Source organism: Callospermophilus lateralis, chromosome 6 (genome assembly GCF_048772815.1).
Source record: "Callospermophilus lateralis isolate mCalLat2 chromosome 6, mCalLat2.hap1, whole genome shotgun sequence".
NCBI classification, from domain to species: Eukaryota; Metazoa; Chordata; class Mammalia; order Rodentia; family Sciuridae; genus Callospermophilus; species Callospermophilus lateralis.
This window is the reverse complement of record NC_135310.1, coordinates 123,406,620-123,478,708: the sequence shown is the minus strand read 5'-3', so window position 1 is coordinate 123,478,708 and position 72,089 is coordinate 123,406,620. Positions and strand designations below refer to the sequence as shown.

Genomic DNA, 72,089 nt, shown 5'->3' with positions numbered 1-72,089 from the left:
GTTGGTAGTCTTTTGATGGCTTCTTCTATTTCCTCAATTGATATTGGTCTGTTTAGATTGTGTGTATCCTCCTGACTCAATCTGGGCAGATCATATGACTTAAGAAATTTATGGATGCCTTCACTATCTTCTATTTTATTGGAGTATAAGGATTCAAAATAATTTCTAATTATCTTCTGTATTTCTGTCGTGTCTGTTGTGATATTGCCTTTTTCATCCCATATGCTAGTAATTTGAGTTCTCTCTCTTCTCTTCGTTAGCATGGCTAAGGGTCTGTGGATCTTATTTATTTTTTCAAAGAACCAATTTTTTAGTTTTGTCAATTTTTTCAATTGTTTCTTTTGTTTCAATTTCATTGATTTTAGCTCTGATTTTAATTATTTCTTGCCTTCTACTACTTTTTCTGTTGTTTTGCTCTTCTTTTTCTAGGGTTTTGAGATGAAGTGTGAGATCATTTATTTGTTGGTTTTTTTCTTTTTTTAAGGAATGAACTCCAAGCAATGAATTTTCCTCTTAGAACTGCTTTCATTGTGTCCCATAGATTCTGATATGTTGTGCCTGTGTTTTCATTTATCTCTAAGAATTTTTTAATTTCCTCCTTGATGCCTTCTGTAACCCATTGATCATTCAGTAACATATTGTTCATTCTCCAAGTGATGCAGAATTTTTCCTTCCTTTTTTTATCATTGATTTCCAGTTTCATTCCATTATGATCAGATAGGATGCATGGTATTATCTCTACTCCTTTATAATGTCTAAGAGTTGCCCTGTGGCATAATATATGGTCTATTTTTGAGAAGGATCCATGTGCTGCTGAGAAAAAAGTGTAACTGCTTGATGTTGGGTGGTATATTCCATATATGTCAATTAAGTCTAGGTTATTAATTGTATTATAGAGTTCTATAGTTTCTTTATTCAACTTTTGTTTGGAAGATCTGTCCAGTGGTGAGAGAGGTGTGTTGAAGTCTCCCATAATTATTGTATTGTGGTCTATTTGACTCTTGAACTTGAGAAGAGTTTGTTTGATAAACATAGCTGCACCATTGTTTGGGGCATATATATTTATGATTGTTATGTCTTGTTGGTGTATGTTTCCCTTGAGCAGTATGTAGTGTCCTTCTTTATCCTTTTGATTCTCTTTGGCTTGAAGTCTATTTTATTTGATATGAGTATGGACACTCCTGCTTGTTTCCGAGGTCCATATGAGTGATATGATTTTTCCCAACCTTTCACCTTCAGTCTATGTATGTCTTTTCCTATCAAATGTATCTCCTGGAGGCAGCATATTGTTGGATCTTTTTTTTTTTTTTTTTTTTTGATCCATTCTACTAGCCTGTGTCTCTTAATTGGTGAGTTTAAGCCATTAACATTTAGGGTTATTATTGAGATATGGATTGTTCTTCCAGCCATATTTGTTTATTTATGTTACTTAACATGGTTTGTTTTTCCTCTTTGATTATTTTTTCCCTTTACTGTACTACCTCCCACTGTTGGTTTTCATTGTTGTTTTCCATTTCCTCTTCCTGTAATGTTTTTCCAAGGATGTTTTGAAGAGCTGGTTTTCTAGCTGCAAATTCTTTTAACTTTTGTTTATCATGGAAGGTTTTAATTTCATCTTCTATCCTGAAGCTTAATTTCGCTGAATACACGATTCTTGGTTGGAACCGATTTTCTTTCAGCGTTTGAAATATGTTGTTCCATGATCTTCTAGCTTTCAGAGTCTGTGTTGAAAGATCAGCTGTTATCCTGATTGGTTTACCCCTAAATGTAATCTGCTTCCTTTCTCTTACAGCTTTTAAAATTCTCTCCTTATTCTGTATGTTGGGCATCTTCATTATAATGTGTCTTAGTGTGGATCTCTTATGATTTTGCACATTCAGCGTCCTATAGGCTTCTAGTTTTTGGAATTCTGTTTCATTCTTCAAGTCTGGGAAGTTTTCTCGTATTATTTCATTGAATGGATTGCTCATTCCTTTGATTTGGACCTCTATACCTTCCTGTATCCCAATAACTCTTAAGTTTGGTCTCTTTATGTTATCCCATATTTCTTGGATGTTCTGCTCATGGTTTCTTAACAGTCTCGCTGAGCTGTCTATGTTCTTTTCAGGTTGAAATACTTTGTCTTCATTGTCTGATGTTCTATCTTCTAAGTGTTCTACTCTGCTGGTAGTACTCTCATTTGAGTTTTAAATTTGGTTTATTGCTTCCTGCATTTCTAGGATTTCTGTTTGTTTGTTTTTTATAACCTCTCTCTCCCTGTATAGTTGATCTTTTGCTTCTTGGATTTGTTTATGTAATTCATTGTCAAAGTGATCTTTCATTGTCTGATTTTGCTGTCTAATGTCTTCTTTGAGACTCCAGATCATCTGAAGCATGTATATCCTGAATCCTTTATCTGACATTCCATCTGCTGCAGATATTACCTCTTCTAAAGTTGAGTTGACCTGCATTGCTTGTGGTCCTTTCTTTCCTTGTCTTTTCATACTGCTCACATTTCTTTCTGCTTTGTGAAACTGTTGTGTTGTTGATTTTCCCCCTATATATTTATATTGCTCTTGTATAGTTGCAAAGTCTCACTTTTGTGGAGAAAGACAATGTTAACAGTTCCCAATATCAATAGTACATCATCTAAGTACACGTTTTCCTTATTACTACATTTATAGCTAGACTCTATGTCTACAAATGTTGGTTTCGATTATCATTTACAAATATAGTCATTAGTTTCATGAAAGGCATACCATTTCTGGTAGCTTGAAGAAAACTGAATTTCAGGTGTAGGATGTTATGTTTAGGGGAAAAAGAGTGAGGGTATGGGGTTAATCTAACTTAGTAACTTTGGAAAGCTCTAACCAATAAATGGGTAATTTATAGAAGAATGTATAGATTCAAATTCCTATCTGTATTTATAAGATTACCCTACTTATAAATAGTAAAACTTAGGGGTTTGCAAGTAGGATAGAGGGAGAAAGAAGGAGAAAAACAAATAACAAGGAAAGAAAGAGAAAAAAGAGAGCGGGAAAAATAAAAGAAAAGAAATAAAAAGGGGTGGAGGGAGGTGGGGCATATGCAATTTCTCTATATTATATTATTCTGGTGATTCAGTTGTTAAAGACCTTTTTCATGCACAATTCTTGGTTTCACATATGTTGAGGTTGAGGACCAGAGGGAGAAGGGTAGCGGATGAATGGATGAAAAGAGAGAGAGAAGAGAAAAAAAGAAAGAAAAATAATGTCTCTCAGAACTCTGTTTTATTTTCTTCCAGTAGGTGGTGTTGTCTATTCCTAGCTTGAGTCTCTGGGTTCAGGGTGGTGGTGGTAGTCAGTTTGAGAGGACTTGAGCTTCCACCTGTGGCCTCTCTACTCTTATTCTCTGAGATGTAAACCAGGTGCCTGATCCACTGCAGAACCAAGCTGGTAGCCCCACCCACCGGTTGGTGGGTTTTAAGGGTTGGTGGGATTTTCCAAGATGAGTTCCCTCGGTTTTTCTCATAAGGTGTTTGATGAGGTGGGGAGTGTTGGGGAAACCTTATGTTTGTCCAAAGCTCGGTCAGGTGAGTGCACGGGCGGGTGGCTGGGCCCCTCCTCCAGTTGGGGTGGTCTGTTTACCACACAGGCGGGCCACTGGGCCCCTTCTCTGGGTCGCATGGTCTCTTGTGCTAGATTTTAAAATTCCAGATGACATAATGATTTTTAGAGTGGCCTAGACAATTATAAGCAGTTTTCATAAAGAATTTGGTGATAGAAAACTACTTAGTTAAAAAAAGAAGAAAGAAAACTACTTACTTTACAAATTTCCTAGTTACAGCAAGATTTGGGATTGGAAAAGTCAGTCAGTTCACATATAAATGAAAATTAGTTACTACACCTACAGAGAACAGTGATAGATACCTTTCTTGTGATTCAAATATTTTATTAGCTTCTGAATTTAAGAAAATCTCATCCCTGAAGAAAGCTTCAATCACCTGTGTTGACATTCTTCCCAAAAGTTTCAAGGACAAAGCTGTCATTGATAGCCATTGGGGTAATAAAAAACCCAGGGACAATGGACCTTTCACTCATTTTGTTTCTCTAATGCTGCCCTGTTCACATGTGACTGTCTAAAATTAATTTAACTAAAATTAAAGAAAATGTAAGATCCAATTCTCACTTGTACTAGCCACATTTCAAACCTCAGTCACAGGTGGCTCCTGACTGTGCTGATGAGCAGCACAGACAGAACATCATCATGGCAGGAGGGACCACAGGACACTGGTGCTCTAGTGAATTCTGATTCTATAGATGGGCTCCTGAGTATAATTAAGAGATGATGATAATTCCTCGTTTCAATTATTCTTCATGATCTCTTCTCTGGTTAGTCAGGTCCATCTGCTTTTTGACCAAAAGATTAATTTTTCCAGTTATAAATAAATATTTAATATTACTTTTTAAACTGATTTTACCCCATAAACAAAAAGAGAATGAATTATATTTATATGTTAAAAATTAGAAATACATAAACACACCAGTTTTTTTATTTTTATAAAAATACAATCCATTGCTCCCCTGAGATTTACCCACCATTTTGTTCCAGAATCATCCTCTTCAGCCTGGTCCATGAAGTTTTAATCCTATTGGTGCATCTCTAAACAACACATATTACTTAAAACTCTATACACATTTTTAATTTTTTATACAAATGTGATCATGTTATCTTTGACCTCATTTTAACTCAATATGTGTTTGCTAAGTTTTTATAGGTATGTATTTATCTTTGCTGCATTGTAGTTTTCCATTAAATAAGCAATTCACATGTTAAATTGCCCCTTCTGTTCTTGGTGGTCATGTAGTTTGTTTTCAGGATTGGGTAATGATAAACAAAGCTGCTCTAAGCCTCCTGGTACATGTTCATTGCTGCACATGAGCATGTGGCTCTCAGAATTATATGTCCCAGAGTAGAACTACTGCGTATGTAACATTCAACCTAATAGGCAATGCCACTCTGCTGTCCAGGTGTCTGTACCCCTGTGTGCTATGGCACAGTGTAAGGAAGCTGTTGATGGCCCAACTTCTCATCCACATGGAAGCATCAGTGATTGTAATTTAGAAATTACTTTTAATTTTTCATGAGATTTAGTCCTTACAACTTGACTGAGTTACGATTCACATACCATTCACACGTTTAAAGTCTACACTTCAGTACATTGACAGAGTTGTGTACCAGTCACCACATTCAAGTTTAGAATATTTCCATCACCCCAAAAAGAAATCCCATTCCCATCATAGTCACCCCTTTCCCCATCCAGGACTTCACCCTGGCACTAGGCACATGCTTTTCTGCTCTCCGTCTCTATAGGTTTCATTATCTGAACATTTCATGTAAATGGGGTCCTACAGCATGTGGTGTTTTGTGAATGGCTTCTTTTATTTGGCCTGTTTTCAAAGTTCATCCAGGTTGTCATTGAGGTTTGGTGGGCATTTCCCTATTGGCTAATGGGAAACTGATGAGGTAATGAGGTGAATTATGTTTCCATAGGTTTGTTGGAAAATAGATTTTTTTTCCTTTTAGAATTTTCCATTCATATTCTCCTGACCACACCATACTCTGTGAGCTGGGGGCTCTTCTTCTCAGTTTCATAAGGTGGTTGTAATTCCAAATGTCCCCTCACCTTCTGCCTCCCAATGGGTTTGGAAAATTGGGATCCCAAGTTCATCTCACTCTGAAGCAGACTGCCTTAGACTCATTAGTTGACCACTTTTTACATATTCTATTTACCAGTCCTTGGCACATTAGATGCTTGGCAAATATTTTCTCCTACTCTACCTTCTTTTTTCACTTTATTTTTATTTATTTGGTGCCGAGGATTGAACCCAGCAGTGCTCAACCACTGAGCCACATCTTTAGCCCTATTTTGTATTTTATATAGAGAGGGGGTCTCACGAGTTGCTTGGCACCTCGATGTTGCTGAGCCTGACTTTGCCCTCCCAATCCTCCTGCCTCAGCCTCCTGAGCCACTGAGATTATAGGCGTGCTCCACCAAGCCTGGCTCACTGGTGACTTTTAAAGTTGAAAATACTCTTTTCCAATGTTCCACAAAAAATATTTCTGTTTTTGATTGGAATTACACTTAATAAATAGTTTTGAAGACTGTTGACAATTTATTTTGACATTGACGTGGAATATTCCCCTATTAAAATATTTCAATAAAATATTACTGTTCACATTGTCTATCTTCTGGTGGCTTCATTCCAAACATCTTGAAAGCTTTATTCTAGTGATATCTCTCTCTCTCTCTCTCTCTCTCTCTCTCTCTCTCTCTCTCTTACATTTTCAAAGTATTAATTGTGTCCTGTAGAAATACAAGCGATTTTTGTCTCTAGTTCTTGTCCAATAACTGTTGTAAAATTTTGTCAGTTCATACATAGTTTATATTTTCTCTTGCTTGATTACACTTGCTAGGAAAGTGTCCATTGAGGAATGGAAAATCTCCAAAACATCCAGAAAGCTCACATTTAATGTCTCCCTAAGGGCAAATGTTTTACTGAGATAACAGATATGCAGGATAAGTCTTCTCTGCCCTGCAGATACAGTCTCCATGTAGGTCCTTTTTGGTGTCCTGGGAACTTCCCTGTATGGACAACTGCTTGATCTGCAAAGTCAGTCTTGCTGCCTGTCCTGCAGTTATCTTGGGCTACCCAGGAGCACTGTGATGGAAATGAGGGTGAAGGAGCATTGGTTTGTGCTCTTCCCCTGGATTCCTCTTACAGTATTGGAAAAATAGAAATGACACATAATTGGTCTGAATTCTTTTCTATGTGTCCTCTCAGTCAGCATTTCAGATTAAATGTGTTGTTCTGAGTGCCAAGCCTTTTTTTTCATCAATCAGTTTAGCTAAATTCATCCGTGCACTAGACCAATGTTTCTCAAAGTTGTCTTCAAGTTAAGTCATCTGGAGAAATTTTAAATAGGTGTAGGCAAGGATCAAACATCAAACTCTTAAATCTGATTCACCAGAAGAGTAATTCAGGTACCAATCCTGTCTTGAAACTCCCCAGAGGATTCTAATGAGCAGCCAAGGGAAGCAGCTGAGGCTCAGAGCAGAGGACCTCAATAAAGGGTGTGAATCAACACCAGCTGGAAATTGCAGCAAACTCAGAGCCTGTACATTATCCCAGCCAGCTGCAGTGAACTTAGTGAAAACCACCAGCCCATATCAATGAAGATGTATCACAGATATATATGTAAGATAAATTGTACAGAAAGGTGTCCTCAGCAGCACAGAGAGATGGGAATGTTGGATGCAGATTACGTACAACCTGCTCAACTCTCTCCTCACCAAATCTCCTCAGAGGGCTGGGAGATCCTCCCCAAGAAGTAGATGTGCCATTTGACACATGTAGATGTAAGAATGCTAGTGTTCTGCATAGTACTAACGTCAAGTCCCATGTCTTCTGAATTCTTACCCAGTTCCAACCAAAATCAATTTATATGTCAGATGCCATCCACTGAGTGGAAGGCTGGTACCTTTAAGAAAGATTCCTATAATTCATTCTGAGGTATATTCTCCTTACAGGGATCTTTCAGAGGGACATTTAGCTGTTACCACTGTCCACTGAGGAAGGGAAAATCTCCAAAAGATCTGGAAGCTCACATTTAATGTTTCTCTTAGGGCAAATGTTTTACTGTAACTTGAATAAAAGATTTTTCCTATACTTAGGTCATAAAGGTGGTCTTTAAGAGATGCGTATAATTCCATTTTATCCATATGGATCAATTATCTTTAAACTATTTGTTCAAAATTTGTCCTTTACACATCTGTCTCTAACGTTACCAGTGTTGTACATAGTATCAGTTTGTATGTATACATGTGTTATATGTCTCTATCTGTCTCTGTCATACACACAGTCCCAAATGCCTAATGTCTACATGTTTGGTTTGTGGCTTCCTACTCTGTTCTAAAATCTACTTCTCTAACCCTGAATCAACACCCTACTCTCTATTTACAATGACTCTAATGTAAGTTTTGATATCTACTAAGACAATAACTGTGCCCTTGTTCTTTTTGTTTAAATGTGTCTTGCCTTTTATTCATAAATATTTCCAAACAAGGCATAGAATCAGTTAGCCAGGTATAACAAAATGCCTAGTGGATATTTAATTGATATTTAATAGAAAACTTGTAACATTTTAGGAACTTAATGCCATTATAAGTGAGAATCTTGGTAATTCTCTTCTGTTAATTGTTTTCTCTAATTGCTGAATAAGGTTTTTAAACTACCCCAATTGCTATATTGAGGAAAATTTATAGGTTTCATTCTAGAAGTTTGTAAAAGAGCATTTTTACTATGCCAATGACTTCTCTGTAAGTTTTCACACTCTGCTTGCTTTTGGAGTGTAAAACACCTAAGAGGGGAAACTATGTTATTAATTCCAAGAATTTGTAATGATCTGGGATTTTATAAATTCAACATATTATCATTTGCAATTCATGAGACTTCTGTATCTCAGTTCAAATCCTCCTATATTTATTTATTTATTTCTCCCTTGACTGCATTGAGGAGGTCCTCAATTATAATGCTTAATAAGAGTGGTAGGAAATAAGACCTTACCATACATTTGCTCTTCAGATTTCCTGAATTACCCCTGTTAAAGTAGAGCTGTAACCCACAGGAGAACTGGCTGACAGATGCTTAAGGGACAGCTTTTTGGTCCCATCCCAACACAAGGGATCCCTGGGGCCCCCTAAGTGCCCTTTGCAGCCTTTAACTCTAACTTTACCCTCCTTCCCTGAGAGGCTCCCAGGCACTGGCCCAGCCAGCAGATACCTTAGGACAAAAGTGCAATGTGCTCCATTTCTAATTCTTGATTTCTGGTTCCAGGCTTAGTAAACCTTTAGGGCTTTCCTAGACCGTCCACACCTTCAACCATTTTCTTCAAGTATGTGCTTTTCCCTGCAGTTTTCCAGTTGTATTCCATGGGAAGTGTCCTTTAGAATAATTGGCAGTGCTGGAAACCCAAAGTAAAGAGTACAATTTTATGTGTTAGTGTCATATATCAAGGAGGAAAACTGTAGGTACCAATAAATGGCCACTTAAGCAAGTGTAACTTGGAATAAAAACAAAAGGTTCCATATCATCTCCATATGCCATAATTAAAATATGTCAATAAATAATGAGTTGAATATTGCATATTTAACATAGATGTTGATCCTGATAGATAAACATGGGAGTAAAGAAACATTTGAGCACAAAATTGAAAAACACATGCACAGTAAGTGTGGGAAGTTGGGGCAGTGAGTGGCAGTGTGAGGTGGGCTTGTGCCAAGGGTGCAGGTGCAGCAGGGGTGGCCTGTGTTACACAAGGGCATGAAGACTGTGTGGCAGTGGGGTGTCTGTGGCCGTATGAAGAGGCCCTTGCATGTTGTAGCTAGAATACCAGGTTGACAATTTTGCTAAAAACAGAATTAATCTGATCACAGCAGAGCTCACCAGCCCATCACTGCACAGTGTAAACCACATAGGGAACTCTGGATGTACATGTTGTTTACATGAGACTCAGAAAGAAGAAAAGGTCTTCCTTCAAGGCTGTAGTTGAATTTTTGTGTCTTTGCCATCTTCAAATTCTTGCCGTACAATCTCTGAAAAAAGGAAGCTGTCTGTTCAGGATGCCCCACAGGACTTCCTCCTGGCTCACCTCATCTCTGCCAGGATACAGAGCAGCTGGGCTTAAAGGCCTTGCCTCAGCTGTTATAAAGAACACTGCCAAGTTCCTCAGAATTTGAAGCCAGTACATTCATTCAACATCGTCTGCAAAATGCCACAGACTCTAGGTCTCATCATCATATATGCTAGATGAATATAGTAAATTAAAGAGTGGAACTTTTTGTTTCTTGAGGCAAAGCTGGGAATCAAAAAAGGGCCTCACATGTACTAGGAAAGTTCTCTACTACTGAGGTTGTGGCATTTTTAATTCAGGTATTTCAAGGAAATGGAGAGGTTCCCAAGAGTTTATGACATCATTATACCAAATACAGAGACATGGTGACAAGCTTTGGTTGAAGCACTTAGTACTTAGACAGTGAAATCATAACTGCACTTGAACATATACAGATAAATTCACAGGAATCAGAGGGCTTTTTATTTCTATCGTGAGAATGGTGAAGACTTTGCAATATATTATGGTAAGGATAATTTATTAATCATAAAAAAATGACAATCCTTGTTTTCATGCTGGTCACATGGTTATGGTTCATTTGCTCTGCTCCCTGCTCTGTGCTCTCTTTGCCTTGAGCAAACATCTCAGCTGGTCATACTTCTTCACCTGGTGGGTGAAGAACCTCGCCCAAGTCCTATAACCCAGTACAACCTGGTTGGCACTGTAATGACTTAGTCAAAAGGCCCTTCCACCATCCTTCCAAATCAACTGCATCAGGATGGTAGGGAGCATGTTTAAGATGTGTGACTTCCAGGAACATTGGAACGTTGTCTCAATTTTCGGGCTGTGAATTGAGTTCCTTGATATGTAGCAATGCTGTGTAGAGCACCATGGTGGTGGAGAGGGCATTCTGTAATATGTCAGTATATAATGACTTGAATATTGATGGTCATTTTGCCAAACATATTGCATATAGGAAGGGCAAATCCATGCACGAACCAACTGTCTATGTTCTCATAAGAAGAAACACTGATCCTTCTAACACAGTAGATGTCCAGCATAATCCAATTGCCACCAGAGAAATAGTGATAACTGGTGTCATTTTGGGATCTCAGGATTGTCACTGCTGCTGGCAGATTGGACATAGCCACATGGTCCTTGGTGAGTGGAAGTCCACATTACTAAGCTCATGCATAACTTTCACCCATGGCACAATGGCCACATTTTGCACAAACCCACTGGGCAATGGCAAGAACGACTGGGGAAAGAGGCTGGCTGGTATCTGCAAAATAATTCACCCTATCCTCCTGTTGATTATAGTTTTCCATGTGAATTCAGCCACTGCCCCCAGATTCCCTTGTCCAGGAATTACTACAATGTTCCTTCCAAGCCTTTACCTATCCAACTAATCTGTTGGCTACATCTCATGGACTGATATGTATTACATATATGCTCATCAATCACTCCCTCCAAAAACCAAACAACCAGTTTCATTGCTTCAAGTTCTGCCCACTGGAGATTTCCCTTCAGCAGTATCATTCCAGGATGTCCCAAGAAGGGACTGTAGGATGGCAGCCATCCACTTTTGCTTGGTTTCCTGCATATCATGCAGAAACTTCTGTAAACCAGACAGATTTCACTTATGATTTCAACTGGTCATCAGGAAATGAGTCTCAAATTGAAGGCTGGGACAAACAATAATGAAGACTGTGTATCTGGGGCCACTTCTACATGTAACTGACCTTGAAGACCTGCTTGGTCTGAGCACACGCACACCGGTAGCATTTGATGATGGAGTGCTCGTGTGCACGCATAACTTTAAGACTTGGTGGTTGAGAGAGCACACAATTCATGCTGGGAAGCTCTGATGGAGAGTACTTATCTGTGGGGGATGGAGGGCTTTGCTCCAAAGTCATCAGGAGCCTATGCTTCAATTCACCTATGGGAGCTTCCAGAGGCTCCAAATAGCAGCTGTCCATGATACTTCCACAGCAGCCTGCACTGTCAGAGTCTTCCCTTGTTCTGGGCCCCACTCAGAAACAGGAGCTTTTCAGGTCACTCAATAAATGGCCCAGAGTAGCACTGCCAAATGAGGAATATGATGCCTCCAAAATCTAAAGAGGCCCACTGGGCATTGTGCCTACTTATTGGTCATAGGAGGGGCCAGATGCAACACCTTCTTCAGGAGGGACTCTGAACACGTCTCTCAGCATTGGGCTCTCCCAATGTCACTGAGGTAGAAGGCCCCAGATTTTTATCATTTGTATTTTCACAACTAACATGCAAATCTCTGCTGAAGCCTTCAAAGTAGTTGTACTTCACATTCACTGGGTCCAATCCTTAGAAATAACATCATCACTGTAATGGACAAATGTGGTGTCTTCAAGGAGAGAAAGGCAATCAAGACCATTAGGATTTAAATTTTGAAACTGGCCGAGGCAGGCTGGGGTTGTGGCTCAGTGGTAGCACACTCACCTAGCACATGCAAGACCCTGGGTTCTATCCTCAATACCACATTAAAAAAAATAGAAAATAAAATAAAGGTATTGTTAAAAAAAAAAAAGAAAAAAGAAAAGAAAAGAAACTGGCTGAGGATTTGGTATACCCTGGAGCAAGACATGGTGTGTGTCCTTTTCACCAAGGCGGTGCTGAAAAGAAAGAAGGAAACTCCTCCCCTATCATAGCCTAAGCCAAGGCACGGACCACCAAGAAGGCTGTGTGGAAAGACGTGTGTGCACATGATCCAGAAGTTGTGTAATTCCATGCCACCATCACCATGAATGAGGACTCAGGTTCATTCCTCAGTACAAAAAAAAAAAAAAAAAAGTAGAGGAAGAATAAGATTAACCAGTCACACCTACCTTATGGGGGGGGGGGGGCAAAGAACACTGCCTGACACTCAGGATGCAGCCCCCAAGTCCTGAGAAGATTGCCCCAGAGAACTTAGTTGGACCATGATGCCATCATCAAACTCCCTCTGACCACTGAGTCTGCCATGAGGAAAACCAAAAAGAACGATAACACACTTGTGCTCATTGTGGATGTCAAGGTCAAAAAGTGTCATACATGTGGGCACACACTAGTAATCCCAGCCACTTGTAAGGCTGAGGAAGCAAGATCACAAATTTGAGAGCAGCCAGGGCTACTTAGACTCTGTCTCAAAATAAAATAAAAAGGGCTGGGACATAGCTCAGCACTAGAGCACTTCCCAAGCATATAGATGGTCCTTCAGTTCAGTTCCAACTCCTCCAAAAATATATGTATATTTTTAAGTCCCTCCAGGTGGCATTAATCTCTGCCATCCATCCAAAACCAAGAACCACCAACCAACCAACAGCAACAACAACAAATGGGGTGGGGGGCAGAAGGACCAGATTATACAGCTCTGAAGAAGCTCTATGACATTGACCTAGACAAGGTCAATATCCAGACCAGTCCTGAGGGGGAAAAAGTCATATGTTCAACTGGTTCATGAATATGATGCTTTAGATACTACGAATAAAATTAGGATCATCTAAACTGTAGCAACCTGACAATTCTAAATATATGTATATTTTCCACTGTAAAGAAAATTAAAACACTGATCACTTATTTCTGGTCTTCAGAGCTGGTGGACCTCTTGAACAGTAATGTAATAAAAGACGTTGCGCACCACATCAGGTACCAGGGTGCATGTTACTTTGCTCGAACAATAAAACTTTGTCTAATACAGCAGTTACAATTGGAGTCACCACCCAGATAAGTTTACAGCAATCACCATGGTCCCCCACTTTCTGCACAGGCCAAACAGGTGGGCTGAATGGGGTAATTTTTAAGTCATTAATCTCTGCCATCCATCCAGGAGTGCAGTATTATTTGCCTAGGAGGAGGTAGTTCTGGTGGCTTCTGCTTGGTCTTCCTACCACAAAGCACCCACAGAAACCACCCTGGAGACCATGCCTGTTGTTGAGGTGGCTTTTTCTAATTGGAAACTTGGGAGTACCACAGGGTAGGTTTAGGAACTCTGTGTCAAACATGGAGACAAACATGTCATTTTCACAGACCCTTTCATGCTGTCCCTTCCCAGAAGATAAAGTAAAACACTGACCAGATATATGTCATATTTAATAGCATTTAAAAATGTGGAGTGTAAACCTATCCAGATAGGAGGTAAGACAGAGGGTCACAGAGGGCTTGAAGGGCCCTCAACAGTCAAGGAAAGCCAGTATTTCAGGTTTCTTGGGAGGAGACAGAACAAGGACAACTACAAATAAATCTCACTTGTTAAAATATCATAATTTATATAAATTATATGTGAAAACATAATAAAATATTGAGGCTACCTAGTACAGTAGAGCTGTACTGGGCTGTAGTAAGCCCCTCACATATGTTCCCCAGCGCCAACAGTTAGTAAACATGTGGTTCCACATGGTAGAGATGAGGTAACCGAGGCACCAAGAGGGAAAGTGCTGGTCAGTGCAGGGCTGCCCCCTCTGTACTTCCTAGGAAGCCTCAGGAGCTCTCAGCAGAGGCTGACACCCCAGCTGTGTGGATCCAGTGTGGTCACTTGGTGCCCTCTGCTGCTGATCCAGGACTTTTAAGCTCACGAGTTCTGGGGAAGGAGGGAAACGAGTCAGTGTTCACTTGGTCGTAGAATATTGCTCTATGCCATTGGGATCTCTGTCTCCTCAGTTCAAATCAGATTTGGCCCTTCTCTGAGGGAAGTAAATGCCCTGACTTTTTCTCCCTCCCATCCCATTTTCCTGCCCTCATCAGGCTCCTCTGCGTCTCCAGCAGCAGCAGCATCTGTCTATTTCCACCACGGAAGGGAGTGAAAGGGCTGCAGGATTCCAGGTCAAGACAAGGAAATGAAGCCCAGTGCCCCCTCCTCCAGGGATAGTAGTGGCCTCCCAGAGAGAGCGGCTCCTGCTCTTACTACACTGGGCACCAGGCTCACACAAAACCTTTCTCCCCCTTAGTTCCCAGGCCTCCTCCCCTGCAGAAGCAGGTGCTGACCCAGCAGGGCCTGCCCCATCTGCAGCTCAGCATCCCTCTCTCCCTGAGCCAGGAGCTCCTAACTAGAAAGTCCACCAGGAAGCCCAGGGGCACCAGCAGACAGACCCAGCCTGGACAAACACATGTGCCACATGATCTGCTGCTCCCCTGCCTACAACAGCCCATGCAGAGGACACTCAGGATCACTGACCCTCTGCACCTGCCCAGGCTCTCAATCTGCACTTTTGCTTCCTCCTACTGGTGTGGTCTTCCTTTTTCCTGAGGCTTCCCTGGACTCAATACCTCCACTCCATCAAGGACTCACATAGGTCACAACCCTAACAGGCCACATGGGTCTTCTTCCCAAAGCAGATTAGGAGGTTTCCTGAGATCCAGCAGTGTGGATTGTTGGCCCGCCCTCTGCACCCTGGGATTGCCATGGCCATACTCCAGGTCTCCCACCCGGGGCTCTCCTATAGAGTGATCTCCACTTGGGCACTGGTAATTACTGCACATTACCACACGGGCACTGGAGAACTGCTATTCACATCATAGAGCTGAAACTGGGAACATCCTGAGGGTCAACATTTAAAGTAGAAATTTGCGCAAATAAACAACAGGCCTTTCCCACTCTTTTCTTGGGCACAGCCCTAGTGATATTCCAAGCTAACATTTCTGACCAGAGGAAAGTAGAACTAACATTCCCCTTGCTCCCCCTGCTGGAGAGGCCACAGGTGAGAGCAGCAGAGTGCACAGTTGCCTGGCCTACTAGTGGAGTCACCTGGAGGGACCCTGCTGTGGGGCAGTCTGCCCTAGCCTGTGGGGACCAACACCCCTAGGGGCTACCTGGGAAAATTCCTGACATCAGAGAAAATGACCACTTCTGTCCCCAAATGGACTGGTCTCTTTCTCCAGATGGTCAGGTCATCAGCTATTCTCCTGTCCATGTCAACTGCAAGGCCACTAGGAGGAAGAGCTGTGTGGTGGGGACTGGGAAGCCTGAGTGCCCCAGAGGACATATTGAGGAGGCAGCTCCTGAGGGGGGGCGGAGGTGCTGCACACAGAACAAAGGAGGCGCCTGTGCTGCAGAGCCACAGGCCTGCTGTATACGGGCCTCCCAGGGCCTGCACTGGTGGGACTCTGGCAATGTCAGTCTTTTTCTTGTTTGCTCGTGACACCTGGAGAGGCTGGCAGAGAGCAAGGCAGACAGGATGGGACCAGAGATATCACCTCTCATGAGATTCTTCTTCTATTTCTAAGCACCCAAAGATCATGACTCATTTATTCTGTGTCCCCCGGAGGCCATGATAATCTAGCCCACACCAATCAGCCCACCATTCCCAACACAGCCCCATGGACAAGCCAGCAGGGCCTGAGAGAGAGACAAGGACAGAGCAGGAGCCATGGCACCCATGCTGCTCACTCCTCACCCTGCAGCCAGAAGAGGCTACCACTGGACAGTGAAGGAGTTGACAGCCCTGGCTTTGGGCACCACTAAGGGGTGTAGCTGGAGGCATGGCTTCCATCCCCTCACAGATTCACAGACCTCCATCCCCTCTTACAAAGGCTGCTCAACCCCACTGCTCTCTGAGCAGCAGGAGGCATGAGGGGCCCTACATCCCAGACAGGCCCTGCCATCTTCAGCCACTGAATGATTTTCTCACCTGAACACTCTTCAGCTGATGTCCTCCTCTTCTTGCACGAAGGAATACAAGAAAATAATCCCAGAAATAACAGTAGCCACCACCACAAAGGTGGCCATTGGCTCTCCAGCAGCAGTGCAGTCCCTGAAAGCAGGCTTGTTACACTCTGGGTACCCCAGTCTCAAGGCTTCTCCCCTCTCACCACCCATGGTCACTGACTCACCTGGTTGGAAACTCCGGCAGGAATGCCCAGGCTCACCACAGGACACATAGCCAGTGCCGTTGTTCCCTCTGTATCCCACATAGCAGCAGATCCTCTGCTCTTGACCTCTGGGAATCCTAATGGACACCCAAGTCTGGTAGGTCCCATTCCCATAGGGAAAAACACCCCAAGACTGCTGGGTGCCCAGGCTCAGTGGTTTCCCATCCTGAAGGCAGGTCACAGAGATATTCTGCGGATAAAAGCTGAAAGCCCCACATGTCATGTTGATGGTGTCCTCTGGGGCTTCACCATAGGTCACATTCACTGCTGGGGACACTAGAGAAGAAAGAGCAAAGTCAGTCAGGCATGTGACCAAAAGTTGCTCCCCTATAAGGGATGGAACAGGGCTGGTCTTCTCCACTCTTCTGATTCTGGTCAAAAACCTCACTGAACCCAGGCTGTGAAAGTCTGTTCTCATCCTGGGGCCTGTGTCCTCTAACTAGTAGGAGGATGGGCCTCTGGCTTGTGGCCTTCCATTCTCACTCCCACACATTGAAGTTGAGGAGAGGCTGTTTCAGGGACTCCTGGTTTTTGAGATCATTCTAGGCATTCTGGGGAGGTCCAGGGTTGTGGAGCCAGGTTGGACGTCTCTATGATAGCAGGCAGGCAGGCAGATGTGCAGGTGGGTCTCACTAGTGCCTGAGCACATGCACCCTCCTGTCTCTATCTAGTGGTGTGACAGGACAGGAAATACCACAACACACACTAAAAAAAAACTCACATAAGGTCCCCTGGGTAGAGGCTCCAGAGGAGAAGGAGGAGCCCTTCCAGGAGACTACATAGCTCCTGAGTCTTCCACAAAGCTCTCCATGCACGTGGGCCTGGTAATCCTTGCTTTGAAAGCCATCTGCATCCCAGGAATTCTTGACTCCCATAGCCAAGGTTTGAGCTGAGGATGGCTCCACTGTCCAGCTGCGTGTCTCTGGGTGGTAGGAGAGGAAGGGCTCCCCATCATAGTGGAAATTCCAGAAGCCCCTGATGTGGTTGTTCTCTAGAATCTTGCAGCCCCAAGTCTCCTGGAGGAAATGAGACCCTGCCCCCACCCACCAGTCACTTCTCCATCCCCTGGCCCCTCCGCCTCCCTTCCCACCAAGTTGAAATTCCAGCCCACAGAAGACCCCAAACTAACTCTCCTCAGTGTCCCATGTGCTGAGCTTCAGGGAGCCCATTGCTTGCCCTCCCCAGTCAACTGCAGTGAGAAGACACAGGTCCCGGCTCTTTGCCACCAGTCTCCCAGGAGAAAGCTCATGTCACCCTTGCTCCCACTCCCACTCACCTCCTTTCTGCTCCTGCTGGGCATTGATTTGTGCCAGGGTTGCTTTTAGATTCTCGTTGCGTTCTACCACGTCCTGGATCTCTGTGTTCCAGCTCTCAGTTCCCAAGGGGTTTTTTGCCCATGGCCCCTGGGGCTTTGTATTTTCTTTATTGTCACTATCATAGTGAAGGACGAGCTGATGGTCCCAATAACCATCAGCAAAGGACCTTGATTGCACTAATCCACCTTGGGACCTCACTGTGAGGTTATAGTGAAGACTGTGGGTCCCTGTGGAAGAGGAAGCAACAGATGACCCTTCTACCTGTGAACAAGTGCTCATCAATGCTCACCACAAAGGCTCTGCTGTCCTGAGCACCTGAGGAGGCAGCAAATACACACAGACAAAGGGACAGAAGAAAGGTTCCCAATACAATGCAGAAGGAAAGTAAAGAGGAAGGAGAGGGGAAGTGAGGGATGGAGAAAGGGGAAATGGAGAGGGGCAGGCATGTAGGTCAGGGCCCAAGATAAGGCCACAGACTTTTTAAGATAGGGAATATTTGAAAGGAAAGACTGGAGCTGGGCACTGTGGCACACGACTGTAATGCCAGTGGCTTGGGAGGCTGAGGCAGGAGAATTGCAAGTTCAAAGCCAGCCTTAGAAAAGTGAGGCAGTAAGCAACACAGTGAGATCCTGTCTCTAATTAAAACACACAAAAAAGTCTGAGGACATGGCTCAGTGGTGGAATGCCCCTGAGTTCAATCCCTGGTATCAAAAAAAAAAAAAAAAATGGAGAGGTTGGCCTGCAAGGCAAAGAGGAGTAGCAGGTCAAGAGGTATGTGGAAAGGCAGGTGCCCAGAGGGGTGTGCTGCCTCTGCACAGACTTCTCATAGATAAGGTGGGGCAGGCAGGGAAGGCAGTGGGAGTGAGGATTGTGACCCCAAAAGTGTTGAGTGCTGTTGTACCCTAAAGGAATGTGAAACAATGGGCTGGGTCCAAATAAAAGATCAGCATCTTGAAGCCAAAGATTGGGGAGATCCAGCTAGCATCTGCTGGAACTACACAGGTGGCAGGGTTTCCAAAGAACTGATACATCTTTTCAATAGATGGTGCTGGAAAAAATGGATTTCCAAATGTAAACAACAAATTTGGACCCTTTACTTACTCACATACAGATATTTACTCAGAACTGGGGATGTAGCTCAATGATAGAGTGCTTGCCTAGCATGTGCAAGTGCCTGGGTTCAATACTTAAGAGTGTATGAGTGTGTACACACACATACACACACACACACACAAACTCAAAATGAAAAGTAAACTATAAAACCAAATAGTCTTAGAAGAAAACACATTGGCAACTGGACGTGGTGATGCATGCCTATAATTCTAGCCACTCAGGAAACTAAGGCAGATGAATGCTAGTTCCAGGCCAAACTGGCACCTTAGTGAGACCTTGTCTCAAAATAAGATATTGAAAAGGCCTGGGGGTAGCTCAGAGGTAGATGGCTTACTGGCATGTGAGAGATCCTGGGTTCAACTCTCACTTTCAAATATATATATATATATATATATATATATATATATATATATATATACACACACATACATACATACACATACATACATACACACACACATACATTTCATATATATATATATATATATATATATATATATATATATATATATATACACATACATATACACACACACAAACACACACATAATGGAAAATGTGTTTGCAATAATCTTCACAACAAAGGATTTGATCACATTTTCAATGATATGACACAAAAATCACAGACACTATAGAAAAATAATTAATAAATTGGACTCATCCAAATTAAAAACATAAAAACTTCAATATATCAAAGGATATGCACAGAAATGATGACCTGCAGGATGGGAAAAGATATTTGCAAGTCACATATCTAATAAGAGGTGAACATTTAGAACATATGAAGAACTCCCGGTCTTAGATTAGCTCAGTTGTGGGGCACTTGACTAGCCATGTGCAATGTCTGAGATTGATCCCAGCTCCACATACAAGCAAACAAAAAAGAATCTCAACAACTCAACCATATAAAATCTTTCAACCTATTCAGAACTGGAAAAGGCCAGTTCCCTAAGGGGTTATACAAATAGCCAATGAGCACTTGAAGAGATGCTCAACATTAGCAGTCATTAGGGAAATGAAAATAAAAGCACAATAAGATTCCACTTTGGACCCATGAGGATGGCTACTGCTTAGAAAAAAAGAATGCAGAACAAACAAGTTCCTAAGTACATAGAAAACCGCAGCACGGGTGCACTGCTTCCTATATATACAATGGAGCAGCTGTTATAAAAATTGGATGGTGGTTCCTCCAAATGCTCAAAGGATACTTTCCAAATGATCCAGTAATTCTATTTCTGGATATAAACACAAAAGTAGTGAAGGCAGGTAAGTGCAGAGATATTTGTAGGTATAAATTCATAGCAGCAATGTTTCCAAATGCCAAAAGATAGAAGTAACCCCAGTATCTATCAACTGAGGAGCATCTAATCAAAATATGGCTTTTTTGCAAAATTGATATTATTCAGCATTAAAAACAAAGGACATTCTGACAATTGCTACACCACGGATGATCATGAGGACATTATGCTAAGTGAAGAAGACAGTCATGAAAGGACAAATTCTGAATGACTGCACTTTGGGAGCCAAATTCATAGAGACAGAATGTAGAATGCTGCAGAAAGATGACAGGGACTGGGGTGGGGAGGATGGATCCTTACTGTTTAATGGGTACAGAGTTTCAGTTTCCACAAAAATGTGAACACATTAAATGCCACTGAATTGTACACTTAAAATGGTTCAAATTTTAAACTGTACACTATGTCTATTTTACCACAGTTAAACACCAAACAGAAATCAGGGCAGTGTACTACAGATTGATGTAGAATCAGAAAGAAGAAAGAGGTGTAGGCCTGAACAGAGAGAATCAAGGCAGGTGGACAAGTTGCACAACCTGGGGGAGGCCCTTCAGAATGGGAGGGGGTGGTGGGAGCTGGTCACACCCCAAAAAAGCACCAGGTTAGAAAATCACTACAGGTGGTTGAGGGGTTGCTCAGTGGGGGAGGGCATGGTTGAGGCCTTAGGTCCAATGACCAGAACAAAGAAATGAATAACCAAATGAAAAACACTCCAGGCGGAAGCTGGTGCTGGGAGAGGACAGAGTAAGGGAACAGCAGGAACAACTGAGTAAGCAAAACACAGATTTTGGATGCATGGTGAAGGGAGCCAAAGTCCTCTGAGGTAAAGGAACCAGAAGAAGGGGGAAGGTCAAGAGGTAGGTGGACCAAGAGCCTTCTTCTGGTATGATGGGGAGGGGAGATAAGAAGGGCAAAGAGATTAGTGGTCTGGGCAAGGAATGAGCTGGAGTATGCAGGGTGAACATGGCATACAGGTGACCCTAGGAGAACTTGGGTTAGGGTGAGGACAGGGGTGTTGTTTTGGATGAAGGCAGATGAGAGTGGCTGTAGTGATTGCAAAGTTCCCACCAGAGGGGGCTTGTGACAGATGGAAGTTGGTGAGGGCTCAGGGTAGCTCAGCAGGCAGTGTGTGCAGGAAAAGGTCCCACAGTGGAGAGATACAGAGGGACCAGGGAAAGAGAGTAGGGTGGAGTATGGAAGCCTTGAAAGGGTGAGGGTTTAGATGAAAGCAGTCTAAGGTCCATCAAGAAGGAGATGCCTACACTATAGGGGGAAAGAGGATGCAGGGCTGAGAAGAGCAGGGAGGTCAAGGTAAGCTCTGCACTGTGCTAAAGGCCAATGTCAGCACCAAGATTCCTCCGGGGGATGACTCGGAGCAGTGGGGATGAAGAGAAGACCCAAGGACAGAAGGCTCCACCAGAAACTTAGGGTCATCAGGCTGGGAGTGTAGCTCAGTGGCAGAGCACTTGCCTGGCATGCTTGAGGTCATGGGTTTAATCCCAGCACCACAAAAATGAAAAAAGGAAAATAAAAGAGCAAAAAAGTTAGGTTTCTCAAAATTCTAATTTCATTCCACATAGAAATGGAAAAATTTTTTTCTAAAATTCATAGGGAACCATAAAAGACCCAGTTATGGTTTAGATAGGAGGTGTCTCCCAAAAGCTCATATGTGAGATAATGCAAGAAAGTTTAGAGGTGAGATGATTGTGTTATGAGAGTCTTAACATAATCGGTGTATTAATTCCCAGAAGGTGTTAACAGGGTGGTAACTGAGGCAGGTAGAGTGCCACTGGTGGAGGTGGGTCATTGGGAACATTTATCCTTGTTGGGTGGAGCTCACTCTCTCTGCTCCCTGGTACCGTGTCCTGAGCTGCTTTCCTTTACCTCAGTCAGCTGCCATGATATCCTGCCTTTCCTCGGGCCTGGTGGAATGGAGCCAGCAATCTATGGAGGAGACCTCTGAAACCATGAGCTCAAAATAAATCTTTCCTCTTCTAAAATTGTTCTGCAGGTCTTTTGTTCACAGCAGCAAAAAGTAGCTAACTAAAAGAGACCCCCCAAAAAACAATGCAATATAGACCAAAAAGGACAATGCCAGATTTCAGCATAGATTACAGAACTACAGTAAATAAAACAGCATGGTATCAGCATCAAAACAAATGGTATGACCAATAGAAGAGAACTCAGAAATAAACTCACACATGTATAGTGCATGGATTTTTGACAAAGGTGTCGAGTATTCAATATGGGAGATGGGTATCTCAAAAAAAAAAAACTGTTGAGAAAATGAGGTATTCACAAACATAAGAATGGGAATAGATCCTTATGTCAGCCCTTATATAAGAATAAAACTCAAAATGCATTGAAGATTTAAATGTAAGACCTGAAGCAGTGGATGATAGAGCTGGCCCATAGTTCCAGTTACCCGAGAGATTGATGCAAGAAGAGCACATGAGTTCAAGACCAACCTGAGCAGAAGAGCAACAAACCTTCCAAAAAAAATCCTACTTGAAACTATGAAATTGACAGAAGAAAACATAGGAGCAAAGTCCCTGACATGGGTCAGGACAGAACTTTCTCAGCTACGATCCTCAAAGCACAGGCCACCAGAGCAAAAATAGAACAATTGGATAGCTTTCAACTAAAATTCTTTTTCAGAGCACAGAAAACGAGGGTGAAGAGACAACTCACACATTGGGAGAGTATTTACAAATTGTACTTCAAACAAGGCGTGACTATCCAAAATATACAAGGAATTCAAACTTCCCAATAACAAACTAAATGACCCAACAAAATATGGCCAAAGAAGAGACATTCAACATGGTGTATTAGAGGCTGTTCTGCATTTCCAGTTGCTCTGTGGTTTGGGATTCAAGCAGTAGGAGTACTGCTTCTCAGGTGAGGTGGGTGAAAGAGGAAATTCACTGAAATTCAAAGGACAGTCAGAGGCTCTTAGAGGCTTAGAAATTCAAGTGCATTAAACATAGTAGGAGACATACATTGAAACTAAGCTGGTTGTTAGGTGGCGCTAGTTCACCACAGAGGAGAGGGGTGACAAAAAAACACAGAGAAAAGCACATTTGGCACAGAAAAATATGGAGATCAGAAAAGCTTATGTATTCAGCTGATCCAGAGGTTTGCAAGGTGAACGGGTATTTGAAAAGAGCTCTGTGTTTCTCAACTGGCAAGCTGACAGCTCAGGTGGCAATCATTTTGTGGAGGCCATGCTTCAGCTTGCTGCTGCCAGAGCCCAGGAGATCCTAACAATATCATCATAAGGTCCAGAAAAGCACCTATAGTGTGGCCCAGATTGCACCTAAAACAATTAGTGAAACAGGCATAGACAGTACTTTGCTCAGGGGGACTAAAGTCAGAGAAAAGTGCAACTCACTGTTCCATTGAGTCTGGTGGCTCACATAACCTCCCTGAAAGGGTTGGGAATCTGAACAGGAGGCTGCTTCTCAGTGAGGGGGGATGAGCACACTCAGGGACTAATCCTGGGAAGGCCATATTTGTGGGCAGCTGAGTGTGTGAGACCTGTGTAGGGTTGGCTCTCCTGCCCCACAAGTAGAGGTCTTGGGAAGCTCCAGAGATCCAGACTCCCAGCAGAGATCTGCATCTTCCTGACCATAGAAGTGTGTTGATCTAATCTCTCCAGAGCAGATACCATCCAACCAAGTTCCCAAGGCCTGAACAGACCCAAGCCACAGCCACCAGCTCTCCCCAGTTGGAACTCTGTAGCAGCCTCACCCTGGGAGTGCATCAGTCTGGTCTGTTGGAGAAAACTCCAGTCAACAGTCCTTCCCATTCCATCACCCCTTACACTGGGAAGAAGCTGAGCTATTTCAATAAGCTTCAGTTTTAGACCACTCCTCCTGGCAATTTTGTGAGCAATAGAAAAAGAGGAAGGGGTTAATAACTCCCAGAGCTTAGTCTCTTTCTTCGTACAGCTGAAGAAGAAATGGAAAGTGGGACAGTTGGACAAAGCCAGTGACCATCATCCTCGTTAGCAGTTTGACTACCTCAGTAGAGAAATTCTTTTCTTTTTCTTTCTTTCTTTGTTATTGATAGAGAATGGGGGTACTGGGAATTGAATGCAGGGACAGTCAACCACTGAGCCACATTCCCAGCCTTATTTTGTATTTTATGTAGAGACAAGGTCTCACTGATCTGCTTAGGGCCCCACTTGCTGAAGCTGGCTTTGAACTCACGAACTTACTGCCCCAGCTTCCCAAGCCAATGGGATTACAGTTGTGCACCACACTGTCTGTCTAATTTTTCATTAAGAACTATTTTTTTGGTGGTCTTGATGTGCTGATTATTTCATGAATGCATATACCCATTAATATTTGTTTCCTTTTGTCTCATATTAGCATTTTTTAAATGGTAGTTATTTTCTCTTATCTTTTGGGTGATAGGGTAGTTTTTATTTAGGTATTATTTTGTTTTTGTTTGTTTATGCCTCTTGTTTCTCTTTTTCTCCTCTCTTCTCTCAATAACAGCCAAATTCTCCTGTTCTCTCTCTCCCTGTACTTTATTCCCATTTATTTTACTCATTCTTCTTTACAGCCATCACCTGCTACATCTCTTCTATATTTCCTCTGTTAACATTTTGAACATTCTAAACTTTCCTTTACTATCCTATCACATTTTCTTCTCTCTTATTGAACAATATTTTCACCATTTTGTAAAATACCTAATTTATACAACTCCTGCTCACAACATTCATGCTGTTGCAATGATTAGTTCTGTGGCTGGCATAGTTGAAACCTGTTGTTTATTTTAATGCCAGAACTAGTTCATGAATATGTGTATTATTGTTGTTGTAAATTCCTGACCTAACTATTCCTGATTTTGTGGTAATTAGTGTTGTATATGTGCACCATGTATTGATTTTAATGCTGTATATTGTTTGTTTCAGTTGTTGAGATTTTTGGTTTCCTTTTTCTGTGAAGTCCTGGGAATCTACAGGGATACCACCATTCACAGAATAGACACTCTATTACTGAAATAAACCCATCCAAGAAACAGCATATCTTAAGCTGGGCACACCTCTAATCCCAGCTTGGGAGGCTGAGGAAGGAGGATCGTAAGTTCAAAGACAGCCTCAGCAAAAGTGAGGCACAAAGCAACTCAATTGAGACCCTGTCTCTCAATAAAATACAAAAAAGGGCTGGGGATGTGTCTCAGTGGCTGAGTGCTCCTAGGTTCAATCCCCTGGTACCAAAACAAAACAAAACAAAAAAACAAAAACAAGAAATAGTGTATCTTGCTACACATACAAATTAATCACACTAACTTCAGCAATATCTAGCCCAAATAAGAGAAGAGAAAAGAATCCAACTAAACATCAGATGCTATATGGGAATGATTCAGGGGGCCCTTGGTTCCCACTCCTGGGCATCCACTCCTACAGCAAAAAGAGAGTGAAAACAAAGTCTGTGGGTACCATCCTGCTGAGGGTTCTCAAATTAGAGTGCTCTAGGCCACTGTGGCAAGAAAAGGTTGTGCCCTAAAAAGGCCCAAACATAAGAGCAAAAGAGAATTCATCTCAAAAGATGCATAAAACCCAACAGAGGAACACAAGAACTACAAAAACTCAAGCTAACACAACACCTAAATTCATAGTTCTCCAGAAAATGACTCTAAGGATATTTGAGTGAATGAAATATCAGAATAAGAATTCAGAGGAATGATTATTAAAATAATCAAAGAATTTCTAGACAATACACACACAAAAAACAGAAGAAATTCAGGAAGTCACTGAAGGGTAGAAGGAGAAGTTCAATAAGGATTTAAGAGATATTGAAAAAGAACCAAGAGAAATCTTAGAAATGAAAAAAAAAATAAGTCAAATACAATCTTCAGTTGAAAGTCTTTCTAGTAGAGTAGTCCATGCTGAAGACAGAATCTCAGAGTTTGAGGTCCAAGTGGCAGGCCTTGTACATTCAGACAATAATAACAAGAATAAGTAATGTGACCAGAATATATAAACTCTGGGACAACATTGAGAGGCAAATTTAAGAATCCTTGGAATTGAAGAGGGTTATGAGAGGCAGGCTAATGGTATGGATAATGTCTTCAGAGAAATAACAGAAAAATTTCCAAAACATGAGAATAAGAGGACATCTAGTACAGGAGGCAATGAAAACTCCAAACAGACAACATCAAAAAGGAACCTCTACAGAACACATAATAATTAAAATGCCTAACATACAGAGCAAGGATAAAATGGTAAAAGCCTCTGGGAAAAATGTCACATCACATTTAAAGGCAAGTCTATCAGAATTACATCTGATTTCTTAGCTCAAACACTAAAATCCAGGAAGGCTTTGAATGATGTGCTCCAAGCTCTGAAAGAAAATAACTGTCAGCCAAGATGGCTATATACAGCAAAGCTCTCCTTCTGAATCTAAGTGGGAATAAAAATGTTCCAAGGTAAGAAGAAACAAAAAGAATTCATGGGTACTCAGATGGTACTATAGAAGATGCTTAAACCAATAATTCATATAGAAGAAATATCAGCATAATATAAAAACCAACTCCAAAGTTCACAAATGGATAAGTCTCGTTTGAAGAGTTGCCAAGCAAATGAAAATAGGACAAATTAAACATTAGAAATAAATCAAAATGGCAGGCGTTAACAGATATCTCTCTGTATAACATCAAATGTAAATGGTCTCGCCTCACCAATTAAAAAACATAGGCTTGCAGAATAGATTAAAAAAACAAGACCCAACTACATGTTGTTGTAAGAGGATTACCATACAAAGACAGCCACAGGCTGAAAGTGAAAGGATGGAAAAGGATATACCATGCCAATGGAGCCCCCACAAAAAAAGCATAAGTTTATAATCTCACACTCAACACCCAGACCTCAAACCAAAATTAATCAGAAGAGATAAAGGTCACTTCATAGTGGTAAAGAGATCAATTCAAAAAGAAAAAATAACTATCATAATATTTAGAACCCTAAAGATGGTGCCCCTAATTATACAAAATAGTCACTACACACATGACTCAGGCCCCAGTACAGTAATACTTGTTGATTTCAACACACCTCTCACCAATAGGTATGTCATCTAAACCTAAGTTTGTAAAGACTCATTGAACAAAAAAAAAAAAAAATATATATATATATATATATAAAATCAAATGGACTTAACAGACTTCTAGAGAATCTATAAAAACACGTGGAGATTAACCAATATACTTTTGATGATTAATGGGTGCTAGGAGAAATTATTTGGTACGGGTTGCTTTGTCACCTAATATATGGTCTGTTTGTGAGATTGAAAATCCCCTAGCCAAACAATCAAAACAAAAAGAGAGAAGACCCAAATTAATCAAACTGTAAATGAAAAAGGAGAAATCATTACAGATAACACAGAAATCCAGAGGATTATTAGGATCAGTTTTGAAAACTTATACTCTAATACATTGGAAAATGAGAAAGAAATTGATAGGTTTTGACTATTTTAGGGGGGCAGTGGGTGGAGGGTATAGTCCTGGAAATTGTACTGAGGGCCTTGTATGTAGGAGACAAGCACTCTACCAGAATGTTAAAGGAGAATGCACACCAATGCTCCTCAAATTGTTCCAAAAATAGAGTGAGAATGAATACTTCAAATTCATTCTATGAGCCAGTATCACCATCAGACCAAAACCAATATCACTATGGATCAATATCTCTGATGAACTTAGATGCAAAAATTCTTTTAAAATATTAGCAAATTATATTCACCAACATAATGATAACATAATAAGATGATTGTACATCACAACAAAGATGGATTTATTGAAGTGATGCAAGATGGATTAGTATTCGCAAATCAATACATGCAATATACCACATAAGTAGAACTAAGGACAAAAATCACATACTCATCTCAATAGATGCAAAGAAAGCCTTCAACAAAACTTGACACCCATTCATGATAAAGAAAATGAGAAAAGTAGGCACAAAAGGAATTTACTTCAATATCATAAAGGCTCCATACAACAAATCCAAAGCCAACATCATAGTGAATGGGGGAAAACTGAAAGCATTTCCATGAAAATCTAGAACAAGTAAAGGATGTCTACACTCATCACTCAGATTCAATGTACTACTAGAAATTCTAGATAGAGCAAATAGGCAAGAGAATAAAATCAAAGGTATAAAAATAGGAAAAGAAGAAGTCGAATTATCAATGATAATTTGTTTCAAATTAAACAACAATAGTAGAATACACTTTCTTCTCAGCTATTTATACATCTTTCTCACAAACAGAAATTAGGGCTGAGGATGGAGCTCAGGGACATAGGGATTGCCTAGCAGACACAGACCCTGAGATTAGTACCTACTATATTTATTTTAAAAAGGGGGGAACCCTAAAAACCAGGAAATTGTGTCATTCATGACAATATAGATAAACCTGAGGGCATTAGTGAGAATAAAACAGATACATAAATGATCTCACTTTTATGTAGAAACTGGAGCAAGCAGAAGGAATGCTGGATAGGACCAGTGGAGAGTAGCTAGAAGAGGGGAGACACTGGTCAAAAGGTACAAAATTTCAAGATGGAATGGCTTCTGTGTCATTCTATAGCACAGCAAGATAACTACATTACATAATAATATAGTGTATGTTGCAAAATAGCTAAATGAGAGGATTTTGAATGATCTGATCACAAGGAAATGATAAATATTTGAGCTGATCAATATGCTAATCATTTTGATTTGATCATTATAAAATGTGTACATGTTTCAAAACATCACAATTATATACAACTATGTGTTAACAAAAATAAATAAACAGTTAACAAAAATCTTAAAAAAAAAAAAAAAAAAAAGCTAAGTTTGGGCCTGGGAAGGGTCAGTAGAGTAGTGTTGTCTACAGCAGCATTGGGTACAGCTCCTTGTAGGCAATGACTCAGGGAAGGAGGAAGGACCTGCAGTGAGGAGGGAGGTGAGATAGGGGCAGACTTCCCAAAATAGATCAGAGAACTTCAACCAGGAGGGGAGAGCAGGGAGGGGGAGGGCAACAGGAAAGACAGGGTGGGTGTGTGAGACAGGCAGCTGAGGAGGTTGGAGAGAGCTGGTGAGAACACTGGAGTTCATATTAGTGTAAAGGGGCTGCAGGAGGGAAAAGACCCTCCCTTGCCCAGGCAGCAGGAGGCCAGGGGACCTTGAGGGTGGAGATGAGAGAAGTCACAGGAAGAATCTCTTGGCCCAGAAGTCCTCAGCTTCCAACCTCCCTCAGTCTGTGTGGGGCAGCGACAGAAAAGCAGTGGGAGGCTGGGATGCCCCTATCAGCTCCTGGCAGGAAGAAAGGCAGACCCCTAACTCCAGGTACTGAGCACTCCAGTGAGAACACACTGCTGACTCCAGGAAGACGACAGGTGGGGGAGAGGGGCTGGAAACTGTCTCCATCACTGCTAACAGGGGGCCCCATGAAAGGCAGACCTCCAGGGGTACTTGAATATCTAAGTGCAAACTGGAAGGCAGACCGTGGCTCCGGGGGTCCTAAAAACCAGAATGTTGGAAAAGAAAGAGCAGGGCCCAGACGGGAGGGAGGGAAGCAAAGTGCAGCACAGATCCAGATGCTGGAGATGGTGGTGGGATGTGCCCTGAAAAGCGGCCTTGAAGTTTTGTGGCAAGTGGACCTGGTCCAGCCCCGCACCCGCTGCACCACCTCCAGAGCCAGCTGGGAGGGGTAGATGCTCCCTGGAAACTGCTGCCCACCTGGATTCGCCAGACCTTTCTGAAGACTCACAATGAGCGCACTCACCAGCGGAGGCACCCAGAGATGCAAAAATTGCGGAGCCAGCCAGGAGCAGCATGACAGGGTTCAGACCCTTAGTGCGTTTGCCTCCCTCCTAGATCTTAGGGAGTATAGCGTCTTTGGGGTTTTGCTCAATGAGCACACACCCAAGGACAGCCATCAGAAGTCTGATTCAGACTCAAGACCAATCACTAGAGAGAACTGACTAGGAGGCGGGGACTGAAGCAGGCTGGGCTGCAAAGCATGGAAGGAACCTTTGGGTACAGGCATGACTGCCAAGTCTACTCCACCTACACAGAGAAGCAGCCTGTCCCCTCAGGGCCAGATGTGTAGCTGAAGGCCAGGCTACACTGGGGGTGACAGTGAGCCTCAGCCCTGTCAAGACAGAGCCAGGTTCTCCAGCCCAAGAAGGATCCAAAGATAATTCACAGATATGAAAAGGGAAGGCTCAAAGCATTGGGAATAGAGATTAGAAACAGACTTCAAACTATGTTCTTTGTTTTTTGGGTTTTTTTTTTTTGGTTTTTTTGTTTGTTTGTTTGTTTGTTTTGGTTGTTGTTGTTACTTTGTTTACTGGATCTTTTGTTCTTATTAAATAAGTATCATTTGTGAGATTAAAATTCTAAAATATTTTTTTAAATCTCTGTTGAAGATTCTGTTCAATCCAAATACACTACAGGATTATTTGGTCTGTTTTTATATAATGTTTCAATAGAGATAAGCTTAAGTACTCTGTCCTTCATAGTAATAAAATCTTAATCTTTAAGCTTGAAACTAAAACATGAATATTTTTATTGCAGAAACTCTTGATTTTACAAAATTTCAAATTTCTCCAGTAAATATTTGAATTTCAAGGTTTTTTTTAGAAATAACTCTTTATATGTTTGCATATTTCAGTGTATATATACAGATAATGCTGTTTGATAATTTGCATTACTCATTATCTGAACAATAGTTTGGGGATCATTTGTGATACTGAGAGCACAATAAAGTTCACAGCTTGAGGGGAAAAAAAGACCAATAAGGAACAGAGAGGGAGGAGCTACACTTAAATGGAAATTCTCTTAAAGCACAGATCAAAGGCTAAACTATTCCAAAGACACTGGGAAATATTCACTGGGTTGTACCAGCCTCAATGTCCAGAAAAGTGCCTGTGATTTAGGATTCCCCAGGTAGATTAGACGCACAAATAAGGGCAGCTAGGTGAATGCTGTAAGGTCAGATTCTGAGCAAGTGTTGTGGCCCAACCTTAGAAGCACTCCCACATCACTATGAACCTAGTTGAATCTCTGCCTACAGAGAAGCATGGGTCTCCCCAAGCTCCTGCAGCACCCCACCTCATATAGCTAGCTCAACCTTGTTCCTTTTATGGCACACTTCCAGAAGAGTCAAGCCTTGTTACTTTCCCAGCACATTGCCCTCGATCAAGTATAGCCTTGCTGGCAATGTCACCAATAACAAGATTACAAGAACTCTGCAGATTTCAGCCACCTCTGTTCTCAGAAGCACTTTCTGCCCTAAAATCACTCAGGCCCTTAGATGTTTCAGCCATTCTAATCTGCTCCTTCTGCCACTGACTCCAAGACACAACCAGGTCTGCTTTTCCTCTGGCCATATCCTGCAACTGCCCTAGCTCTCCCAGGGCAACTCATGAGCCCCATCAGGCTGTTCCCCATGGACCATTCCAACACCAACCAGACTTCCTGGGGCATCTGCAACACTGGGCCCATTTGACCCTCAAATCAGAAAGGTCTATAAGCCCACTGTACACCTTTCCACCACTATAGATCTCTCCCCATGCATTTTTCCTACTTCTCTTAACTGTATCATCATCCTTTGTCTCTACTAATTGACCCTTTCCTCTGCCTCTCTGGCTTCTCCAATCAGCTCCTGAAACTCTTTTAGAGCTTCACAGTCACTACCTTGGTCCAGACTTTCATCTACCTTCATTCTAGAATACTGTAAAGGCTTCTTCCTAAATATTGTGCCTGACCCCAGCCAACCCACAGCTGCTGCATCTGCTGATTTTAACACAGGATGCCTCTACTCTTCCATCAAAGCCCACAAGTGTCACAACTTGCTGTCTGGCATCACCCTCTCCCCCCATTTCCCTGGTGACATCTCTCCTAGGCTGAGGTTAGAGCAGGCTCTTGTAGTCTCCTCACCCTCCTCACCCTATCTCAACAGGATGCTATTGCTAAGCAATCTCCCTGGGGACTGCTCTTACCTGGAAGGTAAGAGGTCTGGGGTAGAAAGGACCTCTCTATTTGGGACTGCAGCCCAACAGTCCCTACATCTCAGGGCCCCCTGAGGTTCCCTCTTCATTCAGCAGTACACAGTGATCCCAGGCTTTAACATGTACTTTATTATTTGGTAGATGTTGGCTTCACATTTTAATTCTTATCCTTTGTTTGACTCTAAGTGTATATATAACCAGAAACTGTACCTGAAGCAGAAGCCAGGACCTGCCCATGGGAACTAAGGCCCTCACCCAGTGGCTTTTTATGATACATATAGGACACTGAAAGCCAACACAATCCATGCCTATAGAAACAGTCAACTGTTCTTGGATGAATATGTTACTACAATGCTTTGAGAAGCAATTCAACTATATATATATATATATATATATATATATATATATATATATATATATATATCCTTGTCATTTATCTTATTCCTATTCAACAAATTCTTGATCTTAAAACAAAAACCCAAAATACAGAAGAATCTTTAGATATTAGATGGTATAATCAGACATTATTTACAATAAGGGGAAGAAAAGATACAAAAGAGGGCTGGGAATATAACTCTACAGTAGAGCATGTGTTTAGCATTATCCAGGTTCTGGCTTCAACCTCTACAACCACAAACAAAGCAAAACAAAACCAACAAAAAGAAAAAACAGAGATACAGAAGAGGACTGCTTATGTTCTTTAAAATAATGAAATAGTGTACAGTTGGCACAAACAGTGTTGAAGAAGTGTTTGAAGTCTCAGACAAAGTTGCTGATCAACTATAATAAGTTTCCAAATACAAGATTCAAAATAACTCATCATGGAAGACTGTGGCTGTGTAGTTTTGTGTGCGCACCCAGATAGAAATGACTAGGTAGACAGCAGGGTCTCTGGGCAGCACAGCCCCAGAGGCCCCTTCACACCCAAGCCCAACTCATCTACCAGGTTAACCAGGATCCTCCAGTGGAAACAAAAGGTAGTTTTACACCTTTATGTTTTGTGTATTTTAAAATATTTTCTTGTTTGATCAATTTTTATTTTCTTATAGAATAAAATACATACAATGAAACAAAGCTTTAATGCAAAATCCACCAGGAGGCCTGGGGCCTCTTCTCCCTGCTGTGTCATTGGTCTAAACAGCTTTTGACAGCCTTTGACTCTTTCTTTTTCTTTTCTTTTTTTCCCCTCTATCTTTTCTTTTCATTGGACCTTGTTCCCACTATGTTGTTCACCTGTCCTCAAACTCCTAGGCTCAAGTGACTCACCTCAGCCTCCCCAGGTGCTGGGACTACGGGCCAGCACCACCGTACCTGGCTTCAGCCTGTTTTCTATTGAGAGTTTCAAGCATTTCAAGCATTTCACAGCCCTCCAAGTTGTTTACATAAACTTAAAAATTAAATTAAAATATGCAGATAAAAGTTCTCTATTCACAATTCAGTGTTAGTTTCTGCACTTGAAACCACTCCCAGCCCAGACACAGATCAGAAGCCTTTCTCCATCTTTTTCTGGGCACTATCTTTCCTTCACCCAAGTAGCTGCCTTCCTGTCTTAAAATGCCATAAATTACTTTGGTCTGTTTTTAAAAATTTATGCACATGGAATCACAGAGAATCTACTCTTTTGTGTCTGGTTTGAAGTCAAATACAATAGAATGACAAATCTCAAGCAACAGGGTTTTTTGGTTTTTTTTGAGAATCAGCACAGAATAGAATTGACCTTTTGGACACATGCAGACCATGTTGGTGTCTTGTTTATTGGAAAATCAAAGGATACACTTGAGGAATTTGGGGGAAAGTTACATAAATCATGTGAAGGAAAGTTCCTGGGCACTTGTAGCACTACATAGGGGCTGGTGAGCTCTGATGGGCAGGTGGCTGTAGCATTGGCAGATACCAGGTAAACTTGTTACCCTAAAATACCAGGCTGCTTCCTTGGATTGGATTTGCAAAAGAGAGCATCAGGCAAGTGTTCCATAAACTACTAGCTGTCTTTGTGCTACTTGCTGTGCTTGTATGTCTGCAGTCGCAAGCTGCAGATTAGAAAAATCTCTTGGGATAATCTCTGTTGTCAGACAAATCACTTGTGAGAGCCTTCATTCTATGGGCTTCTCCAAATGATTCCATACACCCTTATTTTGCTCAAATTTGTTTGTTTTTGGTGAGGTCATCCACTTTTTTTGCTATAACAATAGTTCATTCATTTTCATTCTGTAAAACTGTATTCTCCAATGTTAAATTTCTCTACCGGTGAAATCTTCTGAAAATCCCACTCTGCTTCCCAGGCTCCCAGCTACCAGCCTGAACTTGACATATACTTTGAAGCAGAGAGTTGTCAAATGTAGTGCTCACATACCTGGGGTTTTCCTCTGTCTAAACTCTGGTCTCAGAGGCTTGATCACTCTCCAGTGCCTTCATGTGGATGTTTTTACCTACTGACCAATTCACCATTGTTCCTGGGGGGATGGGTTGGTTTGAAACAAGCTGATCTGTCATCTTTGAAAGTGGAATCCTGCCAGATAGGATAAGAATTTCTGAATCTTTACACTCTAGTTATCTCGAAAGATTCTTGAGTAGAGGGGAGGAAACATGCATGAATTAACACAGAGATTTAATCCAGAAAGAAAGGAAGGATCTCCCAGAAGACCAGAACTGACCACAAATGCAGCTCCTTCTTCTCACTGGTGAACAAGAAACTAGACCAGAAAATGTCTAATTACTAGATTAGGACAGCCACAAGTTAATGAGGATTACTCTTTCTTGGTGTCAATGACCTAAAAATGAAACACATACACCCTGGCCACAGTTAAATTTGTGATATTATTGAGTATAAAAGTTTTACTTACAGAAGGTGTGTGTGTGTGTGTGTGTGTGTGTGTGTGTGTTTAGAGTTTCCTTGAGAAAGAGAGAGAGAGAGGAGAGAACATGCAACAAGTGCTGGGGACAATATCTACCCTTCAATGATACTCCCACATACTTACCTACTTCCTTCAACTAGGTCCCAAGTCCCAGTTCCTAAAATTTCCACCACCTCCCAAAAGTGCTGTCAACTGGAGACCAAGCCTTTAAACACATGAGCTTTTGGTGGCCATTTAAGATTCAAACTGTAACACCCTAATACATCCAAAACGTATTACATCTGTTCTGCATAGAACAGATCTTCATCCCAAAATTTTCTCTTGAATCTTGTTTATCACTCTCCTATACAACTCTTGATAACCATCTAAATCTGTTTTCTGTTCGTGTAGATTTTCTTCTTCCAGAATGACATATGAATATAGTCAGACAACATGTGCTTCTCAAACTCATCTTCACTTTGAGTCACCTGGGATAGCCTTAAATAGCCCCAGGCCAGGATCACAAATTATACCCTTCAATCTCATTCACCAGAAGAGTAATCCAAGTACCAATGCTGTCTGTGAAACTCTCCAGGGGATTCCAATGAGCAGCCAATGGAAGAAGCAGTGGCTCAGAGCAGAGAGTCTCACTGTTGGGTGTGAATCAAAACCAGCTAGGAATTGAAGCAAACTCTAGAGCCAGGAAATATCCTAGTCTGCTATGCAGATACCTCAGATAAATTGTAGAGGGAGGCATCTACAGTGGCTCAGAGAAATGGGAATGTGGTATGTAAAGATTACATATAACCTGCCCAACTCCCTCCTCACCTTATCTCCTCAGAGTGCTGGGAGGACACTCTCCTCATCAAGGAGTTTATGTGCCACTTGACACATGTAGGTGTAAGAACTGCTAAGTGTTCTGGATAATCCCATGTCTTCTGAACTCTTCCCCAGTTCCAACCAAAGCCAATTTATATGTCAGATACCATCCTTTGAATAGAAGGTTAGGTGTCTTTAAGAAAGATCCGTATAATGCATTCCAAGGTATATTCTTCTTAATGAGATTTTGCTGAAGGACATTTAGTCATTACCATTGTCCACTAGGAATGGAAAATGTCCAAATGATCTGGAATCTCAAATTTAATATCTTTAATTTTATCCCATTTCCCTTAGAGTAAATGTTTTATTGTAACTTGGATGAAAAACATTTCCCTTTGCTAAGGTAGTGAAGGTAGTCTACCATGTTAATTAATATTTTGGAAGAGATAAATACAATTCCATTTTTTTCCATACGGGTAACCAATTGCCCTAAAATCATTTCTTCAAAATTTGTTCTTTACCCATCAATCTCTAATGTTATCAATATTATATATCAACACTCTAGAGCCAGGAAATATCTTAGTCTGCTGTGTAGATATCTCAGATATCACTATATTACATATAGTGCCAGTTTGTATCTCTCTCTCTCTCTCTCTCTCTCTCTCTCTCTCTCTCACACACACACACACACACACAGTAGTCTCATAATATCTTCATGTGTATTGTTTGGTTTGTGTCTTTCTACTCACAAATCTATTTGTCTATCTCTGTATCAACACCCTACTCTCTGCTTATGATAACTGCAATGTAAGTCTTGATATCTACTAAGAGAATACAGTCCCTTATTCTTCTTTTTTGAAGGTGTCTTGGCTATTATTCATGTATATTTCTATATAAGGCTTAGAATCCCCTAACCAAGTGCCACACAATGCCTAGTGGATATTTGATTGAGGTTGATTAGAATTCTTGAAACATTTTTGGAAATTAATGCCATTGAAATATTGAATCACAAGCCAGATCTTGGCAATTGTCTTCAGTTAGTTAACTATCTACTCTAATTACTTAGAAAGTTTGTTAAAATACCCCATTTGCTATTTGGAGGAAAAATTGTAGATATCATTCTAGAAGTATATAAAATGTATTCTTACTATGTCAATGATTTCTTGTTAAATTTATACTCTGTTCACTTCTGGAATATAAAACATTGAAATAGATACATTAATCTAGCAACCATAGGAAACTATGTTATTAATTCCAAGAATTTGTAATAATTTGGGACTTTATGAATTCAATATATTATCATTTGCAAATTATGAGAGTTCAATATCTCTGTTCAAACCCTTCTATATTTATTTATTTTCTCCCTTGAAAACATTGAGGAGATTCTCAATTATAATGCTTAACAAGAGTGCTGGGGATCTTATGCAGGCAGCCCTGCCCTGCAGAAGACAGGGTTTTCCCTGTGGGAGGGTCAGACACGCCAAGATTCATGCTAAATGTGGACACTCTTCCTCAGAGTTCAATACTAGCTTAGTTTTTAATAAACACAACACTATTTTGGTGCCATAAACCTATTTTTCACCATCTGGCATCTCCTTCTGCCTCTTCTAGGACAACCTAACTGAAAAGAAAAAAACTGTCAGGGAACCAGAAACACGCCACCAACCAGTATATCACTGTCTCTTTCGAGGGGACAGGGGACCTCTCTTCAGTTTGCATCTGCTTAACTTTGAGCAACAGATCTTTAAAAAGCTCTCTTCCTATAAGTGTCTAGAGAACAAAATAAAGAAATTTAGCTTATGAAATGCTAACGAAAAAAAAAAAAAAAACAAGAGTGCTGGGGGCTGTGGTTGTGGCTTAGTGGTAGAGTGCTTGCCCAGCACGTGTAAAGGCCCTGGGTTTGATTCTCAGCACCACATATAGATAGATAGATGATAGATAGATAGATAGATAGATAGATAGATAGACAGACAGATAGATAGATAAAATAAATAAAGGTCTTGATTACTTTAAAAAAATTAAAATAAAAAAATGTTTAAAGTAAGAGTGTGGGAAATAACACCTTAATGCACTTTTCGCTATTCAGATTCTCTGGATCACATATGTTAAAGCACAGCTGTAACCCACAGAAGAACTGCTGACAGATTCTTAAAGGATAGCCTTTTGGGCCCATCCCAACACAAGGGATCCCTGTTGCCCCCTATGTCCCTTTTGCACCCTTTAACTGTAGCCTTTGCCCTCCAGCCCTGAGAGGCTCCCAGGCACTGGCCCAGTCAGCAGACACCACCAGCACAAAAGCTCAGTGTGCTTAACTTCTTATTCTAGATTTCTGCCTTCTGGTTCCAGGCCTAGTAAACCTTCAGTGCTTTCTTAGCCCATCTACCCCTTTAGCCATATTTTTCAGGTAGGTGCTCTTGCCCTCAGTTTTTCAGTTGTATTCCATGGGAGGGATGGTCCAAATTAATTGGCAGCTGGAAACCAAAGGACAGAGTACAATTTTATATCTTAGCCTCACCAACAAGGAAGAAAACTACAAGCACCAATAATGGCCATTTAAGCAACTATAACTTAGATATAATAAAAATAAAAAGTTCCATAGCATCCCTATATGCCATAATTAAAATGTATATCAAAAAATGATGACTTGAAAATTGCATATTTAACATGTGACTATGATCCTGATGAACAAACATGAGAGTAAAGGGAACATATCTGAATATTAAATTGAAAAACACATGTACAGTAAGTGGTTGGAAATTGGAATAGTTGAGTGGCAGTGTGAGGAAGGCTTGTGCTAAGAGTGCAGGAGCAGCAGAGGTGGCCTAAGTTACACAAGGGCATGAAGACTGTGTGGGCAGTAGGTGTCTCTGACATTCTGGAGAGACCTTTGCATATTGGAGTAACACACTTGCTAAAAACAGAAGGAAGTAATCTGATCACAGCAGGGCTCATCAGCCACTGTCATTGCACAATGTAAACCACAAGAGAGTTCTGGATTTGTGCATGCTGTTTATAGTAGGCTGTAAAAGATGAAGAGGTCTTCCTTGGAGGCTGTAGTCGAATTTTTGTGTCCTTGTTGTCTTCAAATTCTTGCTGAGCAATTTCTGAGAAAGGGAAGTTCAAGATGCCCTGTGGGACTTCCTCCCAGCTCACCTCACCTATGCCAGGCTACAGAGCAGCTGTGCTTAAAGGTTTTGAGAGCAATAGAAAAAGAGGAAGTGGTTAAAAACTCCCAGAGCTTGGTCTCCATCTCTCATATAGCCCAAAAGAGGAAAACTCTTTTACTTCTCAAAAAATGTTTTATCCTTTTTTGGTGTTTTTATTGTGCTGAATATTTCATGAATATATATACCTATACATATTGGTTTACATTTTTTTCTCATCTTTAGCATTTTTTAACACTACTTATTTTCCCTTGTCTTTGAGGGCTAAAAGGTTATTTTTTATATTTGGTTTTGTTTTATTTTAATTTGTTTATATCCCTTGTTCTCTTTTTCTCCTTTCTTTTCCCACTAACAGCCAAATTCTCTTTCTCTCTCCCTTTACTTTTCTATTTTCTGGCATCCCTCTTTACAGCCATCACTTGTTACATCTCTTCTGTTTTCACTCTGTTTACATTTTGAACATTCTAAACTTTCCTTTACTATCCTATTTTCTTCTCTCTCTCTCTCTCTCTCTCTCTCGAATGGGAGCTTGAACTCAGGGGCACTCAACCACTGAGACACAGCCTTAGTGCTTTTTTGGGGGATTTTATTTAGAGTCAGGGTCTCTCAGGGTTGCTTAGAGCCTCACCATTGCTAAGCCTGGATTTGAACTCACCATCCTCCTGCCTCAGCCTCCCGAGCCACTGGGATTATAAGCCTGCACCACCACACCCATATTCTTCTATCTTCTGAACAGCATTTTCACCATCTCTTAGAATGCCTAATTAATATAACTCCTGCTCACTTTATTCATGTTGTTGCAAGGATTAGTTCTGAGCAGGTATAGTTGATACCCATTGTTTATTTCAATACTGGATCTAGGTCATGGCTATTTATGTTTTTGCTATTGGCAACTGCTGACCCCACTATTCCTAATTTTGTAGTATTAGTGTTGTAAATGTGCACTTTTAGTATTAGTTTTAATGCTGTACATTATTTGTTTCAGTGGTCGAGACTTTTGTTTTCCCTTTTTCCTGTGACTTGCTGGGAATCTACATGGACACTATAGGTCACAGGGTAGACACTCTGCTGATGAAATAAACCAGCAATGAGACTACACAACTTGCACACGCAAAAATTAACCACACAAACTTCAGCAAAATTAACCACACAAAGAATAAAAGAGAAAAAATACACTAAACACCAATGCTATGTGGGAATGGCTGGGGGGCCCTTGGGTCCCACTCCTGAACATCCACTTCTACTGCAAAAAAGAGAGAGTGAACACAAAGGCTGTGGGTACTACTCTGATGAGGGTTCTCAGCCGAGAGTGCTCTAGAACACTGTGGTAAGAGAAGGCTATGGCCTAAAAAGGCCCACACATAACAGCAAAAGAAAAATCTATCCTAACAGATGCATAAAACCCAACACAGGAATTCAAGAGTCATGAAAACCAAGCTAAGACAATACCTGCTAAAGTTCATAATTCACCAGAAAATAACTAAAGATATTCAAGTGGGTGAAATATCAGAAAAGAATTCAACAGAATGATTATAAAAATGATGAATGAATTTCAAGACAACACAGGAAAACCACTAATGAATTAAGAAACTCAGTGAAGAGTATGAAAGAGAAGTTCAATAAGGATATAGAGATACTAAAAAGGAACCAAACAGAAATCTTGGTTCACAATGAGTCAATTAAAATCTTCAGTTGAAAAAAAAAAATCTTCAGTTGAAAGTCTCTTTAATAGAGTAGGTCATGCTAAAAACAAAATCGCAAAGCTCAAAGAGAAAATGGCAGGCCTTGAACATTCAGACAATATTACAGAGACTAAGTAAGGTGGCCAGAATATACAAGAACTTTGGGACAACATTGAGAGACAAAATTTAAGAATCCTTGGTATTGAAGAGAGTTATGGGAGACAGGCTAATGGCATAGATAACCTCTTCAGGGAAATAACAGAAAAATTTCCAAACCTTGAGAATGAGGGGCTATCCAATACAGGAGGTATTGAAACCCCAAACAGACAACATCAAAAAAGAACCTCTACAGAACATATAATTAAAATGCTTAACATACAGAGCAAGGATAAAATGGTAAAAGCCTGGGCTGGGGATGTGGCTCAAGCGGTAGCGCGCTCGCCTGGCATGCGTGCGGGCGGGGTTCGATCCTCAGCACCACATACAAACAAAGATGTTGAATCCGCCGATAACTAAAAAATAAATATTAAAAATTCTCTCTCTCTCTCTCTCTCCTCTCTCACTCTTTCTTTAAAAAAAAAAAAAAAGCCTCTGAGAAGAATGTCAGGTCACATTTTAAAGGCAATTCAATCAGAATTATATCTGGTTTCTCAGCACAAACTCGAAAATCCAGGAGGGATTTGAATGATGTGTTCCAAGCCCAGAAAGAAAATAACTGTCAGCCAAGATGGCTATATACAGCAAAGCTCTCCTTTAGAATCTAAGTGGAAAGGAAAACTTTTCAAAATAAGCAAAAACAAATAGAATTTATGAGTCCTCTGCTGGTTATTTTTGAGCCAGTAATTCACACAGAAGAAATAAAAAACAACCCCAGAGTTCAAAAATGGACAAGTCTCATTTGAAGCGTCCCTACACAAATGAGAAACAGAACAAATTAAACATTAGAAATAAATCAAAATGGGGGCTGGGACTGTGGCTCAGCGGTAGCGTACTTGCGTGGCATGTGTGAGGCATTAGGTTCTATTCTCAGCACCACGTATAAATAAATCAAATAAAGATCTATTAACAACTAAGAAAAAATTTTTTAAAAAAGAAAGATATCGAAATGGCAGGAATTTATAGACACCTCTCTGTAATAACATAAAATGTAAATGATCTCACCTCTCCAATTAATTACACAGGCTGGCAGGATGGACTAAAACACAAGACTCAACTGTATGTTGTTGTAAGAGGCTCATCCTCTAGATAAAGATAACCACAGGTTGAAAGTGAAAGGATGGAAGAAAAAATAATAAATAAAAAAAAAATCTTGAAAAAAAAAAAAACAACAGCAACAGCAACAGCAACAACAAAACAGAAGAGTCAGTATGTCCACGAAGCCAGGAGAGTCCAGTTCCGGAGTTGAATAGCCTGAGTTTAAGGTGAATCTCTGTCACACAGGTGTGGGGTACTCAACAATTTGAAACAATTTGACCTTTATTCCTTTCCTTCATCTGTAAAACTGGGATATACAATAATAGTAACTAATTCATTGGTCCATTGTACTGATTATGGAAACAAATCAAATAAAATGCCATTGTACAAGTAAAAAAAAAAAAAGTGAAAGGATGGAAATGGACAGACCATGCAAATGAAGTCCCCCCAAAATCATGAGTTTACACTCTCACACCCAACAAAGCAGACTTTAAGACAAAATTAATCACAAGAGACAAAGGTCACTTCCTAATGGTAAAGAGAACAACAAAGATAATGGTAAAGAGAACAACCCAACAAGAAGATTTAACTATAATGAACAGTTAAAACCGGGGCTGGGGTTGTGGCTCAGTGGTAGAGCAATTGCCTAGCACGTGTGAGGTACTAGGTTTGATTCTCAGCACCACATATAAATAAATGAATAAAATAAAGGTCCATCAACATCTAAAAAATATTTTTAAAAAAGTTAAAACCCAAAAGGTGGTGCAACTAATTATAAAACAGTCACTAGTCACATGAAAGACTCAGATAAATCCTGGTATAATAATACTGGTTGATTTTAACACACCTCTCTCATCAGCAGATGGGTCATCCAAACATAAATTTAGTAAAAAGTTTTATAATGAAAAAAAATATTATCAATCAAATAGACTTAACAGATTCTAGAGACTATTTCATCCAACTGCAGCCAAGTACATTCTTCTCAGATGCCCATGGACCTTTCCCATAAACAGATCATATATTAGGCCACAAAGCAACCCATACCAAATTTTAAAAATTGATACAATTCCTTGCATCTTAACTGATCATAATGGAATGAAATTAGAAATCAACCCCAAAAAAATACCTTCAGAACCTATAAAAACATGTGGAGACTGAACAATACACTTTTGAATAATTAATGAGTAATAGAAGAAATCAAGAGAGAAACAGAAACAGTGATACAACATACCAGAACCTTGGCAACACTATGAATTAAGACACAAGTTTATAACTATGAGTGCCTATATTAGAAAATTAGAAAATCCCTGTTAAACAAAGGAGGCATCTTAAAATCCTTGAAAAACAAGAACAAACCAATTCCAAAACCAGTAGAAGGGAGTAAATAATTAAGCTCAGAAGGGAAATTGATGAAATGGAGAATACAGAAACAATAAAAAGGATCAATGACATGAAAAGTTGATTTGTTGAAAAGATAAAGAAGATTAATAAGCCCTTAGCTGAACTACCGAGAAAAAGATAGAAGACCCAAATTAATCAAATTAGAAATGAAAAATATCACTACAGATATTACAGAAATCCAGAGAATTATAAGGGACAGTTTTGAAAACTTATACTCCAATACATTGGAAAACATGGAATACATGGATACATTTCTAGAAACATATGACCTGCCAAAATCCAATCAAAAAGACATAGAAAACTTATATAGACCAATAACTAGAAAGGAGATAGAAGCAGTAACAAAAAGCCTTCTGTTATTGTTTAGAAACGAGATGTCCTTCAAAGCTTCGGGGGGATGGGGGTGGGGGAACATCTTTATACCTAGGAATAATTCAAACCAAGGGGTAAAAAAAACCTCTACAATGAAGAAAGAAATTGAAGACACAGAAGATGGATGAGACCTCCCATGCTCACAGATAGGAAGAATGAATATTGCTAAAATGAACATAAAACCAAAGGCAAGACACAGACTCAATGCAATCGCCATGAAAGTACCAAAGACATTTTTTTCACAGAATTAGAGAAAAGTTTTATTGTGCAGTTAGAAGATTGAAAGACCCAGAACAGCCAAAGGAATTCTGAGTCCAAAAAGCAATGCTGGAGGCATTACAACACCTGACTTCAAATTGTACTACAGAGCAATAGTGACAAAAAATGCATGGTACTTAGCATAAAAACAGATACTTATACCAATGGTACACAACAGGAGACACAGAAAGAAACCCACACAGATCCAGTCATCTGATCCTTGAAAAAGGTGCTAAAACACACATTGGAGAAAAGACAGCCCTGTAAACAAATTTGCTGAAAAACAGGCTATGCCTATGTGGAAGACTGGGAGGTGGCGTTTATCTCTCACAGTGCACAAGTCAACTCAAAATAGATCAAAGACCAAAAATGGGAATTAGACCAGAAACTATGCAACTCCTAGAAGAAAAAGGAGGTTCAACACTTCACCCAGATTCAGGTGATGACTTTCTCAACAGGACACTTAAAGCTCAGAAAATGATGGCCAGAGTTAATAAATGGGATGGCATCAGATGAAAAAGCTTCTGTACAATAAATAAAACAATTAAGAATGTGAAGAGAACAAAATAAACTGAAATTGTCTGCTATATTTTATATAAATGTTTCTGCAAAAGCCCATTTTTTGGATACTAATGTTTGACATGGTTAATTCTTATTAATTTATTGGACTTCTTTATTGTTAATTATGCAAATAGATAATTTTTAATTTTCCACAAGTAAAATTTCACTATTAGTGGTTTGAAATGGATGATAAGCAAACCAATTTGATATAACATATGAATATTTTCCATTGTATTATAACACTATACACTTTCTTGACAGTTAAATTTTTTAAAATGTTTTATAGCATATATTGTATATATTTATAGTATATGTAGTAAATAAAAACATGGCCAAATGTAAAAAATCAAAACTACACTGAGATTTCATTTGACTCCAGTTTGAATGGCAGCCATTATGAATACAGAAAATAAGAAATACTGGCAAAGATGTGGAGAAAGAACAACAATGTTAGTTCATTTATAAATTAGTAAAACCACTATGGAAATCAATATGGAAGTTCCTCAGTAAACTAGGAATGGAACAACCATCCAGCTGTACCACTCCTCTATATTTGTACTACAGAATCAAAGTTGTCATACTGTCATGATACATGCAAATTCATGTTTATAGAAGCACAAATCACAGTAGCCTCAATAGGGTACCAGCCTAGATTTCCATCACTGGATGAATGGAGAAAGAAAATATGGTATATATAAATGATGGAGTTTTACTTAGCCAAAGGAAGAATAAATTTTTCCATTTTCAGGAAAATGGATGAATCTTTGACAATATTATGTTCAGTGAATTAAGTCCAACTCAGAAAGTCAAGGGTCATATATTTTCTCTCTTATGTGGAAGCTAGAGAAGACAAACCAAAAGAAAGCTGGGAGAGTCTCATGAAAATTAAAAGGAAGATCACTAGAGTAGAGGAAAGGAATCAGGGGAGGGAGGAGGAGATGGAAAGGGAAAATACTGGGGAATGATATTAGACAATTACATTGTTATATTGTGTACATGTATGTATATGCAAAAACAAACTCCACCATTAAGTATAACTATCATATCAATTAAAAAAAATAGAAAACAAAAAATGGACAAAGAGCCAGGAACTATGGTGCATGTCTGTAATCCCAGCTACTAGGGAGACGGAGGTAGGAGAATTCCTTGAGCCAAGGAGTTTAATGCCAACCTGGGAAACAGCAGCAGACCCACCTCCAAAACAAAACAAGACAAAAACAAAAGAACAATACATTGGGGCATATACATAGGAAAAATACTAATCACTCTTAATAACAACAGCAACAACAAAAAAGTAATTAGAGCTGAGGGTGAAGCTCAGGAATAAAGGGATTGCCCAGCAGACACAAGACCCTGAGATCAATCTCCAATATATTTATCTTTAAAAGTCCCGAAAAAACAAGAAATTGTGTTATTTGTGACAATAAAGATGAACCTAGAGGACATTAAATGAGAATAAAACAGACACAAAATTATATCACCTATATGTGGAGACTGGGGCAGACAGGAGGGGTGCTGGTTAGCACAGGTAGAGAGTAGACAGAGGAGGGGAGATACTGATCAAGGAATACAAAGTTTCAATTAGAAAGGAGAAACAACTTCTATGCAGTTCTATAGCACATCAAGATGATTTCAGTAAATAATAATGTAGAGTATGTTGCAAAATAGATCAAAGAGAGGATTTTAAATAATCTGACCACAAGGAAATGATAAATATTTGAGGTGATGGATATGCTAATTACTCTGATTTGATCATTAAAAAATGTGTATATGTATCAAAATTTCACATTGCATCCCATAAAAAGAAAAGAAAACTTGAAAAAAAAAACCCACTCCAACTAAAAATCTTTTTTTTTTTTTTTTTTTTTTTTTTAACAGCAAAATACAGGCCTGGGAAGGGTGGGTGGGCAGGGGGTGGTTACAGCAACATTAGGTATAGCTACTCTAGGCAATGACTAACAGGGAAGGAGAAAGGATCTAGAGGGGAGGGTGAGAAGATGAGGGGCTTACTTCTACCTTAGAAGTAGATCAGAGAACTGCAGGCAGGAGCGGAGAGCAGGGAGGGGGAGGGCAACAGGACGGGCAGGGTGGGGTGTGTGAGTCATGCAGCTGAGGAGGCTTGGAGAAATCCAGTGAGAACAGGGGAGTTATAGGGTAAGGGGGAGTATAAGGGGGGAGAAGACCCTCCTCCCTTAGGCAGCAGGAGGCCAGGGGACCTTGAGGGTGGAGATGAGAGAAGTCACTGGAACAATCTCTTGGCCCAGAAGTCCTCAGCTTCTAACCTCCCTCACTTGAGTGTTTGGAGTAGTCAGTACCCACAGCGACAGGAAAGACAGTGGGAGGCAGGGATGGCCCTACAAACTCCTGGCAGGAAGAAAGGAAGACCCCTAACTCCAGGTACTGAAGACTCAAGTGAGAACACGCAGCTGACTCCGGAAACTGCCCCCCACCCCCACCCCTGCAGTGGGAAGTGGTTCCATGAAAGGCAGACCTCCCAGGGTCCTTGAATATCTCTCAAAGAGTAAAGCAGGAGGCCGACCTGGGGACTCCAAGGCATCCTAAGAACCGAGATGTTTGAAAAGGAAGCATAAAGCTCAGAGCAGAGGGAGGGAAGCGAGTTAAGGCACAGATCCACTTGCGGAAGGTGATGAGGAATGCGCCCTGAAAAGCGGAGTTGAGGTTTTGCTGGAAACAGGCCGCCTCCAGCTCCGGACCCCTCCTTAACCCCCCGCACCCCCCGAGGCCGTCAAGTGGGCTCCACACGCCTTGGAAGCCGCTGGACGCCCTGGATCTCTCAAGCATTTCCCGCTCTGAAGACCCACAGTGAGCGCACTCACCAGCAGCGGTACCCAAAGATGCACAGATGGCGGCTCCTGCCAGGAGCAGCATGACAGGCTTCAGCCTCATAGCGCGCAACTTTGCCGCCCTCCCAGCTGACCTGCAGGACTAGCCTCAAAGTTCCCGGGAACAGAGGCACGGGTGAATTACCTCCCAAGGGGTGTGGCTCAATAAGCACTCATCCAATGAGGACATACCTCTGACTCTAACCAATCAGGAGCAGAGAGGGAGGAGCTATGCTTAAAGTGGAAATTCCCTGCAAGCACAAGGCCAAGCTAAACCTTTCCAAAGACTCTGGGAACTATCCACCAAGTCCCTACAGCCTCAAGGTCCAGAAAAGCGCCTGTGATTTAGGATTTCCCAGGTAACTTAGACGTGAAGGTAAGGGCTGCTAGGTGAATGCTTGAGGGTCAGATTCTGAGCAACTGCCATGGCCCAACCTTAGAAACACTGCCACATCACTGGGAACCTAGTGGAATCCTGCCCACAGAGAAACATGGTCTCCCCAAGCTCCTGTAGCACATTACCCCATATGGTCAGCTCTAGCTTGTTCCTTCCATGGCATACTTCCGGAAGAGCCAAGCCTTGTTACTCTCCCAGCATACTGCCCTCAATCAAGTACATTCACCAATAACCAGATTACAAGAGCTCTTTGTAAGAATTCAGCCTCCTCTACTCCCGGAAGCCCCTTCAGCACTACATCACTCAGGCTCCAAACTCCCTAAGAGGCTACAGCCAGTCTAATCTGCTTCTTCTCACGCCATTGACTCCAAGATCCAACCAGGTCTCCTTTCCTCTGGCCACATCCTGTAACTGCCCTAGCTATCCCACAGCAATGCATGAGCCCCATCAGACTGCTCTCCATGGGCCAATCCAACACCAACCAGACTCCCTTTGCCAGCCCACCTTAAGGCATCTGCATCTCTGGGCCCATTTGACCCTCAAATCAGACAAATCTATAAGCCCACTCTACACATCTCCAACCATTACAGACCCACCCCCTTTCCCTACTTCACTTAACTGTATCACCACCCTTGGTCACTTCTAATTGGCCCTTATCTCTGCCTGTATGGCTTCCCCAGTCAGCTCCTGAAACCCTTTAACAGCTTCACAGACACTACCTTAGTCCAGACTTTCATCTACCTTCATCCAGGAATACTGCAAATGCTTCTTCCTAAATATTGAGCCTACCTCCAGTTGTCACCATAATGCCTCAAGCCAATCCACAGCTGCTGCATCTGCTGATTTTAACACAGGATGCCTCTACTCTCCCAACAAAGCCCACAGGTTCCACAATCTGCTGTCTAGCATCATCCTCTCCCCCCGTTTCCTTGGTGATATCTCCCCTAGGCTGAGGTCAAAACAGACTCCCCTGGTCTCCTTACCCTGTCTGAACAGGATGCTACTGCTAAGCAGTCTCCCTGGCAACTGCTCCTGCTTGCCTTCCAGCCATCAGACCTGACTACATCCTTAAAAATAATCCCATGAAGACAGTGGTGATGGTGGTACAACCACATGACTGTACCAAAAACCACTGAATTGCACTCTTTCAAAGTCTGACTTCTGGTAAATGAATTATATCTCAGTACTAACAATAATAAATATGCTTACCAGACAGCTGTTTCTGCTGGAAGTTTGCCTTGTCCCCAACACACATTTCTTGGTCTTTGGATCATGGAGTCAGTTGTTCTGTACCTTGGCTGCTTAGGAGAAACACTTGGAGAGTCCTTAATATCCTTGTGCCCAGACCACGTCCAAAACATATTCAATAGGTTAAAGCTAGGTGGGAAGTAGGCTGCAGTGTATTTTAAAATTCCTTTAGTGCTGTAAATATGTAGGAAAGTTTCATAACCAGGGTTCTGGCCCATGATGGTCCTAGCTGTGCTTTGCCTTGAATCCCTCTTACCATCCATGACATCCCCATGGACTGCAGACAACTCCAGGATCAGAAATTGTTCATTTCATCTTTGATGCCCCTAAAATGCCTTTATAAAAATGAATTCTACCTATCCTTCCTAACTATTCCCTAAGGCCCTCCTCTAGACTTTTTCTGTGGGTGGAAAGGCCATTCGTGGAGATGTTTTGGCAAACTCTTAGACTTACTTTCCTTTTTATTAACAATCAAATTTTTTTGTTTTGTTTGTTTTTAAGCACAAAAGGGGTTGAAGGATTAGGGTCCAGTCTCCTTCTTGAGAGGCTATTTTCATTAGTGAAGGTCCCCAAGGTGGTGGTGATGCAGAGTGGGAGAGGGAACACAGCTCTCCTGACAGCTGGTCCCAAACCCTTTCCTCCCTGTTGGCTACCCTCCTTCCAGGACTTCTTAGGTGTGGCAGCTCCAACAATCTGTCTTATTCTGCTTATCCCCCCCAAAAGACTGACTGCCTTAATTATTACATGCTAGTTTTGCTCCAGGACATTTACATATGACAACAAAGAGTGAGCCTCAGAGGAGGCCCTGCAGGTCTTGGGCTCAGGATTTGGGGCTGTGCAGGACCTAGGTCTGGCTGCCCCTTCCTCTCCAAGACTTTCAGGTAGTCTTCTGTGCAAAGCGCTTCTGCACCTCCCCTGCCCCCATGCCCCCTTCTTCTCTGCATCACTAAACACCCTCCACTCTCCCCTTAGGGCCCCTGGACTCACAAAAATATGGGGGCTTTCTCCGGGCTGACCTGCTGACCTTGAGCGCCACTGCTCAGTTTCTGAATAGAAACAGAAACCACCCAGCTCTGACTTACATAAGCCAGGGCGCGCTCTCTTGCCCTAGTTGGGCGGCGATTTGTGCCGCGAGACTTTACTGGGATTGCAGAAGATCACAAGTCACGCCCACTTTGGCCCAAAGAAAATAAAAATTGTTGGTTGATATAAACGCAGATTGAAGGTGCTTATGGGCGCCTGGCGGAAGGCTAGCGAACTGCATCTGCGTTTGGGGTTCTCTGGCTGCCGGGCTGTGAGAATGCAGACCCCGCGGCTGGCTACGTCCAAGTAGTGAAGTGGGATGTGCAGTGGGTCACAGTTCATCCATCATCTACCCAGATTTCGCCTGTGGGTACCAATTTTAGCTTCTCCCATCTCCTCCCTCTGGGGGATGGCCTTTGGGTTCTAGGATCAGAAAACACTTCCTAGGGCTCCTTGCCCGCCAGGAATCAAATTCCATGGTACTGATTCCTCCAGATTACAGGGTGGAGGGGACCTATTCCAAGAAAAATCCTCTCAACGGACCACACGGGGGCGCCGCTACGTTGCTCTTGGATCCACCCTGAGCAGCCAAGGAGAGGGCTGGGTGTCAGAGGGTGATGAGGAAGTTTCTGAGCACCCTGAACTGCACAGGTGTCCAGGTCCTGGATGTAGCAGAGACTGAAGGAGAGGAGAGCTCAGGAGGCCTTGTGCCCTGCCTGAGGAAATTGTCTCCTCTCTACCACCCCTTCCACCAGCCCCTGACAGCAACATCCCAGAAAGCTGAAAAGTAGATTTTTTTTCCTCTGCTCCTATGCTTTCCAGAGCTCCTTCTTTATTATACATATGTGGTTCTGAGGATCGAACCCAGTACCTCATGCATGCTAGGCGAGCACTCTTCCATTGAGCCACAACCCCAGCCTCCAGTGCTCCTTCTTAATGCAGTATGATAGTATTTGCATAACTTTTTCTCAGGTGAGATACATGAAAAATTGATGACATGTTCATCTGTGGCAAGGTCCCTGAAACCCTGGGACCTGGGGCCTGAATAAAATTTCCCAAGGGCTAGGGATATAGATCAGTTGGTAGAGTGCTTGCTTTGCATGTACAAGGCCCTGGGTTCAATCCCCGGCACCACATACACACACACACCAAAAAAAGAAAAAATAAAGAAAGAAAGAAAAGAAAAGAAAAAAAAGAAAGGTGACAAAAATTTTCCCTGTACTTCTCTGGAAATTCTTGAAGGATCTTTCAAAGTACGTTATCTAAACATCTTTGTCATTTGCAAGAACTTATCTCAAAAAAAATGCAGGTTGAATGGATGAATAAATGTCCACATAGACTGACACACTTGTACACATGTACACACCCTCCACTATGGTTTGATATAGGCCTGCATGTCACCCACAGGTCCCTATATGAAGGCTTGATCCTCAACACAGTGGTATTGCAGATGCTGTGAACTTTAAGGGTTGAGGCCCAGTGGAAGGCCCTTAAGGCACAGAGGTTTTGGGGGCATGGTCTCCAGGCTTTTTCTGCTTCCTAGATGGTGATGCCACATGCTCTGCCACATGCTCACACCAAGGCAGGCCACCATCCACTGTCCTACCAGAACTGAGCTGGTACAGGTACAGGCTTTGGACCCTCCCAAACTGTACCTTGAATAAAACTTTTCATGTATAAATTAGTTGCCTCAGGTATTGAACTGTAGTACTATGAAGCTGAGAAACACTAACACACCCTCAACTGAGGAATTCTCAAAACATGCACTTTTTTCCCCCTACATTCTTTTTTTTTTTTTGTACTAACACTCAAATCAAGTGATACTGTACCACTGAGATATACTTTCTTTCAAATTTCAATTTTTAGACAGTGTCTCACTAAGTTGCACAGGCTGGCCTTGAACTTGCCATCATCTTGTCTCTGGGTGTAGAGTAGCTGGGTTTATAGCCATGCACCACCATATGGCTCACACACATTTTGGGGGATGAAGGGGTAACAGAGATTCAACTCAGGGACACTCAATCACTGAGCCAGACAGGGTCTCACTGAGTTGCTTAGTGCCTCGCCATTGCTGAGGCTGACTTTGAGCTCAGGATCATTCTGTCTCAGCCTCAGGAGCCACAAGGATTACAGGCATGTGCTACCACTCCCCGAGAAACTTAATTTTTGTCCAGCATTGTATAGTGAATATTTCCCATGCTGTTAGGAAGTATTAAATTATATCCAAATTACATGAAAAAGATCAAAGATTCAAGATTTGAAAAAATAATACAATGGTGACCATAGGCCTAATTAGTTCAACATTTTCTTATATTTCTTTGGGATGTAAGAATAATTTCTTTCAGTTGTATAATTTCTTATGTCCCTCTCTGAGGATCCCATATAAACTTGCAGCCCCAATCCCTTAGGGACCACAGCCAGGACATGAGAAAATATCTCTTCCACTCCTTATTTCTCACTTTTTGGAAAATATTTTTTGGAAATACCCCATTCACTAAGGTTTTTAAAGCAAAATTATCTCTTACTTAGGAACAGCAACTCATTGCTCACCAAATATTCACAACAGTATGAATATGGACGCTGAGACTATCAGGACAAGGTCATAGCCTCTCTTTTCCCTGGGCCTCTATCCCCCTCAGCAGGACAGAACAGGGTTCTGTGTCTGTGTTGCACCTCCAACAGCAGGGGTCAGCACACCTGAGCCTAGGGGTGAGCACCCAACTCTCCTCAGTTGAGGAATGAATCATGCACAGACTAGCCAATCTTCACCTCAGATGCTCCACCTAATGATCAGGGGGCAAGAAAGGTTCCAAGTGGCATTAAGGCCCTACAACCCACATCTCATCTCCATCCACAGAGAAAAGACCCAGACCCACCTGCTCCCATACCTGGCCCTCTCCCAGCCCACCTCACATGCCATGGTGTGAGCATGAATCCCCCAGGACTAACCTCATGTGTCTTTTCCCTGTTTGGCTAGCCATGGTAGGTTCCCTCCAATGTCCTGCATTGTCATCCTCACGAGGCTCTGTATATCCCTGTCTCTTCTCATGCCCTCTCCCCAAAACTGGAATCTCCCGTGGCACCTTCTGAATCTCAGCTCATGAAAACAAACCTCCAAAGTTCTCTCAAGATGTCCTCACCTCCAAGCTCTAACAGAAACTGGGTCTCCAGAGGACACAGGCCCTCTGAAGTCCCCTCCCTTGGGAGTTTCCCTGGGGCCAGCAGCTAGGGTGAACAAGTGCTCCACACTGAGGTTCTCAGATCATCTGCTCCCTCTTCCCAATATCTGCTAACCTGCATAAGATGGGAGCCCCCAACTCCCTCATGGTAAGCACTCCCAGGGACACCATCTCAGCACTCTTGGCTCCTCCCTGTCTGTCACCTTCTCAGAAGTGCTGTCTCCTGCTCCTCACTGATTTCAGTGCAAGAAGAAGTGGGGACTGAAAAAATTTTCCAAAGATGCCCAGGCCCTAATCCTTGGAAGAATGAAGACGTTGTATCATATGGCAGAAAGGACATTATTGATGTAACTAAGGTGAACATCTGAAATTGGGGAGATTGTCCTAGGTAGACCAATCAAATCACAGTAAAATTCCAAGCTGAGATACTCCTCTGGCTAAAGTCTGAGAGATGCTACAGGAAAGGCAGGTGGTAGAGATGCAGAAGAGAGGACATCAGAGGTTCTAGTGGAAGAAGCATGAGACGTGCTGTAGTAGGCACATATGAGGACCTGGGAGACGGCTCCAGGAGCTAAAAGTGGCTCCTTCATGACAGTCATCAAGGAAATAGGGACTGAATTCTCAAAAAAACCATACTGATCCTGGAAGCAGAGTCCTCCCCAGAGCCGCCAGTAAGGAACAAAGACCAGCTACACCTCGACCTTAGCCCTGTGAACCCCATGGGGGACTTGGAACCTATGTAACTGTGAGGTCATAAATGGAGCTACATAAAGCCACTTGAGTTATGGTATTTTCTGTGGTTCTGTGATCTCTGTGAAGACAGGAAAAACTAATGTCCACCCCTCAGCAAGTGGACATGACTTAGATGCTCAAGAAGACAATAGACGATGGAATACAGAGGCTGAGGGAAGAGGGCGTGTGGAATGGAGAAATTCTGTGAGGCCACAGACCCACCAGAGAGTTGAATTCTTATATCTCAACCGGTCCAAAAGTCAACTTGAAACAGAAATAAGCACAAAATTATAGCAGACCCATACCAAGACACATTATAATGAGAATGACTAACATACAGAATAAAGATAAAATCTTAAATACTGTGAGAGAAAAAAATCAAATTACATATTTTGGGAAACCAATTTGGATCTCAACTGATTTCTCAGCCCAGACCCTCAAAGCTAGGAGGTCCTGGAATAATATATTTCAAGCTCTGAAAAAAACACATGCCAACTGAGAATTTTATATCCAGCAAAATTAAGTTTCAGATTTGCAAATGAAATTTAAATATCCCAGATAAATAAAAATTAAAAGAATCTACAATTAGAAAGCCTACACTACAGAGCATTCTCATTAAAATATTCCATGAGGATGATGTAATTTTTTTTAAAAAAGTGAAAACCAGCAAAGGAAGGATCTACACTAAAGTGACATTCAACCAAATGATAAACTAAGACAAATCAAAAACCAGAAATAAATCAAAACGACAGGGAATTCAAATCATATCTCAATAATAACCTTAAATGTTAACTGCCTAAACACATCAATCAAAAGACAAAGACTGGCAGACTGAATTAAAAAGCAAGACCCAACAATATGCTGTCTTTAAGAGACTCGCCTCATGGGCAAAGACATTTACAGGCTGAAGGTAAAAGAATGGGAAAAAAACTTTTCACTTATATGGATTGCATAAACAAGCTGGGGTTTCCATTCTCATTTCAGATAAAGTAGACTTCAAACCAAAGTTAATTAGAAGAGACAAGGACATTTCATACTTCTTAAGGGAATATGCCCCAAACAATGGAGCATCTATGTACATCAAACAAACTGTTCTCAATTTCAAGAGTCAAATAGACCACAATACAATAATACTGGGTGACTTTAACACTCCTCTCTCACTACTGGACAGATTTTCAAAACAAAAACTAAGTAAGGAAACTATAGAACTAAATAATACAATCAATAATTTAGACTTAACAGACATATATAGAATATTTCATCCCTCAGTGAGCAAATATACTTTCTTCTCAGTAGCACATGGCTCCTTCTCTAAAATAGATCATATCTTATGCCACAAAGCAACTCTCAGAAAAAAACTCTTACAAAAGAGCACAGATACTACCCTATATTCTACCAGACCACAATGGAATGAAATTATAAATCAATGATAAAATAAAAAAGTAAAAGCTACTGTAACAAATGGGGACTAAATGATACACAATTGAATGATGAGTGAATAGTAGAAGAAATCAAGGATGAAATAAAATTCTTAGATGTAAATGAGAACACTGATACAACATATCAAAATCTCTGGGACACTATGAAGGCAGTACTAAGAGGAAAGTTTATTGCATTGAGTGCATTCACTAAAAGAATAAAAAGTCAACAAATAAATGACTTAACACTATATCTCAAAGTCCTAGATAAAGAAGAACAAATCAACACCAAAAGCAGAATATAGGAAATAATTAAAATCAGAGCTGAAATCAATGAAATTGAAACAAAAGAAACAATTGAAAAATTGACAAAACAAAAAGTTGGTTCTTTGAAAAAATAAATAAAATAGATAGACCCCTGGCCATGCTAACAAAAGAAAAAGAGAGAAAATTCAAATACTAAAATACAAGATGAAGAAAGAAATATCACAACAGACACATCTGAAATACAGAAGATAATTAGAAACTATTTTGAAAATTTATCCTGTAATAAAATAGAAAATATTGAAGACACCGACAAATTTCTAGAGACATATGACCTATCCAAACTAAATAAGGAGGTCATACAGAATTTAAACAGATCAATTTCAAGTAATGAAATAGAAAATGCCACCAAAGCCTACCAACCAAGAAAAATCCAGGATCAGATGGATTCTCAGCCAAGTTCTATAAGACTTTCAAAGAAGAATTAACACCAATACTCCTTAAAGTATTTCATGAAATAGAAAAGGAAGGAACCCTTCCAAACTCATTCTATGAGGCTAATATCACCCTGATACCAAAACCAAAGACCTATCAAGGAAACAAAACTTCAGACCAATATTCCTGATGAACATAGACACAAAAATTCTCAATAAAATTATGGCAAATTGCATACAAAAACATATTAAAAAGATAGTGCACCATGATCAAGTGGGATTCATCCCAGGAATGCAGGGTTGGTTCAACATACGGAAATCAATAAACATAATACATTATATTAATAAACTTAAAAACAAGAATCTTATGATCATCTCAATAGATGCAGAAATAGCATTTGACAAAATACAGCACATCTTTACATTCAAAACATCATTCCAAATGGAGATAAATTGAAAGCATCCCACTAAAACCGGGGACAAGGATGTCCTCTTTTACCACTTCTATTTAACATTGTTCTTGAAACTCTAGCCAGAGCAATTAGACAGAAGAAAGAAATTAAAGGGATACAAATTCACAAAGAAGAACTCAAAATATCACTATGTGCTGATGACATGTTTCTACATCTACAAGATCCAAAAAATTCCACCAGAAAACTTCTAGAACTAATAAGTGAATTCACCTAAGTAGCAGGATATAAAATCAACACCCATAAATCAAACACATTCCTATACATCAGCGAAGAATCCACTGAAAGAGAAATTAGAAAAACTACACCATTCACAATAGCCACACACACACACACACAAAAAAAAAAAAAAAAAAAAAAACAAAAAAAAAAACCCTGGGAATCAATTCAATCTAACAAAAAAGGTGAAAGACCTCTACAATTAAAACTACAGAACCCTAAAGAAAGAAATCAAAGAAAACCTCAGAAGATGGAAAGATCTCCCATGCTCCTGGATAGGCGGAATTAATATTGTCAAGATGACCATACTACCAAAAGCATTATACAAATATAATGCCCCTTTACTCTTTGTGGTCATTTGGTTAGTTTTCAGGCTTGGGAAATGATAAACAAAGCTGCTCTAAGCCTCCTGTTACATGTTCATTGTTGCATATGAGCATGTGGCTCTCAGAATTATGTGTCCAGGAGTGGAACTGCTGTGTGTGTGTAATATTCAACCTAATAGGCGATGTCACATTGCTGTCCAGGTGTCTGTACCCCTGTGTGCCATGGCAGCAGTGTAGGAAAGCTCTTGATGGTCCAACTTCTCATCCACATGGAAGCATCAGTGATTGTAATTTAGAAATTACTTTTAATTTTTCATGAGGTTTATTCCTTACAACTTGACTAAGTTATGATTCACATGCCATTCACACGTTTAAAGTCTACACTTCAGTACATTCATAGAGTTATGCACCAGTCACCACGTTCAATTTTAAAATATTTCCATCACCCCAAGAAGAAATCCCATGCCCATTCACAGTCACCCCTTTCCCTGTCCAGGACTTCTCGCCAGCACTAGGCACCTGCTCTCCTGCTCTCTGTCACTATAGGTTTCATTATTCTGAACATTTCATGTAAATGGGGTCCTACAGCATGTGGTGTTTTGTGACTGGCTTCTTTCACTTTGCCTGTTTTCAAAGTTCATCCAGGTTGTCATTGTGGTTTGAAAGGCATTTCCCTCTTGGCTAATGGGAAACTGATGAGCTAATGAGGTGAAGAATGTTTCCAAGGGTTTTATGGAAAGTAGATTGTTCTTTTCCTTTTTGAATTTTCCATTCATTCTACTCCTACACACACCATGCTCTATGTGCTGGGGAATCTTCTTCTCAGTAATTCCAAATGTCCCCTCACCTTCTGCCTCCCATTGGGTTTAGTAAATTGGGATCCCAAGTCCATCTCACTCTGAAGCAGACTGCCTGAGACTCACTGGCTGACCACTTTTTACATATTCCATTTGCAAGTCCTTGCCACAGAAGATGCTTCTCTGTCTTCTCTTTTCACTTTTTAGTGATATCTTTGAAAAACAAGTTTCTAATTTTGAAGTACTGACATGTATTAAGTTTATTTCTTCTATGAATTTTTTGGTTTTGCTTAAGAAATTCTTAAGTTATAATCAGAAAGTTAATTGTCTGCAACTTCTCCATAGTTTTATATATTTTAATGTTTTTGTGCATATGTGGGGTGCAGAAGACATTAAAATCTTTTTTTTAAAGTTCCCTCATATCCCTTTTTTTTAAAGAGAGAGAGAGAATTTTTTAATATTTATTTGTTTTTAGTTTTCGGCGGACACAACATCTTTGTTTGTATGTGGTGCTGAGTATCGAACCCAGGCTACACACATGCCAGGCGATCGCGCTACCGCTTGAGCCACATCCCCAGCCCCAATCTTTTTTTTTTTTTTTTTTTTTTTTTCATTCATGGATTGTCACTTACCAACTCATCACATATGGAAAACTGTCCTTTTTCGCATCTGGTAAGGTATGACCTTCCTCAGCATTCCAGTGTCTTCATTTCCATGGGATGCTTCCTGGATTCCCTCTGTTGTGTCCTGGTCTCCCTTTTTTTGATCATTCTGAGAAATTTGGTTGGATTTCATACCATTATAATGTGTCTACTAGGTAAATAAATCCAATAAATTTAATGTTTTGATTTCAAGAGTTTCATTGTTATCATTGCTGACTTTTTAAAAGTTAAAGATGCTCTTTTCTGAAGTTCCACAAAATATTTATTTCTGTTTTGGATAGGGATTACACTTAATAAACAGGTTTGAAGACCACTGACAATTTCTTACCCTATGGAGTCTTATAATTCATGGACATGGGATATTCCCCTATTAAAATATTTTAATAAAATGTTGCTGTTCACACTCTTTATCTTGTGGTGGCTTACTCTAGTGATCATAGTCTCTCTCAATTATGTTTTCAAAGTATTATTGTGTTCTGTAGAAATACAAATGATTTTTGTCTCTAGTTCTTGTCCAATAACTGCTGTAAATTTTTGTCAGTTCATATATAGTTTATATTTTCTCTTGCTTGATTACACTTGCTAGGAAATCCAGTATACTTTTTAATGTAATGGAGATAGCAGGTGTGCAGGGTATGTCTTCTCTGCCCTGCAAATCCAGTCTCCAGGTAGGTCCCTTTTGGTGTCCTGGGAACTGCCCTATATGGACTGCCTGATCTGCAAAGTCAGCCTTGCTACCTGTCCCCCAGTTAGCTTGGGCTACACAGGAGCACTGTGTTGGAAGCGAGGGTGAAGGAGCATTGGTTTGTGCTCTTTCTTCCCCTGGATTCCTCTGACAGTATTGGAACAAGGAGAAATAAGACATGATTGGTCTGAATTCTTTTCTATGTGTCCTCTCAGTCAGCATCTCAGATTAAATGTGTTGTTCTGAGTGCCAAACATTTTTGTACATTAACCAGTTAAGCTAATGAAAACCTAAATTCATCTGTGCAATAGACCAATGCCTTCAAATTAAGTCATCTGCATAGATTTTTAAATAGGTGTAGGCTAGGATCAAACATTAAACCCTTAACTCTGATTCACCAGAAGAGTAATTCAGGTACCTATCCTGTCTCTGAAACTCTCCATGGGATTCTAGTGAGCAGCCAAGGGAAGAAGCAGAGGCTCAGAGCAGAGGGCCTTGGTAAAGGGTGTGAATCAAATTGAAGCAAACTCTAGAGCCTGTACATTATCCGAGTCTGCTGTGTAAAGAACTTTGTGAAAACCACCAGCCCATATCAATGATGATGTATCACAGGTATGTGGGCAGCCAGTCTGAATGATTCACATTCTCCTTCCCAGAGCGGAGAGGCTCTGACCAGCACTAAATCTTGTAGTGACCTGGACATTGCCCCAGTCCCGGAGGTTGATGCTTGTTGCCCCATGAATTGAGCTACGCCCACCTGTTCCTTTGTGATATTACCCCTTTGCCTGTTTGGGATAGAATGTTCCATGGAAACACTTTGTGTGTCCCTTTCTCTTGTTGTGCCTTTGGGTGTGGCCTTCCTAGATGCCAGTCAACCTACTGACAGTAGATATCAGGAAGCTACACTCAGCCCTTTGAAACCTGACCCCTTGCCTCATTTGAATGGCTTCTCAATAAAAGGATTCAGGTCAGATACCATCCATTGAGTGGAAGGCTGGTGCCTTTAAGAAAGACCCCTACAATGCATTCTGAGGTATATTCTTCTTACAGAGGTTTTGCAGAAAGACATTTAGTCATTACCATTGTCCTCTGATAAATGGAAAATCTCCAAATGATCTGGAAGTTCAAGTTAAATGTCTTTAATTGTATCAATCTCCCTTAGGGTAAATGCATTACAACTCAAAAATTTTTTTCCTCTGCTTTAGGTCATAGAGGTAGTCTACAGTATTAATTCATATTTTGAAAGAGATGAGTACAATTTCAATTTTTCCATATGGGTAACCAATGTCCTTATATCATTTGTCCAAAATTTGTCCTTTACACATCAATCTCTAATGTTACTAGTGTTATATATCAACACTGTATTATTACCTATCATACCAGTTTGTATGTATACTTGAATTATAGGTCTTGGTCTCTATCATACACACAGTCACATATGCCCGATGTTCACATGTGTGTTGTTTGGTTTGTGGCTTCCATCTCTGTTCTAAGATCTACTTGTGTATCCCTGTGTCAACAACCTACTCTCTACATACAAGAACTCTAGTGTAAGTCTTGATATCTACTAAGAGAATACTGTGCCTTTATTTTTCTTGCTTAAATGTGTCTTGGCTATTATTCATGAATCTTTCCATACAAGGCTTAGAATCAGCTAACAAAGGGTGGGAACCTCAAGGGTGGGAACCTCAGGTCCAGGGCTTCTCTCAAGGGTCTTTGTTTCTCTTTGCCCTGCACTTGTAGGTCTTTGTGCCCCAGTAGGAGAAAGCCTTTGAAGAAGTGGAGAGATCCTCAGGAGCTGGGTGTGCAGAGGGAAAAGGAGGAGGCAGTAGAGACAGGGGAGTGGGGCTGGTCCAAGGCTTGGGGAGCCCAGGCAGGAGGGGCCTGCTGGCTGCAGAGGTGGAGCCCAAAGCTTCAGTGATGGAGTTTTTGTACCTGTCACCTGAGGGAGAGGGAGGGCCACTCCCTCCTGCCAGAAACAGAGGAGTAGCATTTGACTTTTAGTTAATGTAAATGCAACAGATTAAAGATAAGGAGCCTACTTTTCAAGTGTCATTTTTTCAAATGACATCTTTTTCAGTCTGCTCCCAGTGGGAACTAATCAGTAATCCCTAGGAAAAGAGAGTAAGGTATGGTGGGGGACACCAAGAGACATGTTGAGATAACCCCTATCTGCAACCACCACCCCTCCCAGGACCATTTGGTCCCCTCCAAAGACAACCACAGGTAAAAGAAGGAGGGATCGGTGGACTTTAGCTCTCTCTCCCTCATCCTTCCTCTGCTATTGCTCCGGCTTCCTTCTCTACTCTGCAAGGAGATCCCCCTAGAGCTCAGCTCAGGAGGCCCTAGGACTGGAATTCTCTTTCCTCCTCAGACTTGGGAAGCAATTCTGAGACTGCTGTCCTTCCAGGTGACTGCCACTTGTGGAGCCTGAGAGCTTCACCCAGCTGAATTCGCATTGCCCAAATGTTCTTGAAACTACTTATATGACAGATTCAGTCCCACTCTTTATATTTGCTCATTTAACTGTTTGCAAAGGAAAATTATGGCCCGAAGAAGGAGCTATGCTGGGACTTTGTCCATGACATGTGGACAGTATGGCAATACAAGTCTCAAACGTGTTTTGAGTAAAATGTGACAGGGTCCCTGTGCCTCCACTGGGTTTTTCTTTCCCCCCACCCACTATTGGCAGGAGGCAGACCATCTGCAGCCTCCTTTGCACTCTATTTTGTGTTTGGGCCATATTTGTTACATGTCTGTCTACTAAAATAGTATCCCATTCAGGGCTGGGGTATAGCTCAGGGTAGAGCACTTACCTGGCAGTGTGAGGCACAGGGTTTCATCCCCAGCACCGCAGAAATAAATTTTAAAAATAAAAGTATCATTCTGAAAAGCAATCGAGGGACCCTCCATGCTATGAAAACATGAAGTCTAGTCCTAAGACAGAGCTTCTGGTGTTGGATTGCAATTAATATTTTGTCCTTTAGAATCAGTATTTTCTTGAGTTTGGGGCTTAGTTTCTCATAATTGAAATGGATAACATTCTCTGCCTGGCACCTCTTCCGAATCCCATTTTATACTAGAAGATACAATTCCAGCATTTCAGAGAAGGCGAAAGGCACCAAGTTTTCCCAGTCCCTGGAGATGCCTCTGTCAAACCATTGGGGAAAAATCATCCAGGTTTTCCCTCGTAAAAAATATACACTATGTACATGGTAGCATTATAATCCAGTATATTACTAACCTTTTAATAGGAGCCTAAAATATGCTGGACACATCTTCTTTTTAATATTTATTTTTTTAGTTGTAGTTGGACACAATACCTTTATTTTGTTTACTTATTTTTATGTGGTGTTGAGAATTGAACCCAGGGCCTCGCACATGCGAGGCAAGCACGCTACCACTGAGCCACAACCCCAGCCCCTGAGCACCTCTTTTAGTAGCAATAAATTAAAATATATTTCGCTCATTTTAATGGTTACCTAGAATTTTATTGCATAGATTTTCTTTGGGGTTTGATGGGAATGTTCTTCATCTTCATTCCCTTGTGATGACACAAGAATGTATGAGTATCCAAACTCAAGGAGCTGTACATTTCAATATATGTATTTTATTGTATGTAAACTATGGATTAGTAAAGTTGATTTAAGAAGGTTGGAACCCCCTTGAAATTTGTATTTTGGTTCTGTGTAAAGAAAATAAAACAAACCCATGTTCTTAAGAGATAGACCCAGACATATCTGGAGGTAAAGAGTTATGGTGGGCTGGGCCTGGTGATGAACATCTGAACAATTCCAGCAGCTCAGAAGGCTGAGGCAGGAGAATCACAGGTTTGAAGCCAGCATGAGCAACTTAGAGAGGCCCTAAACAATTTAGTGAGACCATGTCTCTAAATAAAAATACTAAAAAGGGCTTGGTGATGTGGCTCAGTTGTTAAATGCCCTGGGTTCAATCCCAAGTTTAAAAAAAAAAAAAAAGAATTATGGTGTCTGTATCTTATTGTCCAAAGGTGCAGCAATCCCATTAACAGCCATATGTATATGGGGGTGGGAGAGTGAGAACAACTGTGACAAAATGTTCACAACAGATGACCCTAGGTTAACGGTAAAAATAAAAGCTAGAAATAATAAAATACATATTTTCTTTATATCTGACAATTAGCATATTCTTCCATTATGAACAGAAAACCAGGATAGTAGGAGCCATACCTCCTTCTTTCACCACTAAATTCATAGATGTTTGCATCTCTCATTGCAGTGTAGCAGGGAGCTTAATGCATTCTTTATACTCTTTGGTACTGGTTAGATCTGCATCCAGGTCTGTCTAATTAAATTCTGGCTATTTAATGTGTCAAGAAACAATATATTTTAGAATTTCAATCATTTATTTTGTTTTTATTCATTTATTGCACTTGGAGGGCATCAGATCTTAAATCCAAACTCAAAGTTTATTGTGATTATAGATATCAGAATTAAACCCTGTTTTTAAAATGATGTAGTTTAGCAACAGGGCTTGACACATAAAGAACTTTTGTAGACACTTGTTTTTGAAGTGCTAGGGATTAAACCCAGGCTTCATACATGCTAGGCAAGCCTGTTACCATTTGGGTTACATCCCCAGCTCTCTACACTTGAGTAGGAAAAGTCTGAATGCCTGAAGTCTGCATGATCTTCAGCGATCCAGTAAAGTCTGGCATCAAAAACTTCAAACCATGCCTAATGTTGCTTGTTTTGGGAGGTGTTGAGCATTGAACCCAGGGCCTGGTTCAGGCTGTGCTATGTTCTTAACCACCAAATAAATACATTTTAAATATGACATTTTAAAGAAACATAATCACGGGAAAAAATAGAACTGTTACCCTTCCTTATATTTCTTTTTGGAGATATATATATATATATTAGTAGTTGGACACAATACCTTTATTTTGTTTATTTATTTTTATGTGGTGTTGAGAATCGAACCCAGGGCCTCACATGTGCTAGGCAAGCATAAAGAAAATGAAACAATCGCATGCTCTTAAGATACACACACACACACACACACACACACACACACTGGGGATTAACCCAAGAGGCATTTTACCATGGAGTACATCCCCAGCCCTTTTTAGTATTTTATTTTGAGACAGTGTCTCATTAAGTTGCTTAAGGCCTCTCAAATTGCTGAGGCTGGCCTTCAACTTGGCAATCCTCCTGCCTCAACCTCCCAAATCATTGGGATTACAAGCTTGTGCCATCACCACCAGCAGGTTTTCATTTTAAATATGATAAATGGAGGAGGATGTAGCCCTTTCTGCAGTGGGGGTTGTGGGGTGTCCTTAAGGCTCAGGGTCTGCATCCTGTTCTGGAATCTTAATGGGGTTGATTTGGAAGCAGAGGCTTGATCCTGGGGGAAGGCAGGTGAGGGCGGACCTAACAGCCCTCATCTCTGCATCTCTTTCCCCTTCCTGCTGTCCTTGCTTTTAAATCCTCCTCCCCTCCCCCACCTTTCTTCCTCTCCTCTCCTTTCTTCAGCATTTCAACCTTTCTCTCTCTTTACTCTCCCTGTTTCCTTTCATCTTGTTTTTTGAAGGCTGGTTGCCAAGACACGTGACTGTGTCCACCTGGGACAAGCCAAAATAAAGAGACACAAGGCAGGGCTCCTCACCAGGGTGCTGTGTGCTCTGAGGTGCTGTCTTAGCTCTTCCTGGGAAGGTTCAGTGAAAGTCACTTCAGTCTTCCCTGGAGATCACGCTGTGGGGTCCGGATTAGGATCCTCACTGAACGGTCCAAACATTGAGAGGATTTTCCTTGAAGTAAGTCTTTGTTTTCCTTTGGATCTGGGGGTTTTCAATCAGTCCCGCCCCGAGGAGGGAATTCTGCTCCTGGCAGGAAACTGAGCCCTAGGAAGTGATCTGATCCTAGAACCCAAAGGCGGCCCTGGGAGGGGGTGGGAGGGCTCCTCAGCTTTTCAGATCCACCCACCACAATCCAGGCGGATGCTAGTTGAAGTGTGTGGGACTCCACATCCCGCTCAGGACTGCAGATATCCCCAGCCGCGGGGTCTGATTCTCGCAGCCCGCAGACTCCCCTAACTGACAAGCAGCCTGAGACCCCGAAACCCAGATGCAGCTCGCCAACCCCCAGGCGCCCACAAGCGCCTTCACTCTGCTTTTATGTCAACCAATAGTTTTGATTTTCTTTGGTCCAAGTGGGAATGACGTGATCTTCAGCAATTCGGTAAAGTTTGGCGCCAAAAAGTTCAAACCACGCTGAACAGTGGTTTCACTTTGTATTCAGGAACTCAGCATTGGCGCCCAAGGTCAACTCAGAGAAAGCCCCTGGTATTCTTGTGAGTCCAGGAGTCCCAGGGGAGAGTGGAGGGAGAAAGGGTGTTTAATGACAAGGCAAACTTCAGCACAAGGAGCTTTCTGGTAAGCATGGTTATTACTATTACTATTGAGATGTAATTCATTTATCAGAAGTCAGACTTTGAAAGTGTGCAAATCAGTGGTTTTTAGTACAATCATGAGGTTGTGCCACCACCACTACTACCTTCTTTGGATTGTTTAAAGGATGTGGAGAGGAGGTCTGATGGTTGGAAGGCAGAGGCAGGAGCAGTCCCCAGGGAGATTGCTTTGCAGTAATATCCTGTTGAGAAAGGGTAAGAGACCAGGGCAGCCTGCTTTTACCTCAGCCTAGGAGAGATGTGACCAGAGAAATGGGGGAGAGGGTGATGCTAAACAGCAGGTTGTGGCACCTGTGGGCTTTGATGGGAGAGTAGAGGTATCCTATGTTAAAATCAGCAGATGCAGCTGCTATGGCTTGGCTTAGAGCATTATGGTGACAATAGGAGATAGACACAGTATTTAGGAAGAAGTCTTTGCAGGATTCTAGGATAAAGGTAGTTGAAAGTTGGTACCAAGGTAGTGATGGTTAAGGTGTAAAAAGGGTTTTAGGAGCTGCCTGGGGAAGCCAGAGGAGCAGGGGAAAGGATCAGTGAGAAGTGACCAAGGGTGGTGATGCAGTTAATAGAAGTAGGGCAAGTGTGTGTGTGTGGTGGGGGGGGGGGGTCTATTGTGGTAGGAAAGGTGTAGAGTTCACTTATAGACCTGTCTGATTTGAGGGTCAAATGGGCCCAGAGATGCAGATGCCCTAAGGGATACTGGTTGTTGTTGGATTGGCTCATGGGGAGCAGCCTGATGGAGCTCATGAGTTGCCCTGGGACAGCTAGGGCAGTTACAGGATGTGGCCAGAAGAAAGGAAACTTGGCTGGATCTCTGAGTCAATGGCAGAAAAAGGAGCAGATTAGAATGGCCGAAACTTCTAAGGGTGTTTGGAGCCTGAGAGCTTTTAGTGCAGAAGGTGCTTCTGAGAGCAGAGGTGGCTGAAATCTACAAAGAGCTCATCTAATCTGGTTACTGGTGACATTGCCAGCAAGGCTATACTTGATTGAGGGCAGTGTGCTGAGAATGACAAGGCTTGACTCTTCCAGAAATGTGCCTTTCAAGGAACAACCTAGAGCCGGTCACATGGGGTGATGTGCTACTGGAGGTTGGGGTGACCCCTGCTTCTCTGTGGGCTGAATTCCACTAGGTTCCCAGAGATGTGGAAGTGCTTCCAAGGTTGGGCCATGGCACTTGCTCAGAATCTGATGCTACAGCATTCACCTAGCTGGCCTTACCTGCGTGTCTAACCTACCTGGGGCATCCCAAATCCGAGTCGCTTTTCTGGACATTGAGGCTGATGGGACCCGGTGGATATTTCCCATTTTCTTTGGAATGTACCCTGTACTTGTAGGGAAGTTCCATTTTAAGCGTAGCCCCTCCCTCTCTGCTTCTGTTTGGTCTGTCCCCACTGAGTGAGTGCTTATTGAGCAACACCCAATGACAGCTAAACTCTACCAGAATCTCCCTTCCTGGGAACTCTGGGCTGTGGGTCAGCGGGAAGGGTGGCAGACTTGTGAGCTTTGGGGCTAAACCATTTGTGCACTCTGAAGGGGTGCGGGGCTGTATAGGACCAGTTTGCCACAAAACCTCAACTCCGCTCTTCAGGGCGCACTCCTCCTTCACCTCCTGTCACCTCTGCATCCGGATGTGTGCTGCACCTTGCTTCCCTCCCTCCTCCCCTCTGAGCCTCGCTCTTCCTTTTGTAGTTCTTGGGACTCCCGGGGTCTGCCTCCTGCTTTGCTCCTTTGAGAATGTTCAAGGTCCCTTGGAGCTCTGCCTTTCAAGCGACCACCTGCCACCAGTGAGGGGGAGAATGTCCAGCCCCCAGAAGCCCCGTCCTCTTCCCAGTGCCAGCAGCATGTTCTCACTGAAGTCCTCAGTGCCTGGAGTAAGATCTTCCTTTTTTCCTGCCAGGAACTAGTAGGGATGTCCCGGGCTCCCACTGCCTTTTCTATTGCTGAGGGCGCTGTGGCGGCTCCAAACACTCAGACTGAGCAAGGTTAGAATCTGAGGACTTTGGCCAAGAGATTCTTCTGGTGACTTCTCTCAACTCCACCCTCAAGGTCCCCTGCCTCCTGCTGCTTGTGGGGCGGGATATGCTCCCCTCTTGCACCCGGCCTTACCCTAATAGGAACTCCACTGTTCCCACCACACCACTCTGTGCCTCCCCAGCTGCCTCACACACCCCACCCCGACTGTCCTATTGCCATCCCCTCCCTGCTCTCCCCTCCTGCCTGCAGTGCTTTGATCTATTTCTAAGGTGTCTGTGTTTCACAACTCCCCTGCCTCCCCACTGCTGGCCCTTCCTCCTTCCCTGTGAGTCATTGCCTAGAGTAGCTGTACCCAATGCTGCTGTAAAAAACCCTCACCCCATCCGCCCTTCCCTGTTCCAAATTTTGCTGTTAAAAAAAATTTTTTTTGGATTTTTTCCCCAATTTTTCTTTTCCTTTTCTTTCTCCCTCCCTCCCCCCCTCTCTCTCTGGTGTTGAATAACTTATTTTAATGAATTTATCTTTTAATACAAGGGTGAAAAATTCCTACCATTTTAACTACAGTTAAATCTAAACTTCAAAACTGACCAATAATTAATAACATGTTAATTTTGAAGTTTTTGACTATAAGGATACCAAATATAATATAGAACTCAAATTTAATGATGTTAAACTTCTTACCATTCCAAGAGTATCAGATTGCTTCTCCTGTTCCCCCCCTCAAAAAAGAAAAAATCATTTCTCCTAAGCAAGTACAGTACCTGCTGGTATTTGCAGTTGTTAAAAAGTAAAGGCAAAAAACTTTCAACTTGAATATGATTTGAGTATTTGTAAGTCATCTAAAATTTATACCTGATACATGGAATAGATAGGTTCATAGTCTTGGCATAAGAAGTCATGTCACAGAGTTTGAATGTTGGAAGTGTACTTTTAAACTATCAGTTAAAGAAACTCTAGCACCATTTAGTTCCTTTTCTTGTTTGTTTTTTATTTTGCCAGTAAGAAATCAGATTTAATGTCACCATTCTTCAATCAATGGATTTGTGTTGATCTGTTTCTTAGCTGATTACTATCAATTGTACACAGTTCTTATCAGAGCTGAGCATTTTCACATGAAGCTAATCAGTTTTATTTAAAATTAATAATACATATACGTAGATTAAAACTAAACATAACCATATGTAATCTAACATGGGATATTCAAACAAAAAACTAAGAAAGTAGCCATTAGAAAGGAGACATGCAAGAAAAAAAATTAAATGGAGATAATAAATTTTTGTAATTATTTAGACAACTCCTAGCAATGTATTCAGAACAACCAAAGTCAGAGAAAACATGTGAAACATGAAAAATTCCTTTCCAGTTTGAATTAAATGTGTTTTAAGGAGAGAGGAAGAGAAGAACAACAACCAAAAAAAAAAAAAAAAAACAAGCACGTTTTGTAATTTTGGAACACTGAAAAAGTATCAAACATGGAATTAGTGATTTTTCAAAAATCACACCCCAGATTTTCTTTTGAGGGGAATAAGAAAAACAGTTTTTTGAAACAGGGCATGAAACAGACTTAAAATTGAAACTCATACTAACAATATTGTGTTTTTACTGAAAAATACTACTAGAGATAAAATTAAGTTAAATTTCAAGTACTTTCCATTTAATGTGGGCAAAATTACAATGTTTACATAGCAAATATAAACTAGCAATTTATTTTCACTTATAAAGTATTTTATATTTTATTTTAGGAAAACTTTACAGTCTTCAGTGCTCAAAATTAAATAGGAATTTTTATTTTTTAATCAATTAATTTTCCATACCTAAGAATTAGTATGGCAATGTAAAACAAAAGTTTAATTCTGCTGAACTAAAGCCCAAATAGATTCATATTTTTAAATGTATGAAAATACCCAATCTTTAAAATTTTGATAATTTCTTTTATCAATATAAAATATTTAAGTAATCACAAGAGATACCTTATATCAGAAACAAATTCACATGATATACTCATGACATTCAAGAATTAAAATCAAGAAAGTGGTAGTCACCCTAATATAGAATTTATTTCTTTTTGTCAACTCCATTCCTTCTATATAATCATTATTTCACATCATCTGCATAGAAATATCACAATCTGAAAGGTGCAGAGGGTATCCTTACCATGAATTTTTAATTGCTAGTGAAAGGAGATTAGAAACCAGAGATGATGAATGGCGGAAGATGTCCTATCCTTCCAAGGTAACCTTGCTGGGGTCCCTTCACATTTCAGCACACCAAGCATCTGACCACATCAAAGCATAATCTTATGTTCCTTTATAAAACCATCTTTCTTGTGGCCCAAAAGATAACCATCATGGTTACAGTTTTCTTCTATGACTCTTAGTCCTTTTGAGTATATATTGAATTGGCAGCAACAGTTTTCATTGTATGAAAAGAAATGTGGAACAAAATCATCTTCTAGTGGCACTAGTTCATTGGTCTCAAAACCTATGACTGATGGTTCAGATAATGTTAAAAGGAAACATACTAACAATACTGAGTAAATTTACTTGAGCTCTAGAAGGCAAAAAAAATTTTTTTTGGAGAGTCCATGGCTGCAACTTACCCCTGAGGCCAAACAGACTGGGCCCTGCCAGCTGGCCTCTAGTTTTATTTTCTTTTCCTTAACACATAGTTGTATAGATTTATAGGACACAGTGTGATGTTTTGATATAATATTCATTTTATAATGGTGAAATCAGAGTAATTAGAATATCTCTCAGGTCAAACATTTATCATTTCCTGTGACCGGATCATTTAAAATCCTCTCTTTTAGCTATTTTGCAGCATACACTACATTATTATTCACTGTGGTCATCTTGATGTGCTATAGTATGGCACAGATGTAATTCCTCCTATCTAACTGAAACTTTGTACCCCTTGACCAGTGTCTCCCCTCTTCTCTCTACTCTCAACCTGTGCTAACCAGCACCCCTCCTGCCTGCCTCCATCTCCACATATAAGTGAGATCATTTGCATGTCTGTTTTATTCTCTCATTGTCTCCTCTAAATTTATCTATATTGTTACAAATGACACAATTTCCTGTTTTACAGGGGCTTTTTTAATGTAAATATACTAGGGATGGATCTCAGGGTCTTGAGTCTGCTGAGCAATCCCACTATGAGCTTCATCTTCAGCCCTAATTACCTTTTTGTTGTTGTTCTTAAAACTGATTAGTATTCTTTGTATTTGCCACAGTTTGTGTTCTTTGGTTTTGTTTTGTTTTGTTTTGTTTTACTTTGGAGGTGAGTCTGCTATGTTTTCCAGGTTGGACTAAAACTCCTTGGCTCAAAGGAATTCCCCTGCCTCAGGCTCCAGGTAGCAAGCATGCACCATAGGGGCTTGGCTCCTTCTCCATTTTTTGTTTTCTATATTTTTTATTGGTGCACAATAGTTGTACATATGGTGGAATTTGTTGTTATGTATTCAAATGTGTACACAATATAACAATGTAATTGTCTAATATCATTCCCCAGGATTTCCCCTTTCCATCTCCTCCTCCCTCCCCTGGTTCCTTTCCTCTACTCTGCTTATCTTCCTTTGATTCTCATGAGACCTTTCTCTCCTTTCTTTGGTTTTTCCTCTCTACCTTCCATAAAGAGAGAAAACATTGACACTTGAATTTCTGACTTTGGCTTATTTCACTTAACATAATGTTGTCAAGTTCCATCCATTTTCATGAAAATGGAAAATTTTCATTCTTCCTTATGGCTAAGTCAAACTCTATCCTTTATACATTCCATATTTTTTTTCTTCCATTGATGGAAATCTAGGCTGGTATCATACTTTGGCTATTGTGAATTGTGCTGCTATAAACATGAGTGTGCGTGTATCACTGTTGTATGATGATTTTAATTTTTTAGACTTAATACTGAGGAGTGGTACAACTGGGTGGTGGTTCCATTCCTAGTCTCTTGAGGAACCTCTCTTCTAATTTCCATAGTAGTTGTACTAATTTACAATTCTACCAACAGTGTTGTTCTTTCTCCACATCTTCTCCAGCATTTATTATTGTTTGTATTCATGATGGCTGCCATTCAAACTGGAGTGGGATGAAATCTCAGTGTAGTTTTGATTTACATTTCCCTAATTGCTAATGATATTTTCATGTATTTGTTGGCCATTTGTGTTTCTGTTGAGAAGAGTTTGTTTAGGTGATTTGTCCATTTATTATTTGGATTATTTTTTATTGTGTTGAGTTTTTTGAGTTCTTTATATATTCTGGATATCAATCCTCTGTCAGAAGAGTAGATGTCATTTTCTGAGCTTTCAGGTTCCTATTGAGAATGTCATTGCCTGTACCTGTATGTTAGGTGTTGAACCTCCTTTTTCTTCTAGGACTTATGTAGTTTTTGGCCTAATCCCTAGGACTTTGATCATTTTGAGTTGACTTGTGCAGGGTTAGAAATAAAAGTCACG

The 72,089-nt window shown here is 41.1% G+C and overlaps 1 protein-coding gene across 7 annotated transcripts; it reads right to left on the bottom strand.

Annotated features, from left to right (window-relative positions):
• Positions 1 to 13,886: 13,886 nt before the first annotated feature.
• Positions 13,887 to 50,091, bottom strand: LOC143401468 (MHC class I polypeptide-related sequence B-like). 7 transcript variants are annotated; one of them, XM_076858984.1, is made up of 7 exons: positions 49,997 to 50,091; positions 48,971 to 49,183; positions 17,786 to 18,052; positions 17,231 to 17,542; positions 16,471 to 16,785; positions 16,269 to 16,391; positions 13,887 to 14,221 (listed from the first exon to the last, which is right to left on the bottom strand). In XM_076858984.1, the coding sequence occupies exons 2-7, from the start codon at positions 49,014 to 49,016 to the stop codon at positions 14,112 to 14,114; spliced, it is 1,173 nt and encodes a 390-aa protein (XP_076715099.1). In that variant the 5' UTR covers positions 49,017 to 49,183; positions 49,997 to 50,091; the 3' UTR covers positions 13,887 to 14,111. The 7 variants fall into 7 exon arrangements, with proteins under 7 accessions (XP_076715099.1, XP_076715100.1, XP_076715102.1 ...); XM_076858985.1 differs by having other exon boundaries at positions 48,971 to 49,154; positions 49,997 to 50,090; XM_076858987.1 differs by having other exon boundaries at positions 48,971 to 49,059; positions 49,997 to 50,090.
• Between the last annotated feature and the right edge of the window lie 21,998 nt (positions 50,092 to 72,089).

What these genes read in the sequence shown, in the direction of transcription:
- LOC143401468 (XM_076858984.1), bottom strand. Translation starts at nt 49,016, where the DNA reads ATGTGTGTTGGGGACAAGGCAAACTTCCAGCAGAAACAGCTGTCTG. An exon ending in CTGCCGGAGTTTCCAACCAG is followed by an intron (nt 16,392 to 16,470) that starts GTGAGTCAGTGA and finishes GCCTGCTTTCAG; the next exon opens with GGACTGCACTGCTGCTGGAG. An exon ending in ATCAGCTGAAGAGTGTTCAG is followed by an intron (nt 14,222 to 16,268) that starts GTGAGAAAATCA and finishes CTCCTTCCCCAG; the next exon opens with AACTCGTGAGCTTAAAAGTC.